This window comes from Perognathus longimembris, chromosome 2 (assembly GCF_023159225.1).
Source record: "Perognathus longimembris pacificus isolate PPM17 chromosome 2, ASM2315922v1, whole genome shotgun sequence".
Classification (NCBI taxonomy): Eukaryota; Metazoa; Chordata; class Mammalia; order Rodentia; family Heteromyidae; genus Perognathus; species Perognathus longimembris.
This window is the reverse complement of record NC_063162.1, coordinates 75,421,547-75,491,225: the sequence shown is the minus strand read 5'-3', so window position 1 is coordinate 75,491,225 and position 69,679 is coordinate 75,421,547. Positions and strand designations below refer to the sequence as shown.

General features: G+C 52.8%; 2 protein-coding genes across 7 annotated transcripts; one reads left to right on the top strand and one right to left on the bottom strand.

The window, feature by feature from the left end:
• Positions 1-14,646: 14,646 nt before the first annotated feature.
• Positions 14,647-65,875, top strand: Adcyap1r1 (ADCYAP receptor type I). 6 transcript variants are annotated; one of them, XM_048339516.1, is made up of 16 exons: positions 14,647-15,167; positions 22,597-22,713; positions 23,921-24,026; positions 37,750-37,857; positions 43,167-43,276; positions 43,972-44,069; positions 44,450-44,582; positions 45,473-45,626; positions 45,980-46,040; positions 46,418-46,487; positions 49,666-49,757; positions 52,371-52,454; positions 55,923-56,006; positions 57,798-57,927; positions 59,864-59,905; positions 61,370-65,875. In XM_048339516.1, exons 2-16 carry the CDS (start codon positions 22,663-22,665, stop codon positions 61,556-61,558), a joined length of 1,512 nt encoding a protein of 503 aa, XP_048195473.1. In that variant the 5' UTR covers positions 14,647-15,167; positions 22,597-22,662; the 3' UTR covers positions 61,559-65,875. The 6 variants fall into 6 exon arrangements, with proteins under 6 accessions (XP_048195473.1, XP_048195476.1, XP_048195474.1 ...); XM_048339519.1 differs by lacking the exon at positions 52,371-52,454 and having other exon boundaries at positions 55,926-56,006; XM_048339517.1 differs by lacking the exon at positions 52,371-52,454.
• On the bottom strand, positions 25,718-26,649 carry LOC125346728 (40S ribosomal protein SA-like). The gene is given in 2 exon segments (XM_048339523.1): positions 25,718-26,293; positions 26,295-26,649. Coding segments are annotated over 2 exon segments (888 nt in total). The 5' UTR covers positions 26,607-26,649.
• Positions 65,876-69,679: the final 3,804 nt, after the last annotated feature.

Sequence of the window (69,679 nt, the reverse complement as noted above, 5' to 3'; positions counted from 1 at the left end):
TGAACAGTGATCTCCCCAATCCTGCCACAGGGCAGTGTTCACAGTGTGAGGTGCCACTGGCAACTAGGGGGCAGAGGCTCCATCCTACAACACAAGGGACAGGCCTTTCCACAACAGAGAAGTGTCAGGTCCCAAAGGTCCACAGTGCTGCTTGAGAAACCCTGCTGTAAACACTGGTGATCACAAGGTGGGCCCTGCTCTTTTGACTTACCCAGGTTCTTGTGCCCTCCTTCTCAGTTCTTGCTATTCACATGTCAGGCTCAAGTTTTTTCTCAATCACTCACCCCAAATGTCAATGGAGCAGAAGTTAAGCCACTTGCTGTGGATGGAGTGTGAAGCGTTGAGACAGTACAGACCTGTGCTGGCCACTGAAGTCCTCACTGACTGTGAGTGGCTCTCTTACACTGGACACATAAGTCCACACAGCTAGATGCTGCCAGTCCAAAGCACACACCCAATTTCAGACTTGGCATGAGAGAAAGACTGCTGAGTAACTCACCTTTTTTATTCTGATGATCTTTCAGAATGATATCTTGAATACAGTGGGTTAAATAATGTACATAATTACAATGAATGTCAAAGGTTTCTTTTTTTTTTAAATGTAGTTGTGAGAAGCTTAGACATTGTGTGTCTTGTTACCATTTCCACAAATGTGGAAGTTCACAATATGTTTCTATTGTGCTTTATGTAATCACATAATTTTCACAAGGACCTCATAAGTGCTAGATTTTTATCTTTTCTTTATATAGGAGATGGTATGGCCCAGAGAAATTAACTTATGTAAGGCCACACAGTCAGTAAGTATGGAGCTGGCTTTAGATGCCTCAACTGAGAATTGGCAATAGTGGGACTGGTGAGAGGGAGGTAAGAGATGAATCAGAGTCTGTGGGGGCTCCACAGGACACGCCCCCAACATGCACACAAGAAAATATGCACACCAGGAAGCAGAAATAAGGAAAGGAAGGAAGAACGCACATGATAATCTTGGTGTGAGTAGAAGGTAGAAGAAATGGCGTTTGCTGATATGGGATTGTTGGGGGAGGGATTACAAGAGGGGCTTGGGGGTCCTGCATTTGGTTCTGCTATATGTGAGGTTGTTGGGCTTGTTAGCCCCTCCCGGCTCGGACTCTTACTTCTTTCTTTCCACCCTCCCTTTCTCGCCCTCTCCCCTAGTCATCCGACCAGCAGATAAGCTAGAGTGGAACGGGGGAGTTAGCTCCGACCTGGCGTGCACGTGGCCGGGCCGCAGATGTGTGCCCGCCTCCTTACCGCTAGAAGTCTGACGTACACATGCAACGGGGCTAGCTTCTTAGAGCGAACTAACTTTATTGAGACAAGGACAAGGGGAGATGATTCCGAGGGAGGGGTTTGGCCAGGATGTGGATAGGCTGAAAGGTATCACCTGACCCCCAAGGGCTAACGTCACTCGAGCGCGCCGAGCCAGGGCGGGGTTGGTAGGCGCCGGGCTGGCCAGTGTGGGTTGGGGGCTGTTTGCCCAACCGGTTTCTCTGGATTCCGATCCAGAGAGGGTAGCAGGGCCGCATTCCCCAGGGCTGGGGGAGGGGCACCAAGCCCCTTCCATCAAGGGGAAAGATGGATCCCAACATGAGGTGACTTTGGATACTACAGTGGAAATGTCACAAAGGCAGATGTGTTTCCAGAGAGATACCAATGTAGAGCTAGACTGGGGTCAGACTGGGGGTCAGCTATGTGTGGATGGGACTTAAATCCACTGAAGAGGAAGGGAAACAGAGTCACCTAGAGAGAGAAATGAGGAGAGGAGATTTCTGGGATGGACTGGGATGCACCAGCATGTGTAGCATGGGTCATGGGGTAAGGAACAGGGCAGGAGAGAAACCAGGGAGCAGAAGACAGCCTGGAAAACTAAGGAGTGTGCCACCCTAATGCTCACCCAGATGTCTGTGAGGCTCTGGCTGGAGGGAGCAAAACAGTACAAGAGCTTGGCCCAAGGTGGGGCATCTGGGAAGTAGGATTCCCCTGGCCTGAACTGGGCAGATTACCAGCTTCATGCTGTCTTCCAGAGCTAGGCATCTCTGGTTCCTGAAAAGACAGGAAGGACTCTGCCAGGTGACCCCAGATAAGGCAAGGAAATCTTTGAGTAGTGAAGAGGTGACCCAGGCAACTCATTCATCTGACAACCAGGAAGTCCTCCCTGCGTTGGATCATAACACTGCTTCTAAGTCCTTTCTTGCAGCTCATCTGAGTATACTTCCTCCTTGACACCCTTCCTATAGATAAAGGAAAAATTCTTTTCCACTCAACTCTCTTCTTTTCTTTTTTTTTTTTTTTTTTTTTTGGCCAGTCCTGGGCCTTGGACTCAGGGCCTGAGCACTGTCCCTGGCTTCTTCCCGCTCAAGGCTAGCACTCTGCCACTTGAGCCACAGCGCCGCTTCTGGCCGTTTTCTGTATATGTGGTGCTGGGGAATCGAACCTAAGGCCTCGTGTATCCGAGGCAGGCACTCTTGCCACTAGGCTATATCCCCAGCCCTCAACTCTTTTCTTAAACCTATTGATTCCCTTCCAGATGATCCTACTTTCTTAGCCCACAGGACACATTTCTCTTAAGATAGCCCTTTGAGTTTAGCTGTGAGTCAATGCTGATAGTATGGAGTTCAGATCTCTTATCTGAGCCTCTGGTGTTCTGCTTTGGGGTCTCAAAGATTTCAATTGGCCTTGTTCCTAATTCCTAATCCCCTCCCCCCCCCCACCGGCCTGAGCAAGGTCTTCCTCAAGGAATGTCCTCGGAATAGCTTGCTTCTGTTCTGTCAGTGTCCTCATGTCACCTGGGCTTCTGGCTTCTGCTCATGGTCTCCTTTTGTGGGTCTTTGGGGGTACTTTGCCCAGGCCAGGGTTAGCTTTGGACTCCCCCATCCCCAATCAGAACTCACCGGGCTTCTTAGTCCCCAGTCGCTAATCTCCCCACCAGTGGCTTTACTTCACCCACTCTGCCCCCAGAAACAAGTGCTCTGTCCATGGAAAAGTCCTTTGGGGGTAAACACAGGAGATTAAAGACTGTGCACTATAGGAAAATCCATCCTTTCTCATGGAGTTTTGCAATCGGATTGTTTCAGCTTTTGCTGAGTACCTGGGACTTTCTGGCCATTGCTCATACCCGCTGGCCGGTGGCAGGCTGTTCACAAAGAAGGCCTCTGAGTGAGATTCTGCAATCCATAGCGCATGCATTTGGTGCCAGAAGGCCAGCCACGGGGTCACCAAGATGTCCTTAGCAGAGAGAGCCTTTAGGTCACTGACCAAGGTTGATACGTTGAATAGATTTGCTTATGGCCAGCTGAGAAGCAATGTGCTGGTGGAGAAGCAGATAAGTCTACCCAAGGCCTGTGATTCTGAGTGTGATGTGCTAATGAGACAGCTTTCCCTGGGGAGGGGATGGATCTATCCCTCTTGCCTTCCAGTCCTGGGGTGGGGTGGGGGGGGGGGAAGGTTCGTATCTGATTCTGTCTACAGAATGGGAGGTGTTGGGTGATGATGTTTGAAGTGCAGTTCCAGCTCAGATACAAGTGCTTCCTCTTGTCTCAGGACCGACCATGGCTCAGAGACCATGTGCAACCCGAAGCCCAGCAAACCAGCTCCTGGCCCAGAGTTTTGAAGCCTTTTTAGCACCAAAGGGCTCAGGCTGCCATCTTCTTTGTGGAGAACCCAGAGACCTCATAGAAGGCAGCTTAATGTGACGTTAAGGATGCACTTAGGGAGGTGGACACTTGTCCACCTCCCTAAAGCAGCTAAATCTTGGGGAGATAAACCCATTGGAACCCCAACTTGGGAACCCAGCAGAGGCTAGTGGAAGGAACAAAGAGGAGTCCTTCAAGTGGTATAGGCCCTGTTCCAGTGTACCAGTGGGGGACCAGGAGCTAAGGGTACAGCCAGTCCTGGAAGAACCTGTTGACTTCAAGGTGGTAGGCATAGTCTAGTGAACACCCCAGAGCAAAGTAGGCCAGCTGGAGAATCAGTACATGTGGATAGGTGCTCAGTATCTGGATACCTGAACCTGCCAGGCCTTGAACTCCTGGGTACAGGGAGTCCAGATTTCCCTCACTGATCCTTAGAATCTACTAGCCTGTCCATCTATGCTGCTTAACAAAAAATTCCAGATTGGTTAACAAAAAAATCCAGAGACTGAGGAGTTTACAAGCAACAGAAATTCACTGCTCACGGCTCTGGAGGCTGATATTCTAAGGACGATGCACTGGGAGATTTGCTGCTTGTCAGGTCCTCTCTCTGCTACCAGGCTGATCCCTTGGGCTGTATCCTCCTGTGGGGGAAGACAGAAGACAAACATGACCAGATTACTCGCTTCAGTCTCTCTTACGACTGGAGTTCCAGGTATGAAAGCTCCACTCTCATCGCTAATCACCTCCTAAAGGCTTCTTTTTTCTCTATATTCTTGTTAGCATCAATTAGCTGTTCAAGGCAGTCTCATTCTGACATGTCCATATGTGCATACAATGTACCTTGATCAGAATTACCTTCTCCATCCCTTATTCCACTTTGTGCTCTCAACAAGCTTCATTGTTCCAGTTTCATACAGTAGTACATGAAGTATATTGATCATTCATCCTCTCAGTCCACCCCTTCCCCCAGTACTCATACTCTGGAAAGACCTGTTTACAATTCCTATCATTCATTATGTAAGTGTATCATAATCTTCATAGGGGCTTACTGTGGCATACATGCATATAAGTAGTACTTTAATCAGGCTGATTAATCTGATGAACCCTCATTTACTTGCACTTCACCTATCTTTGCTATTATTTGTTATACTACAACTTTCAGTGTGATTTGTTTTGCCATTTCTGTTTGCAGATGCAATGTATTTTAGTATTGTTCGCTCTTCAGTACTCTCTTCCTTTCCCCAGCACCTCAAACCACCCCATGATCATAGACATGTTTTATGCGAGTGCGCCCCCCCACCACATGTATACACACACACACACCCCTATGTTCTCTTATGTATATTTCCATACAAGGCCCCACCCCACATACTTTCACATTGTCACTGCTGGTCTCTAGGACTACATTTACAGCACAGGGCCAAGGAAAGTCTCCTAGTAGATCTTTCTTTGCTTTTCCATTACCATCAGCCTCTTCCTAGCATGCACCCACATCTCTTCCTAGCATGCACTTTTTCCATCCATGCAACATAGACACTGATGTCTAAGTCTTCTGATGCCATGTCAGGCAGCTCTTCCTGGCCTGATGTCTGTCTTTTCCTATTCGATCTGAGACCCTTGGACTTGTCATTTGTGTATATGGGCATCTAACTCTGCTTCACAGAGTCCTCTCCATATTCCCCTATAGCTATGCTGGAATCTAGAAACTTCCTAGACTCCCATCCTCATGAACTCTATCCTTTGAGCCTCCAGCATGATTTCTCTGTGCATCCTGGGTGATATTATTCTTTTTCTTTCTTTCTTTCTTTCTTTTTTTTGGCAGTCCTGGGCCTTGGACTCAGGGCCTGAGCACCCTCCCTGGCTTCTTCCCGCTCAAGGCTAGCACTCTGCCACCTGAGCCACAGCGCCCCTTCTGGCCGTTTTCCATATATGTGGTGCTGGGGAATCGAACCGAGAGCTTCACGTGTAGGAGGCAAGCACTCTTGCCACTAGGCCACATTCCCAGCCCCTATTCTTTTTCTTAATACAGATGACAACTGAACCTGTGTTCTGCTGCTTTCCTCCACTCTGGGGATGAGACTCAAGGCTTGGTGGGCCCCTCAGAGCCCTTTCTAAGTGTTCTGGTCCAAGTCCTGCCTCTCCCCCTCTGAGTAAAGCCTGGCCTCTCTCCCTGTCTGTCTGCTCCCCAGCCTATGGTCTGAGTCCAGTAAGGGTGCATGATGTCCTCCTGCTATCCACAGCTTTTGCTTTTACCTCTTTCTCTGACTCAGCTGCTCTCCTACCACCATGGTGACCATGCTACTCCCTTGTCCTCAGATCTAGCTGATTAGCTGATTTCTCTGTGACATGTACCCTGGCCCCTGGCTGGGACCAGGACGTCCTGCTACTCAGGCTTCTTCTACCTTATCCTGCATTCCAACATCCCAGTTTGTACTATTTCACACATATACATTCTGTGTCCTCCATCTGACAACAGGCTGTAAGAGGGCAGAACCTGTCGCTGCACTGGCCCATGGGAAGTCCTTAGTAAAGGTTGGTTGTCCCCATAAATCACAAGGACTAGCAAAGCAGGAGATGGATTTCCAGGATCGTAGATCACTGAGAAGATAGATGTGATAATGCCTAGAGATGGAGTCTGGGGAGGCCACAGAGGTGCAGGGGTCTGCATTCCAGATAGGAATTCTGGCCTAGAGGTGACAAGAAGGTGCTGGGGCCACGCAGGCAGATCCAAGGCATGTTTCTACTTCCACTCCCAGGAAATGAGTTTTGGTAGTGAAATTTTTATAAGGCTGTAGACAAGGAAGACAGCTCACACTCTGGTCAAGCAGGCCAGACAAAGCTGGCTACATTGTGTACGACAGCCACAGCACCCTACATTTGAGTTGCCATTTCTCACTTGTTCATCTGGGGAATTGGAGTTGTGAGAAGCTGAGTTCATCTGTCCTTTCAGGACAGGACCTCTTGCCTGGTGACAGTGAACACTTGTTTGTCAGCTGTGTCTCTGTGAGAGGCTCTATCCTGTGTGTGACCATACGAGTGGGAAGAAGGCAACTGCCCTTCCAACCTGGCGATATTAGCAAGAATGGCAAAGAACACCCACACTCAGGTCCACCTGTTGTTTGGGTTGTTAGAGCTCCTTCACCTTTTGCTCCAGGCTCTCAAGCAAAGTAAAGAGTGGGATGACTTGCTTGGGGCATGAGGCTGACACCATTTTGGGATAGTCGCCTGGATCTCCAGCTCGTTTATCAACATTGCCATGGTTGGTATGCCAGTTCCAGCACCCTTATGTCTCAGATGCACACACCGTACTCAGGGTCCCCATCTCCAAAATGAGTGGCTCTACCTCTGTTACCTAGGTCTGGAGTTTGGACCAAACTAACTCCTGCCCACTGGTCTCCTTCCTGACTCATTTTCTCATGCTTTACAGAGCCCACATGGGCCTAGGCACAGAGATTTCTAGACTAGGAGACCCCTGCACATGAGGGCAGGGATGAGTCTGCTTGAGAGATTGTAAGAAGGTCACTATAGGTTTCTAGAAGCTGGCACATTTCCTCATCAAGCTCTTCTGTCAGGGGAATCTCATTTTCAGAGCTTTGTAGACCTCCGTGGATCTCCACGACATCAGGGACGCTCACTGAAGTACCTGAGAAGGAATTGATCCTTGGGACCAGCCACCGTCCTCTATCTTCAGTGAGGACTGAAAGTCATCTGTGGCCTGAGCAGAGCTGGCTGTGGTTCAGGATTAGGCAGGCCAGTACATGACAGGGCTAAGGTCTGGCAGGGTCACAGCGCTGGTTGGTTGGGTGTTAGGGTGATAGACTCTATATTTCCTATGTAGTCTTGTCCTTCCTGGTCAATTTACTCTCTGAAGGGACCACTACCTCTCTGGTCCCTGATGCCACATCCAGTTTAGTCTTTAGTTCCCAGAGTTGAAGGCATAGTCATGTTCCACCGGAAGGGAAATATCTGAAGATGATGGGAACCTTCCAGAATCTAAAGCCCTGTGCAGCCTGAGCCTGTGATTGGGGGAGGAGGCCACAGCCCTGAGGCCTGGTGTCTCGCCAGGGCTGGCAGCTGGGCGAGCAGCTGTAATGGGATTAGGGCTGGCCATGCCCACCTCCATGCATGCCGCCCCAAAGCTTCTCTCCTGCTAGAGCCCTGATTAGGATGCAGCCCAGAGTCTACCTACTCCAGCCAGGCCCGGCTCATTGTCCTCCCTCCCTGGCTCTGCCAGAGCCTAGCAACCCTCACAGGGGAGCCCTTTCCCATCACTGTCCTGCCCCTGATCTTGCCCCTCTGCTCCAGGCAACACAGCAACACTTGCCTTTTTATTGCTGGGGGAAAAAAGCCAGCGAAGGGAGCCAGCTGCTCTCACCAGATTCTCCTGATGACCCTTCCCCATCTCTTCTGAAATTCTAGACCCCCTTTTAAGATTCCTAGGCCCCACAGTAGTGCTTGAATTGCATTATAAGACTGAAGTTTGATTCGGGGGTTCTCTGACTCCCAGCATCCATACCAGGAAGCCATGAGTTCTAGAACTGTAGTGCTTTATGGCCAAGGTTGCAGCACTCTGGCTAATTCTGACATTTGGTTATTATATGACAGAGGAGCCTGTAGTCCAGACATGGGGTCCATGGCAAAGGATCAGGGTGACAAGGGTTCAGAGATGCTGTGGACACAATGATTACGGTTTCTGAAGGTACAGAGAGGGGAGGTGGGATTCATTTACTGGCTCACAACCACTATCTGGCTGTCCTCAATGCTGGACATGGGACAAGTAGCAAGTTTCGAGTACTTGACTGCTCGATGTGTAGTATGGGGCAACATAATTGTCCATAGCACTATGTAGCAGAGTTTTGGTCTGGTCCTCCTTGATCAGGTCTTCTCTCTAGACTCTAGCTTTCCCATGGAGGTTGAATAGAGATAGGGGTTGGTGATTCACTGGATCAATCAATAGGTATTTCCTGGGTGCTGACAAGTGTTAGAGAGACAGCAAGATGGTCCAGGCTCTAACCACAGGGAGCTTCTACCAGGGGGTAGCCTTGGACCTAACAGCCCTCACATCCCAAAAGGTGCTCTAGAAGGTGAGGGCTTTGGTGCTGAGGTCTAAGGCCCACACAGTTGCTCCCATGGCACACAGCCTGCATAAGGCCCTCAGCTTGCTAGTGATCCAGGACTTCAAATAGGGGGGTGGGGTGGGGGTCTTGCCTCCATGAATTAGGCCAGTTATGTGGCAAGGAGGAAGGGACTTTGTGGAAGTTATTAATTGCTAATGCATTAACTTTAAGCTTATGCACAGGTTGTTTATCCAGGGACAGCCTAAGCTAAGCCTGAGGAGACTGCTTTCAAAGAGTGTCTAAATATCCAAGATGGGCAATCAAGTTCTGTTGGCTGCTGTGTGTGCGCATGCATACGTGTGTGTGCATGTGTCTCATGGCAGTGACTGGTGGACAAACCTAAAGGCTGAGGTCTTGTTCCAGGATTACAGGGAATTGAGTTCTATCAACGTCTCCAGAGAGTCCCCGGGCCTGGCTGATTCTTTGATGGCAGCCTTGTAGGACTGAGCAGGAGACCTCGATTCTGCCACATAACTGTCGCACGAACAAACCAGTGTTTGAGGTCAACATATCTGCATAGCTTGTTGTGCCACAGTTTAAATCTAACACTGTCCAAGCCCACTTCAAATGTTTTAGGGCATTGTGTGGGCCCTGTCCTGCCAGTTCAAGCTCCCTTGCTAGCCCTCTGGGTCTAGAGCCCAGGTACTTCAGTGAATTTCTTGTAGACATGTCTCCCATAAGCCATGGCAAAGGATTATTTCATCAACTGCCAATCTGCTCCTAAAGTTGGTCATCAAAGAATGTTTTATTTGCCCTACTTTGAATGTAATTATCAGCACCCAGTGCACGATACCAAGTCAAGGCTCAGCCTGTCACCAGCCTTATACTTTCCTGAGCTGCTTTTCTGGGAATGGCTGTATCTGTGCTTCATGCAAGCTGCCTCCTCCCACACAAATTATCTGTAATTTCCACACCTCCGTGCTTTGCTGAGGCCCCTGTGTGGAATCCAGGGCTGGTGTGGGGTAGGCATTCCTTGTCATTTTCAATGCAGTCTAACCAGGCTCTGAGAAGCTGCAGGAGCAGCAAGAGGCACCTGGCTTTGATGGTGGACGCTGAAGGAGAGGACAGATAGGAGTCCAGTCTATCCCAACAGGAACTGGAGTCAGACTCCACACCATACTTGCCCCCATTGGAGGGCAGGGTGTGCACAAAGTGACTCTGAATCATACACCACACTGTGAACTAGTTGACCGATCTTCCCTGCAGCAGAGAGGGACAGGGCAGAAACTGGAGGAGTGGCCTTCAGGAGAGAAAAGGAAGTCCTGGAAGGGGAGGGGAGGAAGAGAGTGCTCAGGTGGTGCTAGAAATGGAAGGAAGCATTTCATCTTCCTTCAAGCAGCAGTGCTCCCCTCCCCCTGCTGCACGTTTGGTTCCCAGGGGTAAACAGCCAAGTCCTCAGGGAAGGGACTACAGGATGAATTGGAAATGTCACTTGCAGACTGACAAGAATTGCCTGACAGTGATGAAACTGTGCCTGACAGACAGGTCCATTGCTGCCGAGGTTCTGTGGGAGAGAAAACATCTCTTTGCTGGTGGGGAAGATGTGCCTTCAGACTGCAGATCTGTGTGTATGTGCACATGTGTGTGGCCCTCTGGGAGAGCAGCGCTGGCGCAAAGGTTGCATGGAAGGCATGTGTGGATGTGCATTGTTCTCATGTGCAGCAATGAGTATATGCACTTGCACACGTGTGTGGCCCTCTGTGAGAGCAGTGCTGGCACACAGGTTGCATGGAATGCATGTGTGCAGTGTTATCACAAGCATTCATGAATGTGTGCATACGTACATGTGTGCACGTGTGTGGCCCCCTGTTGCATGTTGCATGGAGTGCATGCATGTGTGTGCAGCTACGAGCATCTAGATTTGGGCATTTGTCCTGCCCCTGGTCAGGAGGATGTCCATGAACATTTATGTACACAGGATGATGAGACGCAGGACCTTTGACTCAGCACAGGGTTCTTTTACTCTGGGCTTCAAGGCATGACTTCTTTTTTTTTTTTTTGGCCAGTCCTGGGCCTTGGACTCAGGGCCTGAGCACTGTCCCTGGCTCCTTCCCGCTCAAGGCTAGCATTCTGCCACTTGAGCCACAGCGCCGCTTCTGGCCGTTTTCTGTATATGTGGTGCTGGGGAATCGAACCTAGGGCCTCGTGTATCCGAGGCAGGCACTCTTGCCACTAGGCTATATCCCCAGCCCCAAGGGATGACTTCTATCACCTGCCTCACCCCAACACACCCACATTTTCTGGCTTCTCAGAAGTACATCTTCCTTCCTAAGAATTACAGTCCAGGAGAGAGCAGAGGATGAAAACCTGGAGGCTGACCTCCACTTGGGATGTGGTAAATCTCGTATCCCAACGTAGCATTTCTGGTTCCTGAGCCTCATTTTCTTCCTCTGTCAAGAGGGGTACTAAGTGGTCAGGTCAGTGGTCAGAATTCAGGGTCTCACATCCCTTGTTCCCTGCCTGTTACTGACCATTGTTCTTTCCTTATCTACTTGATGGAGGAGAGAGAGGCACAGGCCTGGCCCTGGAGGTGTGCTGAGCCTTGGAGGACAGCACTCCCTCTGCCCTCTGCTCTTGGTCTCTTTGGAGGCAGCTGCAGAGTTTTGGGCGGATCTGGACCCCATGTGGCAGAGGCCTAACCTTCATTGCTTGCTTTCCTGGTGCATGCTAAGGTCCTGTGGATCGGAGTCAATGGGGTCTCTGCTCTGGATGGAGTGCTTGCCACTTAGAGGTGCATGTGGGAAGCAGGGATCAGAGGGCCCATAGGGCTGGCAACAGTGGTTCAGGCTTCTCTGACTACACATTAAAACCTCTGGGGAGCTTTCAAAATACTTTTGCCCAAGCCTCTCCACAGAACAATTATCTAATTATCTCTGGCAGTGAGGCCTGGACAGGGACATTTAAAAAGCATCCCCCAGAGGAGGGGGCGGTGTCTGTTACCAGGAGGATTGGAAATCCCTGGCCGGAGGTATGATGAGCTGACAACATGATGCCATACATGTTAGCTTTCTACCATAAAACACCTGTGCGCTGGAAGGTGCTGCTGCTGCCTGAGTGGCGCCAGACCGGGGCAGGCTGGCATCGCTGGGGCCTGGAATCGTGCATGGAGTTGCTGCTAGGAAGAGATGAATGCAGAGTTAGGGAGGTCTGGCATTCATCTCCCTCAGCCATGTCTCAGAAAATTGAATTAAAACCCATATATTTCAGTTGCTGCCTGCCTGACTGGCTAGAAGAAGGCGAGGCAGTGAGCACCTTAGGGCAGGGAAAAGTGGGTGAGGAGACCCCAGTCCTCCTCCTCAGAGGGGGAAGGCAACTTAAGGGGGGTCTGGGAGAAGGCCACTCCCAGGTGTGGACCTGAGCTCCAGGCTGCCCAAAGCTTGGCAGGTGGGGTGGGTATGGTGAGCTGGTTAGCTTGGAACATCAAAGTTTACAATTTGACTTATTGGGTGATGGGGATAGAGAAGAGGGGGACCTTGGCCCTGTTTTTAGAGGTGGTCCCTTTGGGTAAATCAAGTATATACTTCTTACTCAAGCCAAGCTAAGATGGTGTGGGAGCCCAGAGGTGAATGTGTGAGGGGTGGGGGGCAGGGAGGAGACAGGGCATAGAAGCTGAGGCTGTGTGGTCAGAGGGGTGGATTAGTCCCAAGTGGGGAGACACAGCGAGTGTCATGAAAGCCATCTGTGTATCCTTGGATAGTCTTGCTGCCCTCCAAGCTCCCGTATTCACAGGAAAGGGCTGGGTGACACATCTTCCTGAATCCTGACACGACTGTCTTCCATGTGCTGATATATCTTCCATGCCTGGCTCAGGTGAAACGGACTCTTCGTGTATCCAGCAACCTGGAGAGAATATGTTTGAGGGGAGTCTCCTGACTCAGATAGATCATTAGAAAAATGTCTGTGGTTTGGGGGACTTAGGGCATACCTGGCTGCAGTGGATTTCTACCCCACTGTACTCTTGCTTGCCCCTCTGGGCAGGGCACTGATAGTTCCAGAGCCCTGCCTTTCATCTCACTATGGTCAGCTAGGGCTCACCTTCTGTTCATGGGCTCTGAAGTCAAGGGAGAGCCAGTGAAGGTTTGGACACTTGCTGAGGATGGCTGGGCTCCTCCCTCTTGTGGTGGATGCTGTCCAGGGAAAGAGGATGGTGTGCTTCAGGTGCACACATGCTGTGGCTCACCATGCACGTGGGCACACAGAACAGACAGCAAGGACCCTGGAATAGGGCCTGAGGAACCCAGATAACAGAGTAAGGAGTAAACCAGGAAGGAGAGGCAGAGCTGCAGCTCTGTGGAGGGCCCCTCATCCTGGAGCCTAACCATCCACACTTCAAGGGTAAGATGTAGGAGATCCTGATTCCATGTTTCCATGGCTTCCTGGACCATGTCCTGTGTGCCTGCTCTCCCAGACTTGCCTCCCAGGGCATCTGCATGATGTACAGAGCATGTTCACCCTTGATCTCTCCAGCATTATGGCTGAGGCTGATGAGGGAAGCCACTCCAGGCCTGGTTCCAGAGGGTAGTCTTGTCTGTCTGTCTGACTCCAGCTCAACCCCTGACTCTCCTCTCTCCATGAGTCTTGTGTATTCCTGAGGACTGGCTCACCTCTCCTCTGGGAACAGGAGCCCTCTGACTAACAGTCTAACAGGGAGGTGGGCAGCGTGCTCACTGAGTGGCAAGGAGGAAGCTGGGACTTCCTGTCTGCATCTAGGGAGCTGCATGCACCTTCCTGTGACCTCAGATCACCCCTGCACAATCTCTGCATTCCCTTGCTGAGATTGGAGTCCCCAAGAGAAGGCAAGTCTTCTCTTTGCTTCCTCTTCCTCACTGGGGATTCCTCAGCTACGTGACCACCTAGGACTTGGAATCTGCCTCGCCCCCGGCATAGGAATCTACCCAGTAACTCACCAGAATGGGCAAGGACAATGCCCAGTGCCAGAACTAGAGATTGGGATGTGGAGACATATTTGGGGCCAATGTTGCCTGGTAGAATGAGGGCAATCAGTGAAGAGGCTGGTCGGTACCCCTATGGTCTGGGGGTGGGCAAGGACCTCCATGGGATGGGGTGGGCGGCCTAAGGGTTGAGCTCCCTGGGAGAGGTAAAGGCTCTCAGCTAGGCTCCTCCATAACTGGCTGTCCCAACTGACCTGTTTGGTCCCCTCATTAAGTCTCAGTTCACCCATTTGTACTAGGAGAATTGAGCAGGACCACAATAATTAATCATGGTAATTTATTCAGCATCAATAGTAAGTGTAAGCCTATTATGGGATGCAGTACTATGCTTGTTTAAAGCCGTCAGCAAGACCAGGCGTAGATGCCAGTGGGGCAGCTCTAGCTGCTTATCCAAGCTCGCAGCACTGGCATACTGCAGTCTGGTTCATTTCGAGACACCATTGTCCTATACACAGATCACACCTTATCTGGCCATAAAAATGCTCCGTGGGGCGCCACATTTGTGGACGCCCAGGTAGCCTCCCCTCCCCTGGCTGGGGGCCGAGAGGAGGTGGAAGAGGGTCTGAGACCTCCTTTCCTGAGCATTGGTATTGGCTCTGGGACGCGGGGTGGAGATGCCGGGAGCGCTTCCTAGCACTGGACCTTGGAGGGGGGGGGGGCGGGGGGGGGAGGAGAAAGGCGGCGAGCCCCGGGGAGGCCGACACCAGCCGGAAGCCCGGCACGTAGCTGGGGTGGGCTGTGGCCTCCGCCTCCGCGCCTGGGGGCCGGGATGTCCCCGTGAAGCACCCGGGGGCGCAACGCAGGGTCCGCGCCGCGCCTGCCCGCAGCCGCAGCCTGGCCCCGCCCCCGGCGCTCATTGGCCCGGGCCCACCCCCAGCCTGCGGGGGCCCCAGGGTCCGCAGGGAGCCGGTGGTCGGTCGCCTCCCTCCGGCGCGGCCCAGCTCGGCTGCGGAGGCGGCGCCCGTCCCGCAGGACCCAGCGCGTAGGGTGACCGCGCGGCGAGGGGCGGACGCGGGGGTGTCTTGCTCGCCACTGGGCGAGGACTGGCGGCGGCGGCGGCTCCAGACGAACGAGCGCGGCCCCCCGCGTGCGCACACGCGACTGCTTCCGCACAGGGACTCTGGCCTTCGGCTAGCTTACGGCACTCCGACGCGGAGACCCCCGCGCGGCGCGCGCCCCTCGACTCCCGCTCCATCATTCCCCGCTCTCTCCGTCTCCGCGCCCCTCCACTTCCGATCCATCGGTCCCGCACCTCCCATCTCCCGCTCCATCTGTCCCCGCGCTGCTCCGCTCCCGCTCCATCCGTTCCCGCGCCCCTTGGCTCCTGCTCCGTCCGTCCCTGCGCGGCACGGAGCACAGAATCCCCAGCTGCGAGCCCTCCCCGAGGGGTGTTTGCCTGGTGCCAACCTGAAGCCCCGCGGCCCTCAGCCAAGCCCGGCAGCGAGCAGGTAAGAGCCGCCCCTGCCCGTTGTCGCCGGGCTCCGGGTCCTGGGCCCCGCAGGCACCGCGAACCCTTCTGGCTCCGGGAGACGCGGGATCGGGCCAGCGAGGGGCAGAGCCCTGACCTCCAAATGGGCGTCTCTCCTGCCCACCGCCTGCGGCGCCGCAGTGTCACCTCACCAAGTGAAGTGTCCGGGGCTCCTGCCTGGGAGCTGGCGGGGGCGACCATGCCTATAGCCCATTGGAACAGAGTCGGCCTAGCCCAGTGCCAGGAGGGGCATCCAGGGACCGGGATGGCACTGTGACTTCAGGGACCCTGGAGCCCTGCCTCTCCACCCCAGTCCTCTATGGGGACTCAGAGCAGAGTTGGAGGGGTCCCTGGGGCTGCGGTCCGAGGGGCTTTGTTGGGTGAAGTCCCGTGCAGGGGAGGCGGGAGGGGCTGCGCGCAGGATGCACCCCTGTGGTGATATATTTGCGATTGTTCAGAAAGAACTGGTCCCTGCCTTTCCTGAAGCGAGGCACGCCGAGGCTGGAGTCTGATGTCTGGTCTTAATCCCGAGAGGAAACGCCTTCCCAGGCCTTCCCAACTTGAACTGGAGACCCTGCCTGCCTCCCTAAATGCCCAGGCATCTGCAGCCCTGGTGGGACTGAAGCAGGCTGAGCCCAGCTTGGATGCCTTGCCGGGAGGGGGCGTCAGAAGGGATAGAGTAGCCAGGGATGGATCAGGATCCTGGGGAGGTGGTGGCACCTTACATGGAGGATGAGTGAAGCCTGGAGCTCTTAAGGTGCTCAGGCCACCTCTGGACCATCCTAGAGAGGGTGGTGGGCCCTGCTGGTTCTTTAGACCTTTCTATGTTTTAGTGAGGTGTGCCAGACTCCCATTCCCTATCTCCCCTAGCCTCCCAACCCTCGCAGCAAGTGACAAAAACACCAAGTGAGTGGTGGGCTGGAGGATTGGAAGGGACGCTCAGGACACAGAGGCAGCTTGTTCGGGGCTGCAGCTGGCCAGGGGCAGCCAAGTACCCTGAAGGGCAGGTTAGAGGATGTGGACTTGGGAGGAGGATGGGGAATTGTTTCAGCCTGTGTGTGTGTGCACGTGTGCGTGCGCACACTTGGGCATTTACTTAGGAGACCCCACTCTGAGTTTGGTGCTGGAAGCAGGGGCAGGGGGCTAGTGGAACCCCCAGCCTCAAGCCTGCTCCTCTTCTCAGTGACCTTGGACAGGGCAGGCAGAAGCTCCAGTCCAAACACAAGCTGAAATTGAGCATAGGAATTAGAGACAGGATGATCTGCCACCCAGTGTACATCAACAAGTGTGTGTGGCGAGGTGGGCCTTCCCTCTTCCACCCTGAGCAGTAACTCACGCTTGAGAGAGTGTCTGAGGCATCACCCTAGGGCTCTGCCCTCTGTGCAGTGAGGTGGTGGGGGGCTTGAGGGAAGCTGGAAGGGCTGTACATTGTGCATTAGTAGAGGTTAAAGCATGCCTGAGGCCCTGCTGTGTTAAGGTTTGGGCTGGCAGGGGCTGATTGAAGAAGCACTTTGGGACCCATCCTTTCTCTCAGGCCCCCTCTCTGCCCTGCTACTTCTTGCACTGTGTGTTGAATACCTGGATACACACAGTGGACATGGATAGATCAGTGCCCCTGGTGAGATGCTAGGAAAGACAGGACACAAGGCCACATGGGGGCTTTCCTTCTTCCCCAGATTGCTGGTCTCCAAGGGACAAGCATTTCATTGAGTGGGACTGGCATTGATAAGTGGAGGATACCTTGTGCTGTCTGTCAGATGACAAAAGCTGTATGTGCCAAGTGCACTGTGTGTGCTCAGATCAGTACCAGGATGGTCTTGCCTGAGAGAGGCTCATTGGGGAGCTGCTGGGGGCCATCTGGTGAAAGAGTATGTGTATCTTAGGGAGGAAGCTGAGGAGGTGTACAACCAAATAGGGGCAGAGGGGCTTTCTTTCCTAGGAGGGAAGCGGCCTCAGGAAACCATAGCCCTTCCTGAACTAAAGAATCTGCAGCAGCTGGGGCTGATGCATTAGGTCTGGTGGTCCAGTCGCCTGGTACCGAGGCTGCAAAATCCTCAGCAGGGTTTGTGCCGAGCTCTGGATGCCGTCAGAGGCACACAGTGACAGCCTCCCCCACAGTGACACAGAGAGGGAGTGACACACAGCTGGGAAGCATGCACGCTTCCGGTGACACCTGTCGAGAAGCTAGGACACAATGGAGATGTACACCAGAAAGAAAAGCACCTCTTGCTCAAATCTGGGCACAACTAAGGACTCAAGGATCAGCCCAAAGTCAGCAAAAGCCTTCCTTAATCATGGTGCAGATGTGTGGGGTTGAATGGAAGTGAAAGCATGTGTGTGTGTGCATGTGTGGGTGCACACATGTGTGGGTGTATGAGCCTAGAACAAGGATCAGCAGCCTTTTTCTTCAAATCCAGTCTTTTTTTTTTTTTTTTTTTTTTGCCTTTTTTGCCTTTTTGGCCATCGGACTGCATGACAGTGATGTCTGTCTGCAGCTGTCACTCAGAAGCCACCATAGACACCCATAGAGAGGTTCAGGCAGACTTCACTCGTGGGCACTAGATACTTGAATTCAAGGTGATTGGCACGTGCCATGAAATAAAAAGGTTAAAATGGTTCTTCTGTACCATTTAGAAATGGACAAGCCATTCCTGGCTCCTGTACAAAAATAGAGAGTTAACTGGAAGAGCTTGACGACAACTGGTCTGTAAAGGTTAGGAAAAAGGCCAGGAAGTGGGGGGCTTGGTGCTGGGGGCTGCAGGTGCCCGAGGGCAGCCTGAATGCTTCACTCCTGGCTGGAGCTTGGGGTTCCTGTATGTTTGGGGTGTCTGTCCTAGTGGGGCCTAGCACTCTGTCCAGGCCAGCTTCCATTGTGTATATGGGCCACAGGCTCCTGCTTAGCCCTTCCTTCTTCTGCTTCTGTCCCTGAGGAAGAGGTTCTGGAACTTTCCCACCCTTCCCTGAGGCAATGCTTATCTTTTATCCTTCCCTCATTGTTGGAGTAGAGGTGGGAGGAAGTGAGGTAGGTTCTGCCCTGGTTCGATTAGTAAAGCCACAGGTGGGAACAGTGGAGATGATGACCTTTTCCTGCCCGTTCTCTGTGCCCCAGCTTGGCCCTACTTGGAGAGGGGAGGTGGGAAACAGCCAGTAGTCCCAGCAGAGGGGACAGGCCCTCAGGGCCAGGAAAAAGGGGCAGTGCTGTCCTTTTCCCTAGTGGAGCTTTCCCCAGGTCAGAGGGACCTGTACAGGCCAGGTTTAGCTCAGGGAACAGTTCAAGGAGACTCCGAGCTCCCATGGAGGCACTGGTTGGGTCCTGACTATGAGGGGATGGTTGGGGAGGCCAGTGGCCATGGGGGGCTGGCTCACTGGGAATGGCTGGAGGGTCTGCAGGTTCTCCCCTCCTCCAACATGGAGCTGGTGAGTCACCGCTGGCTCCATCGGCTGACTGCTGGCTGAGGACGCACCCGACACTGCTCAGCGGGTGCGGGGGCACCACTGCCTGACAGGCTCACAGGACCATGCTCCTGCCCTACCCTGTGCTGAGCTTCCCTGTTGGAGAGGAGGGCATGCCATTGCTCTGCCTGCCAAACTCCCCTCCATTTCAGGCATCTGTTTTACACCCTATTCCTGCTAGGGCCTGTGCTGTGACCTGCTCCACTCTGGTCTCAGTTGATTTTAGGATGTAGATGTCTGCATATACACAGACAAAGGATGGAGTAAGAGAGCAACCGCAGGACTGGGGGATAGGGGTGCAATGAGGCATCTGTGGACTTGGAGCTGGCCTTCCTTTTACCCACACCAGAGAGCAACTATGTAAGCATCACAACCAGATGACTTGGGCTCACTGTCCAGCCCTGCTAGGTGCTTGCTGTGGGGCCTTGGGGCAGTCTCTTGGCTTGTCTGTGCCTCAATCTCTCTCATTTTAGAACAAGGACAGTTCTTGTAGGTTTCAGGAGCTAATGTGCATGTATTGCCCAGAAGATAGCCTGCATGTACTGAGTAAGAGTACTTAGTGAACACTCCCACTGGCAAGTGCCCGCCTGTACTGAGTATGAGTACTTAGTAAACACCTCTGGCAAGTGCCTGCCTGTATTGAGTATGAGTACTTAGTAAACACACCCACTGGCAAGTCAAGATGCAGCAGCCCTGCCATTTTCCCCATGTGAGCAAGAAGTGCTGAGGTGAGAGCCATATCCTTGAACTCACATATCTAAGAGACAGGAATTGCTTCCTTCCCAGTCAGTCCACAGGTGAGCTTAGAAAGGTTGAACAGCCTGCTGCCTGGGGACTGAAGCCGAACAATCTAGCCAAATGGGGAGTGGTTCCCGAGTCTACCATTCTAAATGCTCAGTGGTAGAGTTCAGTTGTCCTCAAAGTCAACTACCCAGTGGAACCTGTACCCAAGGGGCAGCACAGGGATGTGGGGCAGTCAGGTCGTCCATCCGAGCCCAGTGCCTATGCTCATGGTGTGCAGTCTAACCCTGGCTGTGGTCACCTGGCTCATCTCCTGATGGGGCCCTGGGCTGTGGTCACCTGGATTATTTCCTGGTGGGGCCCTGGGCTGTGGTTACCCGGCCTCTCCTGGTGAGGCCCTGAGCTGTGGTTACTGGGCCCATCTCCTGGCAGGGCTTTGGGCAGGGGTCATCTGGCTAATCTCCTGACAGGGTCTTGGCAGTGGTTACCTGACTCATCTCCTGGTGGGGCCCTCGCTGTGGTCGCCTGGCTCATCTCCTGGTGGGAACCTGGCACCTTGGGAGAAAACGGAGGAGACAGCCAGGATAGAGCCGAGCAGCTGACAAGTGGGCACAGACCCAGCGCATGCATCTCTGAAAGCTGACCTTGGCCAGAGGAGCCAGGCCTGTGCCTGGAAGAGCCTGGGCGAGTGTGTTTAGGCAGGTGGTTTGGGTCAGAGTTGTCCACCAGGGACTGTGCAGAGTCGGGGGTGGGGGAGGGAACAGAGCCCCCAGACATACTCGGGTGCACAGGAAGCCAGGGTGGGGCGCCTTAGGGCTGACTCCCTCTCCTTTTTGGTGGGCAGTCTGCCACTGGGTGGAGGTGGACTGCAGTGCAGGGAGCAGGCCAGTGTGTAGGGGCTCCCAGCTCCTTGGCCCTGCATGCTGGGCTGGCATACCCCTTCTGTGAACATATAGGTAGTGTGGTGGGCTGGTGGAACTCTGGTAGAAATGTGGTGGTAGATGGGGGTGAGCATTCTGCCTGTGTGCCCATGGCTGCACGTGTGTGGTTACCCCTGCCCATACTGCTGTCTGCATCTGCAGCATGTCTCAGGGCTATGATGCTTAGGAGTGCCTCTGTTTCTCACCCAAGGGTGTGTGCATCATGATGTGCATTCACAGGCTGACCAGCATGTCAGGAAGCCACCCTGTGCTGGCATCTGCACATGTCTGTGACCCTGGTGGTCTTGTGTTCCCATTATGGATGTTTGCAGTGAACGTTCCTATGTGCATGAGGGATACGTTCATCTATATGCTTATCTCTATGGACTTGCATGCGTGTGTGTGTGTGTGTGTGTGTGTGTGTGTGTGTGTGTGAGAGAGAGAGAGAGAGAGAGAGAGAGAGAGAAAACTTCAGAATGCAGCGAGCCCTCATCCACTTGCTCCTGCTCCCTGTCCAGCCCTCCCTGCCTTCATTCTGTATTGCCTCCATGGTCCTAACAAAGGTTAACATAGAATCTTTATGACCCAACCCTCCTGATGCTGCCTGGAGATAGAGAACTGGGGCAGCAGGCAGAGGGCTCTGCTTCCCTGAGCACAGGGGCCCAGTGGACACCCAGGCCACATGTAGCCAGGAGATCCAGCTGGGGATGGGCAGTGCTGGTGTCACTGGGCACCAGTAGCTTGACTTTCCTGTGTTTGACCTGAGGTTGTTCAAAGGGCTCAGGCCTGATCTCACAGGATGTCCACCTTTCCTAGCAACTCTTGTCCCTGGAGGCCCTTCAGCCACTGCTGAGGTACTGGGACCAGGCAATGCTCCACCTCAGCCAGGCAGAGCCCAGGATGGTAGAGGTGGCTAAACCCTCTGGTGCTCACCAGTGCCAAGCTGGAGGCACCCTGTCACCATCCAGGGTGTGCAGAGTTCTGGGAGGAGCACAGAGATTGAGCTCTGTGCCTGACATAGCTGCTGCTTCTGTGTCCAGGGGAACGGAGCCTGTACCCCTGCCTTCCTAGCCCTCCAGCTGCAGGAGGTAGCTAGGTGCATGGCCATGGTGCCCAGAACCCCCTGAGCACCATTATCAGTATCTGCATAGCCCTGGGCTGGGACTGCACAGGCCCCCTTCTTTCCAGTCCTCTGTCTTGGGCTTTGTTTCTCCTTTGGGTGCTTGCTCGTTGGCAGCCTGGGGAGGCTGGGAACCAGGCAGGCACGTGTTCAAGGCCTCTTGGTTGTTGTACCTGAGCAGACTTTTTCCAGTTCTACATGGCCTCCTAAACCACACTCTGTGGTTATCAGCACCCCCAATGTCAACCCTTCCTCGAGCAATTTAATAGTAATTTAATAACAACAACTTGGGCTGTTACGTTCTTCCTGGTCATACTGGCACTACCCAGCTCTGCATGTGAGATGGCTTCTGTGCTGTTCCCTTTGTTCTAGTTTCGGTTTCATTTTGTGCTGGTCTGGGCCTGGGTACTGTCCCTGAGCTTTTTACTCAAAGCTGGAGCTCTACCACTTGTATCACAGCTCTGTATTACCTCTTGTTAGTGATTAATTGGAAATAATCTCACAGACTTCCTGCCTTGTCTGGCTTTGAACCATGACAATCAGATCACAGCCTCCTGAGAAGCTAGGATTACAGGTGTGAGCCACCAGAACTTGGTTGCTATTTTAAATGATTGCAGGAGTAGCCTTGCATCCCCTGTTCCAGTACTGGGATTTTAACTCAGAGTCTCATGCTTGCTAGGCAGCTATTCTGTTACTGAGCCACACCTCCAGTCCCTTTTCACTTTATTTTAAGGTAAGGTCTCATGTCCACCTCAGACCTCACTGCTCTTATTACCTCATTGCTGGGATGGCAAGCAGCTGCCACCATGCCCCGTTTATAAGCTGAGCTGGAGTCTTGTTAATTTTTTGTTGGGGCTGGACTGGAACTGTGAACCTACTGATCCCCATGTCTCCAGTAGCTGAGATGACAGGCATGGATCACCAGGCCCAGCCCCATGCACATGCTCCTTTTCTGTGTCAGTGTGAATATTTCTAGATGGCCAGTTGCTAGGGTATGTGGGGTATGTATTGACAATATTGGAATGAGCTGGATCTTCTGCACTCAGTGCTGGCACCTGCCTGCTTGTGGGTTCGGGGAGTAAAGAACTGGGTCCCAAGAGGAGATCCCTGGGGCTTGGGAGTATGTTGCAGGTGGCTGATGCCACCTAAGAACTCACGCCTTTCCTTCCCTGCAGCCTGTGTACGTGGGGGAGAGTGGAGGCTGCTGGGAGCCAAGGCCAGTGTCCTGGCTAAGCAGCACCATGGCGGGTGTCCTGCAGGTAGCCCTGGCTACTCTCCTTCTGCTGCCTGTGGTAAGAGCCTACAACCTCCCTCCATCACTCTTTTGCATACCAGAGACCTTGTCTTTTGTCTGCCTGTACCCATACTAGTCCCAGCATCTTCCAGGTACCACTCAGCATCTTTGAGTTACAGATGGACCGCTCCTCTAGAGATAGGCCCACACTTTCAAATCTATGGATGCACCCTTTCCATGTTGTCATCCTGGTACACAGAGGCCATGGTTGGGGTGCAGAAGCTCTGTTAGCTTCCTGTCCCCAACAATAGGCCCTGCCAGCCCTGGACTCTGAAGGGGCACTCTGCTGGTGTCCCTTCAGCAAGGAGCGAGTGGGAAGTGAAGACTCCCTACTATGGGCCCCACCACCCAGCCTAGGAGCCTGGGTCTCTGTCTTCTTGCTGCCCTGTATGACTGGCAAACACCAGACCTTCAGGGAGTCCGTCAGCTGCCAGGACTGGAGCAGCCTGAGAGCATGGCCCTCGGCAGCTCAGATGCCACAACCCCCTCTACATGCACGGGCATTCTTGAGGGAGCCATCCTGGCCCCAGGGCCTGATTCAAGTGACAGCATTGAGTGCAGTGTGCTGTGAAGTCCCTTGTTCTGAGCTGGAGTCTGTTGGGCACCATGGGGCTGTGTAACCTGGCTTATGGTGTCTTGACTTTTTTGAGCTTATTTCTCCTCCTCTATAGATGAAAGGAGACCCTGAATGCCTCCTCCTTCTGCACTCCCCAGGGGACAGGAGAGGCATGCTCTCAGCCCAGCCTCTGCTTGCTTGCCTTATCCTGGGAGCCCCAGGCTGCCTGGGATCAGCCCCTGGTTCCAGTCCCCTAAGCAATGAGACCCAGCAAGTTCCTGTCTCTACTTGTTTCAATGTCTGTAAAATAAACAGTGATATAAAGTATCACGAACACATGCTCACACAGACTTATGACCTTCAGAATAGTTGTCTGCACTTCCAGAGTACTTCATGGGAGTTTGCTAATGTTATCAGTGTGGAGGGGTGGGGTCTGTCCTGGCCACACCGTGTTGGTGACCGAGAGGAACCCCTTAGTAATTATGACAGAGTGGATGCCCTGGCTCCTGATGGACCAAGTTCTCTGCCCCCTCCTCTTCCTACTTCTTCCCAGCTATCCCCAGGTTTCTGCCCTGGGTTTAGGAGGCTTGTGAGTGGTTGCCCTGCCCCCCCTGCCCCCCGCCTTACCGTCCATCTGTGTGTCCTGTAGGCCACTGCCATGCACTCTGACTGCATCTTCAAGAAGGAACAAGCTGTGTGCCTGGAGAAGATCCAGAGGGCCAATCGCCTACTGGGCTTCAATGATTCCTCCCCAGGTGAGTGAGGTGGCAGAGCATCCCGCTGTCCCCACTGTCCCTGCATGGGGGTGGCCTTCCCCAGCCTCTGCTGTACCCCGCAGCATGACAGAAGGCACTGCTCTGGGGCTGTGGCATCCTGCCTCTGGATGTGGCGTCCTCTCTCCCCTGGGGGCTGAGACGCAGCTGGAGCCTGGCCTGGCCAACAGCTGTCAGGGAGCTTGTTGGGATGCCGCCTGGGCCAGTGGCAGCTGAAATGCAGCTGCTGTGGTGGCTGGGCTGCGAGAGCATTGGTCAGAGTCAAGAAGAAGTCTCCTCTTGGCAGAAGTCAGGGCAGAGGGAAGCAAGTGGTCACCAGAACTGTGTGCCACAGGGCTCTAGGGGTTGGAGGGCTGAGCGCCTGCGCTGGACATGGCCATAGTCTCAGGATGTTGTCATTCTCTCCCTTTCCCATTGGGCCCATGGCACCCCAGTCTCAGGGATGACTGAAGGATGCCCTTTAAGGCTTCCCAGGCCAAGGGACAGGTGCAGCCCCTGTGCGGCCCAGGGGCCCTAGGTAGCCTCTGCTTCCATCTCCCTACTACAGGTGGGCCCTTGAGGCCCATCAAGGCAGTGCATCTTCTGCTCGCATCTGAGGGTACATAGGGGCCTGGGGCCCTGCCCCCTCTCTCCTGCGCGGTTACTGGAGGGTGGACTCTCAGCCCTGGTGAGGGGCTATGTGGTTTCCTTGGGGCCCTCACAGATCTGAGCACCCAGTGCCTGAAGGCTTCACTGATCTGCAGCCCAGTTAGATGCAGTGGTTCAAGCTCCCTGGTCAGTGCCTCAGTGAAGACAGCTGAGAGGGAGGTGCCCTAGGCAGAGCTGCCTTGCCAGCCCACCCAGCACAGGCTCAGCCCTGTGGACTCTATACAGGTCAATACACCTACTAGGGAAACTGAGGCAGGGGCCAGAATGGGTGCAGATCTGGAAGAATTCAAAGACTACCCAAAAATTATCTGGTTCAAAGTGTCTTGTTTAGGGGATATAAAGTGAGGTGCTGGAGGGGAATGCCTGCTCAGATCACATGGCTGGATCTAGACCTCAGGTATCTGCCTCCAAGCTCTGTTATTTCTGAATGGCAGGTCTCTGAGCAGAGCCACTGCTATCCTTATGTCTAGGAGGAGAAAGGTGAGGTGGGGTGTGTGGGGCGCGCCTTGCTGGCCTCACCTGTGTGTCCCCGCCCCGGAGTCACGTGTGGCTGTTATGCTGGAACCCGGAAAGGCGATCCCGGCTAGCCCTGCCTGCCTTCTGGCCCCGGGGTCACGTGGGGCGATTACGTGGAACCGGAAAGGCGGTTCTAGCTGGTCCGCCTCCCAGCCTGGGGACCACGTGTGGCCAAGATGGCACCTGGAGGTGAACCCGGAGGCAGTCCTGTGGGCTGTGACGTAGAATTAGGCCGCCTCTTAGGATTTAGCCAACAACAATCAGAATTTAACTGAATTTCCAAACTTAGCAAGCACCAACAAAAGAACAGAAAACCTTTTTTTTTTTTGTCTCTTTCAAAGCAGATGTTAATAAGCCCTTTTCCTCCTGGGCAGCCAGGGGGGCTGTCTCCCCTCCATCCAAGACATTCCTCAGCAAATGCTTCCCAGGCTTTTTTTTTTTTTTTTAGAAAGCTCCGTTTATTATTTCCCACCAACTTTCTTTCCACTTTCCTGAAGCGCGTGCAGAGTTCAGGACCACTCAGGAGTGGTCCCCACCCATTCGGTGGCCTGGGCGGTGGGCGCGGCTAACCAGTCTTCCATGGCAGGCTGGGCGCTCCAGTCTTCGGTGGGGAACTGCTGGATGGGCACGGAGGGCACCTGCACGCCCTCCGACCAGTCCGCCACCTCGGGCTGCGTGGCCGTGAACTTGGGGGCCGGCGCCGTCCACTCACCCTGGAACTCCTCCTTGGTCACCGCCTTCTCAGCCGCGGCCTGCTCTTCCTTCTCAATCTCCTCGGGGTCGCGGTAGAAGTAGAGATCCGGCATGACCTCCCAGGGGTGCTCGAGGGAGATGGTGCCGCGCATGCGCAGGACTTCGCGGGCCAGCATCCACCACATCAGACCCACCGAGTGCGCCCCCTTGTTGTTGCACGGGATGGCGATGTCCACGTAGAGCAGCGGGGAGTTGGTGTTGCAGAGCGCGATGGTGGGCAGGTTCACGTAGGATGCCTCGGTGAGTGGCTGGTGGTCTGCCCGGGGGTCCGTCACCACCAGGAGGCAGGGCTCCCGGAAGGCCACCTGGATCTGGTTGGTGAAGGTTTCGGGGGGTGAAGCAGCCGGCGATTGGGGTGGCCCCGGTGGCAGCAGCGAACTTGAGCACGGCGCGCTGGCCGGTGTTGCAGGAGGAGATGACGCTGATGTCCGAGGGGTTCTCGATGGCCACGATGGTGCGGGCAGCCAGCAGCAGCTTCTTCCACGTCCTCTTCAGGTTGATGATGTAGATGCCATCGGTCTTCCTCTTGTAGATGTACTGCTCCATCTGGAAGTCCAGGTTGGTGGCGCCCAGGTGGGTGCCCGTGGCCAGGAACTTGAGCACGTCCTCCTCCTTCATCTGCAGGACATCCAGAGCTCCAGACATTGTGTTAATTTCCCTTTAAAGTTACAACAGGAATCAAGAACAACGCCTTATGGAGCCCAGCCTGGATAGCGCGCAAAGCGCTTCCCAGGCTTTCTTAAAAGGGCTTTTACTGTCCCCAGGGTGATCCTCTCCCAGGTCTGCGCAAGGTGGTGGGAAGCCTTTGGTGGAGGAGGGGTGACAAGGCGGCGGAGGCCCCCCCACCCCCCACCCCCGCCCACCTCACTAGTTCGCGAAACGTCCTGGGGACGAGGCACTTGGCCTGGGATCTGGGGGATCAGGCCAAGGCTCGTCTATGGGCTCATCAGAGGGAGGCGTTGAGCCCCTCTCCTCCTGGGCAGAGGGAAGGCTGTTTCCCTCACATTCAAGACGTTCGCCCGCAGATCCTTCCTGGGCCCAGATGCTCCCCCTTTGGGGGCCTGGGGAAAAGCAAGTCTTAAGGGCCCGGAGGATTGGGAAGACTACTATGAGAGGGAGCTCCTCTCCTAAGTCGACTTCCCTCCTTTCCACTTCCTGCTCTACGTGTTCCCAGGTAGCCCGGCTAAAGAGATAGGCATCTGCCAGCCAAGGGGCGGCACATGTCAAGGCCTCCCAGATCCTTGTGGCCTGGGAGTCTGAAATGTCTAGTCCTATGGTCTGGAGCGTGAATCTCAGGACCCGGAGATCACCTTGCTGACTTTGAGATTGCCCCATTCTTTCCGGGGATACCCTTACCTCTCCGAACTCGCTTGACTTGGCTCGCCAGAAACCTACACTTCCTTGTGCCCCACATTGGGCGCCAGCTGTCAGGGTCCTTCGCCCCCAGCGCTCTCCTGGCCAGCGGGAGGGAGAGGTGGGGAAGCGCGCCCCGACCGAAGCGGGCGAAGAAATGGTGAAGAGTTGACGGACCGCCCCCGGCCTCCCTTTCACCGGAGGACAATCAGACAGTCCCGGAGAAATTCTCGCATAATTTCGCTTTATTGGGAGGAGCTTCGGCCTTAAAATGGCAGGAGGGGGAAGGGTGTGTGCGCACCTAGCTAGGGGCTATGAGGGGTGGCCTGAGCTGTCTATCAAGGGTGGAGGGCCGAGGGACCAATCCTAAGAGGCGGCCTAATTCTATGTCACAGCCCCCAGGACTGCCTCCAGGTTCACCTCCAGGCGCCATCTTGGCCACATATGGTCCCAAGGCTGGGAGGCGGGACCAGCTAGAACCGCCTTTCTGGTTCCACTTAATCTCCTCACGTGACCCCAGGGCCGGAATGCAGGTGGGGCTAGCCGGGATCCCCTTTCCGGGTTCTGGTGTAACAGCCACACATGACCACCGGGGCGGAGACACACAGGTGGGGCCAGCTGGGCGTGCCCCACAGGGTGGGGGAGAATGGCAAAGGCTATGTGTCCTAGCACCCCATCTGTTGAGCCCAGGGCTGAGGCAGGACAACATAGGCCCCTTGAGTGTCCTGGCTAAAGTGGAGAATGGAAAGGCAGTGCTGGCAGGAGCCCCCCAGTGTGCTGGGGGCAGGGGTGAGTGTGCCATCAGAAGGCTGGATACATGACCTGCTGGAGAATCAGACGATGTAGGAACTAATGGAGAATCAGTCAATGCAAGAACTGATGGAGAGTCGGTCTATGCAGGAGCTGCTGGAAAGTCAGATGGTGCAGGAACTGATGTTCTGGAACCTGGCTCTTGTGAGGTTACCAGGAAACCAGCCACCATCCAAGCTGATTAAATTGGAACCATGAGTGGCCATAGCCACTGGTGTATAACACCTCCAGGTGGTTCTTGTGGTTGGCTGTAGTGAAAGAACCCTGTGGTAGGCCCAAGGGATAGTTAGGGATTGAGCAGCAGAAAAGAATGGAAGATGACCCAGAGGGACGTTACTCCAGATCAGGTGCCACATCTACAAAAGGCCTGGACAACTGAGAGCTCTGACAGTTTATGTTAGAGCCCTGGGCCAGTGCCGAGGCTGCATGTACATTCCCTTTCCACTTCTAGTGGAGCTCTGGACTCCCCATGGGGCTGCCTTCCCTGCAGCTTCCCCCAGGCTGGCCACATGTGAAGGCTGGATTTGGCTAGGGGTCAAAAGCCTGTGGACCACTCCCATCCATTCATTCTTCTATGTGGCCTGCATGCCCCTCTGCCCTCCTTTACTTGCTGGATGCACAATGCCAGGATGCAGTGAGGGCCAAGAAGGGGCCAGGGTGCAGAGAGATGCACCTCTACTGCCCAGAGCTGCTGTGGGCAGTGGGAAGGGAATAGAGAGAAGGCACTTTCCTCTGGCTGGTATGGTGACAGAGAACCGTGCAGTCTGGAGGAGGGCACAGGATGAGCGTTCCCCAGAAATGGGGCTGGCAATATAGCCTTCCTCTAGTCTTGAGCATCCAGGGGAGAGAGGGGGCTTCACCTCTCCAGTGACCTGCTTGAAGCGAGGATCTCATCACTCTGCTCTTCCCTCCCAATGACCTTGAGTTAGGAAGTGGAGCAGGCCAGGGCCAGGGCCAGGGTCCGGACCTAATCCAGCAGAAGCTTTCCACAGCCTGCAGGTGGGAAGAGAGGAGACTGACAACCAGGCTGGACCACCAACTCTATGGTTCTTTCCTGCTCTGGGACTTTTGTACAGGGAAGGGCTGAGATAGATCATGTGGATGGCCAGTGCTGATGTAGACCTGCTGTGTGCTAGGCACAGTGCTGGTGCCTTATCTGACCACCACAGTAACCTACAGGGCTGGGTCTGTTACTCCTGTTTACTAGATGAGGAAACAGAGGCATAAGGAGGTTCTGTACCTTAGCATAGGCTATGAACAGACATTGGAACTTGAATTCAAAGTGTCTGGGCCTCGGCCACTGGGCACAAGCCTCAGGAGATGACACTGTGTCCCAGACCCTCCCTAGGGCTTTAGCTATGGGGCCATTGAAGGGTAAAGGCTTGGGTTATCGTGTTGAATGAGAAATGCCTGGAAAAGAGCACAGGGCAGTGGGCAATGTTTGCTATGTACCTGACAGAGATGCTGTGCTTATTATAAGCATGGCTGCCTTAGTGTGGAGGGCAATAAGGCTCTCTGTCTTCCTCTAGGTTTGTGCTAGAACACACAGAATCTCCAGGTATCAGGCCAGTGCTGTTTGGAACAATTGGGAAAGAATCCTCAGAGGAGGAGGAGAGTTCAGAGGGCCAAACTTGTGCTTAGAAGGGTGGATGGAGAGGCAGGGAAGGGGGAGAGAGACATAGAGGTAAAGGTTTGTACAAGGAAGGGAGTGAGGAGGGCAAGGTTGTCCTAGCTGGGTCTTGTGAGCTTGTTTCCTGGGCTGGCCTTGAACCCATGACTTTCTGATATGAACCTGCTAGGATTCCAGACATGAGGCACGACATCCAGCTTCATGTGCTATTCTCTCATAGTACTGGCAGAAAAGTAGGATTGGTTTCTACAAGCATCCACAAACCCTGGATAGTGCATTGCATAATTATCACTGAGCAGCAGGAATTTTCTGTTGCTGCTGTAGGGTTATGAGTGACCGTGGTACTCTTGGTCTGACTTTAGTGTCATTTTGTGGCAGATGACTGCATAGCATGTTTATGTATCTCCATGCATATCTTTTGTGTGTCCCCCATAATCTTCTAAATCTAGTAAGGTGGGTTGGTTGGAACAAGAACTGTGGTGTGTTGAGGAGGTATGGTGCTATGGGTGGGTTGGGACCGGGGGGCTTGGAGGGCTTTTGTTCCCTCAGCCCACTGCTAGTCCTCATTGGTCTTGGGCCCTGAGATAGCAGTATGGGAGAGACAGTGGGAGGAGGAGCAGTGAGGCGAGGAGACGGCTGGCAGTGGGAGGTGTGTTCTTACTGAGTTGTTCGGTTTGTAGCATCTTTGGCTTGTGTCACGGGTGTTTCTTGCAAAGACAGTTTGGAGGTGGACTTGCAGTTTTGTTTCTCACTCTAAGCCCTTGAATGCTGAATGGGACTTGAGCCAACCCCAGCCCTGTTCTGTCATGAGACCCAGGGAGCAGCTGAGGCCAGAGGTGGCACATGGAGGGTGAGAGCCTGTTGGGCTCTCTCTACTTCCCCTCTGCTTGGGGGGGGGGGAAAGGGGCTTGTCCACCCCTTCCTGGGTGGACCTTTATTGCTCTCATGTGGGAGCGATGGCCACAGGTAGCCCTCGGTAGTGTGTGGTCGCAGGGTGCCCCAAACCCACCAAGGAAGACACAGATGCGTGGGTCCCTGGAGAAGCCTCATGGGCATTCTGATTTATTCAAATGAAGGGGCCAAGAGATATACCCCAAAGGCGGGCACAGGAGAGGGGCCCCTGATTGGTCCCAAGGGCTGTCCCTCAAGTGATGTCAGGGGACTTCCTTTGTGGGTGGAGACCCAGCCCCCTAAGGGTTGGGTTCTGGGGTCCCCGGCCATCAGACACATGCTGGACCCCAGGGGCAGGGGCTGCCTTGCTTCTCTTCTGGTTGAAGCCGGAAGGTGGGAGGGACTACCTTCCGCAGCCCCAGGGCTGGGGGAAGGGCAGCGTCTCTAAGGGAGCCCTAGTTGCCCTTCCCCCCTTAAGGCCAAGCTAAATCCCCAACAAGAGCCAGCCCAGCCGTTGCCCAGGTCTTCTGCCCAGAGGGAAAGTTCCCTTTATGCCGCAGTGCCCTTGGGGCCAGAGCAGGAGGAAGACTGCTGTGCATGGGAATGGCTGCGCTGCTGGCAGTTGTGGGCCAAGTAGTCCCCGGGCACAGTCTGCTGGGCCAGGCACCCTGTTCCTGCTGCCCAGCTTAAAGTCCTGCGCCAGGTCAGCCAGTGCCTCCTCTTTGCAGGGTCATGGGCATCCATTGGCCTGGAAGCCTTCCATCTTAGGGAGGGCTGGCCAGCCTGGATGTCACCCTCTAGAGGACATAGATGAGGCTAGCCATGGCTGTACCAGGAGAGAAAAGATCTATGTGTTGCTATTCTCTCTTGGCTTCTGAGGCCTGCCCTGGGTGCTGAGTGCCTTGGGCCAACCCCTCCACACTGGAGGTAGGACTGGCACTCTGGGTTTGGTTTCTATCCAGCTGTATGTTTTCTGTTGTTTGGTTGTCATAGATGGGAGCCCACATCACGCTCCTAGATGGCTTGTAAAAATACAGATTGCTGGGCTCCACCTACAAGCTTCCTCATTCTTAGCCCTGGGAGGCCCTGGCTCCTGCATTCTGGCAGGTCCCCAAGTGTGTTGTTGGCCTGGGGTCCAGGCTTTAGGATCAGTTCATTCCCAAAGGGAAGGGCTTGCATTCTCCCCTACTCCTTTAACATGTACCTCATGAGTTGGGGGGGGGGGGGAACTTCATTTTATGAACAGAAGAAACCTTGGCTATAAAGTGAGTTTCCGTAAATTGAATCATTTTTCACCTTTGAATTGTATGCTCAGATGGAGGCCTTGTTCTAACAATACCGGAGCATTTCCACAGAAAGACAGTGGCTTTGTCTGTCATTCTGGTTTTCCTGGTCTCAGGAGTTTTGAACATTGTGTGGAACTGGACAGAATTATCACCATGACAACCTGAGATTAGCTTCTCATCCGGTTCCAGGCGAGAGCTAATAGCCCTGCATTCCCTCTCAGTTCGGCCTGCCGAAGTGGAGTTGGTTCCTCCCACTGTCACGATTCACTGCCACCCCCTGGCTACTTTGTGTGCAAGGTCCTAGGTGGGCACAGCTAAGAGAGTGTGCAGTGCTGCTGATGGTGTGTGCCCACTTTCCTCTGCCCACAGTGAGGCCTTTGCAGACCACGCCAGGAAGGTTCGGGAGGGCTGGTATGGAATTGGGGGCAGGGAGAGGTGCAGTGGGAGGTTTGAGTGAGGAGCCAAAAGTGGAGAGGGCTCTCAAGGGATCAAGACCTCTTCTGAGTTTTGGCTTTCTCTGGATGAGGAAAGGGAAGTGGGAACTTGGTCTTGGCCTCACTTGACCGTCACTCTCCTGAAACTCATTTCTGGCTGCGGTATTGCTGGCCTGTCCTGGTTTTCCTTTTTGTCTCCTTTGTTAGTCCCACTTCTAAATGTTGGCATTCTTTCTTCTGGAGCTAGGCCCATTTTTCTCCTTATTTTGATTTTTTGTGAGCTCTACCTCTGGTTGGATGCCCAGGGCCTAAACAGAATCCCTGCAGATCATGCCTATTCCTTTTCTGCAGCTCTAACTTGAGCTCTGGGTCCTGTTTTATTGTCCAATTACTGTTTGGGACAGTTGTCTCCTCTTGGTTCTTATCACTATCTCAAGCCAAACAACAGAACTCGATTTCCAACTTGCCAAGCCATCCCAGCATTGCTTTTCACTCAGCCATCCCCACTGTGGTAAATAGAATGTCTGTCCTTCCATCCATCCATCCATCCACCCACCCACCCACCACTCATTTATTCATCTGCCCACCCATCCACCCACCTACCCACCCATTTATCCACCACCCATCCACCCACCCCGCCCATTCATCCACCATCCATCCACTCACCTATCCATTCATACATCCACCCATCTACCCACCCATCCACCCATCCATCCAACCACCCATCCACCCACAACTCACCACCCCCACATACACCTATCCATCTGCTCCCCTAACTTCTTTTCATCCATCTATCTATCCATCCATCCATCCTAGAAATCAGTGTGATATCTGTAGGGTACTTAAGTGTTTCTGCTGTATAAGCCAGTACATCCTAGACCATGCTCCAGGAACAAGTCAACTTTAAAATCTAAAGACTTAGGAGTGTGACATTTCTTGTTTGTACATATCATAGGCCAGTGTAGTCAGCAGAGGAAGGAGTGGAACTTGGCTTCTCACAGTCAGAGATCCAGATGTTTCCATTTTGGAACATAGCTATGTTTATATGTGGCCTGTGCATGTGACTCCAAGGGCACTGTGAAGGAAGAGAGAGGAAGACAGTGGATGTTTTAGGGACTAATTTCTTCATCTTCTTGCAGTGGCTACAAACTTGGAATATAAATCACATGATATGGCTGAGCACTAAGCATCTCTGTCACACCTGCCATATCTGGCAAGTCCCATCACTGGCAACTAGACTGCCCCGCAAGCTCTTTCCATCTCATGCCATTGCTTCACATTCAGCTCTTTCATCCTCTTCTGTACCACAGTAGGTCTTTTCATGTCTGCTTTTCTGTTCTCAAAATCATGTGGTCTTAAATTCCTTCTGTGGTAGGCAGAATAAGTCTCCCTCTCACACACCTTGAGACTGCTTACAGACAGATCCATACCCAGTTCTCCACACCTATGAACATGTGACTGTACATAGCAAAAGGGACTTTGAATATGCCATAAGGTGAGGACCTTGAGATGGGGAGATTATCCTGGGTTAATCAGGTGGACTATACCCCTCATATATGTCCTTATACGTGAAAGAAACATGAAAGCCAGACAGGGAGAGAAGTTTGCTGATGCTGAGCTACTGGTTTGATGATGGAGAATGAAGTGGCCAGCAGGCCTTGGCAAAGGTACAGAGAAGGTTTTTTTTTGTTTTTTTCCTGGAGTTTCCAGAAGAATGGCAGCCCTTCTAGCACCTTGATTCTAGCCCAGGTCCCTGGCCTCCAGAGCCGCATGACAATAACTTGCAGCATGTGAAGACACTCACTTTGTGTATAAATCTTCAGCAGAAGCAATGGCCTCTCAACATTTAGCATCACATCCTTCTATACTTCTCCAGATCCTAGGCTTAGTGAGGCCCTGACTGGGGGCTTTTCTTCACTTCTGTGTGACTTTGCAGTCTGACGTGAATTTCTTAGTGCTTTTTGAGTGAATAAGGGGGAGGAAAAGGAGAAGAAGGAAAAGGGTGAGAAGAGGAGGGGAGAAGGAGAAAAGATGTCTTGAGATTTCCCAGCCACAACAAAACAGAGCTATGTTGAGTCTGGCATGCAGAACTGTCGGGGATGTAGATGCTGCGTGTATTCTGTATAGAAGGCAGGAAAACAAGTTTCTTCTCCAGTTAGAGAAACCAAAGGTTGTATTTGGAGCCCATGGCTTATCCTCCAGAGCCAGGAGTCTGTGAACTCCTCCTGGGCCAAGGACATGTCTTAGGAGCTAGGCCCTGGGTCATGGGTCTTGTTCTGGGTGTTTCTGCTGTCCTGGCTGCAGGGGCATGGGTCACAGGCATGGGACAGGAGGAAGCACCAGAGTTGTAGAGGCTGGATCATTAGTGTTTCCAGGCCATGGGGTGGAGAACTTGATGGATAGTCCTAGAGGGCTCTTTTGTTTCTTAAAATTTAACTTTATTGTCAAGGTGATGTACAGAGGGATTACAGTTACTATATACATAAGATAGTGAGTACATTTCTTGTCAAACTTGTTACCCTCTCCTTCATTTTTAGGGGGCTCTTCTCTACACCCTGGTCTTGCAAACTGGGGAGAACACACAGACATCTGACCCCCCCACAAATGGGAATTGTGGCAGAGGAAACAAAGAGCATGTTCTGGGGGCTGGTGCAGATGCTGAGGGCTGGCCACACCTTTACCTTCATTGTACTCACATGAAAACTCCAGGCCTTTGTATGTACCCTGTAGCCTCGTTGTGCAGATGGCCCCTGGTGCATAGCAGGCACTTGGAAAGTTGTCATTAAAAGCATGCAACCCCTGCCCTGCCTTCGCCTCTGCTTCCAGCCCTGGAGCCTTTCCTTCATGTATCCTGCCTGGTGTTAGATTTCTCCTTGCCCCTTAGCCCTGATCACTGGATCTTAAGCAGCCCCTGGCCTCAGCCACATCAGCTGGCCATGGTAGATGGCTGTGCCAGGGCCTAATGTTCTGCATTACAGGAACATCTGCTGGTCAGGGCTCCCAGGGCATGGGCTTAAGGCCATGCTCCACAGCCGTCTCAGAGGCACAGGCCACAGTGGCAAAGACATGGTGTTGTGTGTATTTCAAGGACACGGGATCACAGGTGCCACCTGTGAGCTGGTGAGACAGTGGTGGGCAGGAATCATCCTCAGTGTCCTGAGCTGGCCTTGTCTGGCTCTTCCTGTCCCTGCCTTCTCCAGGCCTGGTATTTAGAGTTCCTGCAGCATTCCTGGCTCTACCATCTTTCAAGAGCTGGATACCCAGGCCTGAGAGATGGAGCTGTCTGTACCCAAGCTGTGGGGGTCTTCTGGTCCCAGCAGCACATGACAGTCATGACCTTGGCAGAGGGACTGCAACCTCATGTGGCCCCTCTCTATCTTGGTGTTGGCCATGTATCCTCCAGGCCTGTCAGCAGCTGACTGCCAAGGTATCACCTCCCCGTGTAGGTCTATTTCCTCCTCCTGCCTGGATCAGTCTCCCCAGGGTAGTGACTCCCAGGGGTGCTAATGAAAGTGATGGAGTGAACATGTGCCAGGTGAGCCCTAGAACTTTCCATGTATGAACTCACTTCTCTGTCCAGCAGTCCTGAGATGGAACCACAGGGGTCCTGTGCTTCCCTCCTGGCCCACAGCCCACTGCAGATTGTCTCCCTTTCCTGATATCTCACTTCCCACTTTGCCTTCTCTGCTATGCCTTCCCTCATTGGCACTGCTCACCCCGAAGCACTGGGGACCCCAGAGTTTCCTCCTAGCTACTCTTCTCACTCGATCATCTTCCCCTGGGTGACCTCTCTCATCACTACCCTTACCGCAGAGAAGGAGAGCATGGTGGGACTGGGTAAAGGACAGGAGCTGAGGGTACCATGTTGAGAAAATGTGGTGTTCAGAGCATGAGAAATGTTTCACTTCTAACCAGGCTGGAATAGGTGATAAGGGTTGGTGGGATGTTGCATCTTTGGTGTGAAGAGGGGCATGTTTGGCAGGTAGCTGATTGTGCACTGGTGTATGAGGGGCTGGGCATGGCTGAGTGCTTCTCTCATGTCCCTGAACAGGGTGAGCTCCTCTAGTGTTGGCAATGGTCCAGGGCTGGGCTGCCACCAGCATGTGCTGTCGGTTGTGGCAGTACATTATCCAGCCAGGGCTTATTTGTTCCTAGGAGTTAGCATCAAAGAGGTCACTGCTACCATGCTGAGAATCAGTGCAAGATAAGGAAGATGATCAGATGGAAAACAACAGTCGTGAAAGGGAGAGGGCACAGCAAACAGAGGGGATCAGAGAGTCCCGTACCCCAGATCTGGAAATCCAGCCCTGAAGATCCCGGTACCTTCAGATCTGAAAATTCAGTCCTCAATCAAGATCAAGCTCTTCCTCTTCCTCACAGCCCATATCCAGCTAGCTGCCGAGCCTTACACCTCCCTAACACCTCTCAGTGTGTCCTTCCCTTCCTCTCCCTCAGCCTGACCCTGTGACATTGTGCAGGCTTCCTCATCCCTTCCCACTCCATGCCCTCCCACAGTTCCAGCCTTGGCACATAAGGCACTGCCTGGATGGTTTTCTCCTCCTGTCAGCTCCTCTTCCAAGAGCCAGTCCTCTGCCAGCTCTTGGCTCCTGGCCTTGTGGGAGGCAGGTGGGGTGTGGAGCAGACAGCCTCAGGCCGGTTCTGGGCCTCCCTGTAGGTGGGGAGGACCATTGAGAAAGAGCTGAGGCCCAAGTGTCAGGAGAAGGCAGGATAGGAGGCTAAAGAGGAGCTGGGGCAGGAAGATGAGGTCACAGGTATGGCCTCTCACCCTCAGGGATCTAGTTCTGGCTTGGAACTTCCCTGTCTCCTGGAGTGTAGGACTAGCCTGACACTTCCTGGTCCCAGAACTGTGTGGCTGGAGCCTGTGGAGGTGGAGAATCAGGTGTTTTCCTAGGGTGCTGGGGTGGTGGAGGTAGAGAATCAAGTGAGCTCCTGGGGCCTGTATCTCCCCTCCTCTCTGAGGAGTCTTCCAGGTCCATCTCTGAGCCTCCTTCAGATAGGAAATCTGGCTTTCCCTCAAGCTATTAACTGCCAGGGCCTTGCAGAGTCTGGCTTATGAGTGGTGCACATACCTAGTGTGTATGTGTGCATATGCATGTGTGAGTGCACATATGTGGTATGTGTAGAGTACATATGTATAAGCATACGTGTGTGGGGTGTGTAGGATGCATGTATGAAGCACATGTAAGTATGTAGGGTATATGGTAAGCATACATGTGCACATGTGTGGTATATGCATGAATCTAATGTGGTATGTATGGACTCATACCATGGGAACGTGTGTTACATGCCAATGTCTGGGCGTGGCATGTGTGCATGCATATAGACATGTGATACATGTGTGTATCATGGTTGTCTCCCTCCAGGCTGCCCTGGCATGTGGGACAACATCACGTGTTGGAAGCCTGCCCATGTAGGAGAGATTGTCCTGGTTACCTGCCCTGATCTCTTTCGAATCTTCAACCCAGACCAAGGTAGGTAGCCTAGTGTCTCTCTGGCTACTCTGAGCCAGCCTGGACTCAGACTTGGCCCAGGTCCTGGGAGGAGCTACTCACTGAGGACAGCAGATCCTGGGGATGGAGCCATCCTTGGGCAGATCACCGGGAGCTCCTGTCCCAGAGCACATGTGCTGGATATGGGATGTGGCTTAGGCTCATGTGAGCACTGCCATGATCCTTCGAGCTACACCTCAGGCATGGGTTGGGTGCTAGATCTCTGGTTCACCCCTGTGCCCCAACTCTCTGGTCTAGTCTACCAGATGGGAATGTGGCATGATAGACCCTTTCAGAGGAAGGGTCTCTGGATTGAATGATGTCCACATCTGGACTCACTTAGCTTAGAACTAGACTTGCGTTACATAGTAGTGTTAGCTGACATTAGATGACTCACAGACGACAGGCACACATGCTCAGACATCCTTGGATGAATCAGAATGTGGACACAATCCGAGTCTAAATCCCAGATCATTTGAGGAGCCAGGCCCTTTCAGCTGGCCACACACTTGCTGGCGAGAAAAGCATTTTCTCTATCATTGACGTCTGTGAGGTGGCTGTAAGGGCTCGGGAGAGGAGGCACTGGTGGTTTTGTTCTCCAGGGACTCCTAGCTGCCCAGGAGAGGATTCTGATACACGGATTCTGTGACTTTGGATGCTGGCTTGGTGACAGATTTACAATGACATCTTCCTGTGAGGACCCACGTGGGGGGTAGTCCCTGAGGAGCTGACTTTGAGCATGCCTGCATTTGGGGTCTCCAGATGCCACTAAAATGATGGGGGGAGGAGGTCCAGAGAATGATTTAGGAGCCTGTGGGGTAGGCAGAGTGGCTGAGGTCCATGGTGGATGCAAGATGCTCTGCCCAAAGGCAGGAAACACTGATGGCTCCAGACCCACTGGGGGGCCATCCTGTCCAAGTCTAAGAAGCACTGAAGGCAAATTCACATTGACACCTCAGTCTCCAGCATGTAGGGAAAGGGGCCTGGAGGATGCATGGGGAAGGACAGTGGCAGGTGTTGGGTCTCAGGCTTTGGTCTCTGTTCTCCTATCTAAAGACCAGAGAAAGTGGTTTTGTCTCCTATGTATTCCACTGCTGCCACCTCCCAGACCTCCTGCCAGCCCAGAAGGTGGGTAACTTTCTAGCTTTCCCAGCACCAGAGGATGGGGACTGAGTAATTTTGAAAGAGATTGGCAGGGAAGTGGTAGAGAGAGAGGCCTCATGAATGGAGGTACTATGGCCCAGTGGCCTGTCATTCAGCACCTTCCTAAAGTAGTCTTTTACACACTAACTTAATCACTTCTGTGCGAGTTGCTTTCATTCAGCCATTTATTTAAGATTTGTTGAGCATCTACTCTTAGTCAGATTCCCTGCCAGGTTGCTTCTTTTCAACCATAGCCACCACAAAAGACAAAATGAATTCACAGTAAAGTAAGATCTCCTTTACGGGCCCTTCCTCTGCCCCTCCTAGCCAGTGCCAGAAATGTTATTTACACCTGGGTCCTAATGGCTTATTAAGGCAGAGTCTTTAGCACCTCTGTTCACAGGCTTGACTGGAAGGACTTGCCATCCTCCTGGAAGGGAGGGAGGGGAGGGAGTGTAATTTCCCATTTGCTTTCTCACTACCCAGGAAGTCAGGCAGCAGTGTTGGCTGTATGGGGTCTTGGGGATGCTGCGGAAGTGAGAGCTTTCTTCCCTTTGTCTGCTGTCTCCTTCTCCTCCTCCTCCTTCTCTTCCCCGTTCTCCCCCCCATTCTGTTCTCCCCCTCCTGCCCCCTCCTTTGACTTCCTCTCCTTCTTCCCCCTCCTCCTTCTCCACTTTCCCTCCTCTTCCCTCTCCTCCTGGAAGACAGCTCTGTGTTCTGAAAGTGGAAGTAGAGGTCTCCTCTGTCCTGTGGGCCCAGCAGGGCTCGCCCCAGAGTTCAGGGGTGGGGAGGGGGAGAAAGTGGTCACTAAGAACAGACACCAACTCCAACTTCTGCTCATCTCTACATTCTCTGTCTCTTTTCCTCTGCTGCAGTCTGGGAGACGGAAGCCTTCGGTAAGAGGAACCTTGGTGAGGACAGACCACTGTCCATTTGTCCATCCAGCAGGAGCTCAGCCTCAGGAGGCCCCAGGGTCGGGTGGGGTAGCTGGCCAGGCTCCTCATGGGTCCAGTCCATCCTTCCTCCTCCCTTTCTCCATACCAACTTTGTCCTTCTGGCAATGTGGCTCAGGAAGAGGGGACACAACCCTTGACTTGTTCAGAGGTAGAAAGTCACTGGTACAGGGTTACAAAATGAGCTTGCCTGTCTACAGAGCGCATGTGTGTGCACACATGTAGGTCTCCACTGGGCAGGAGCTCACACAGACACCACCATCACTGGCTGAGATGCTGGACTATGTGTTCAGCAAGCAAGAGAACAGAGGGATCCGGTGGCATGGTGTGCAGCTGAACCATGAAGAGTTCAGGGCATGCTGTCTGGAGGTGGTGGAAACAAGATTTTGAGTTGAGAAGAAATGTGGGTTCGTTGCCAGAGTATCATGGACTTGGTGTTAATAGGAATGGAGGTTGGACTTGGTTAAGAAGGGGGTATCCAGAGTAGCATGGACATGGAATAAATGGGAATGGAGGTTGGGGGTGGGGGGAATTGGAGATAGCTTTTGGAATCCTGAGTTCCCTTTGATGGAGAATGGGCTTAGAGCTGAGGTAGAGTGCTGAGTATCAAAGAAATCCCAGGCCTCAGGCCACATTGTTCTTTGCTATTTTCTGTTCTCCCTTTCCTCCCTACCTGTGATCTTTGCCATCCTCCTGGTAGTGGCCATGTTAGCTCTCACCAGGGTAGGGTGGAGTTGCAGGCCATCCTGAGCATCATCACACACCCTCAGCCCCCGTGAGACTGGTGCTGGGAGGCCTGGATGCCAGAAGGGGAGTGGCTCCTTGTGGGGGGCTTCCTTTGACCCAAGTCCAGCCCCTCCATACCAGAAGAAGGCTTAGCCCTGGCAGGTAAACAGAGGGCAAGGCGGCAAGCCCATTAACCAAGCATTATGAGGTATGTCCACTCAGTGTCTTTGCAGGCATTGAGTTTTACTGGCTCTGACCCCATAGTTCTCTCAGATGTGGAAGATGGTCTGGGCAGCAAGAGGCTTCCAGGCCTCCCTTGTAGGCTGGGCTCTGCCCTCTGCTTTGTGCTCATTGATAGAGCTATAGGCCGTGTCCATGGAAAAATGCACCTGAGTACATAGGCAGAACAACAAAAGAAAAGCCAGGGTCTTAGGAAATCCCTTGTAGACTTCTAGTAAGCGGTCCCTGGACTCTGTGATCCCTGATGATTCTACTCCTATAGGTAGAACACACCTATTTCCTGTGCCACAGCGCCCCATGGGCCTGCTAGCATGTAGATGCTAGGCCTCACCACAGGCTCTGATTCAGTGGGCCTGGTTAGGGTCTGAGTGTGCCCAGCTAGCCAGTCTCCCAGGAAAGGTGGGGAATCTACTCTGAGGACGATGCCCACTTTGGGGACCACTATCCTGAAATTCTGTGCTCCTTGGAGTTGCCACGACAAAACAGCTTCCTGAATCTGGCACTTCACTTCAGGGTTTTGACAGCCTGGAGATTTCTATCAGAGCAACATTCATAGAGCAGGTCTGGGAACAAAACATTTATACTTTCCTGAGCCTACACTGGGTTATAAAAAGAAAAAAAGAAAGGAGAAAATAAAAGAAAGGAAATGGCGTTTCTCTGTAGGACACTTAAAAAAATGTTTTCAAAGCAGCATTTCTTTTCTCTTCCAGCTGGCTGGGTGGGCAGGGCAGAGGAAATGAGGGGTGGGAGGGTTTGGGGTGGGGGTGGGGTTGCTCCGCTGAGGTGCCTGCTCCCAGGACTTCCGGAGAACTGGAATTGAGGTTGCCAGTAGCAGCCCCGGGGCAGAGTTCCTGGAAGGAGCGCCAACCTGGCATGAAGCTGTGGGAGGGCAGCGAGCAAGTGCCTTCGTTATTTCCGGGCCTGCCTCATTTCCTCCCCAGTCTGTGCCCTGGAGAAGCAATGGGAACCAGGCTCCTCACTCTCGCAGAAACCTCCTGCCTGGCAGGGCCTCTCTGCTGCTTGCCCCAGGAAATCTGTCTCTGACTCTCTTGGATGAAGACATCTGGCCTTCAATCTTCTATCTCAACGAAGAGAGGAAGCAGATTGGAAAGGCCGAGGGTCTTCTTCCTCTCCCTTCCTGTCCTGTGTTCCCGGGACCCCCTGCTTGCCTCCTGTTCTTGTCTCTTCCCCAAGCTCCCCAGAGGCCGCCCTGGTCACAGAAGGGACAGTTCTGTTCAGTAGCATGTGTCCAAGCCCTGCCCCCCCTTTTGGCATGCATCTCTTGTTCAACTCAATTTCCTGTGAGAAGATAAGTCCTCCCCTGTGTGGAGAGAAGGGGAGCTCCTGGAAGCCAGGTGTCTATCAGGGGGTATCTGCCCTCTCCCTTGAATGTGAGGGACCCTCCTTTAGAGGCCCTTCGAAGGGAGAATGACACAGCAGTCCTGCTAAAACTGCCCCTCGAACAGCAAGAGCCATCCTGAACTCTGAGGCAGCAGTGCCTGTGTTGTGTGGCCCACAGTTACCCTCCTCCCAGGTGTCCACAACATGGGCTGAACGGCAGAAGAAAATTAAGCCATATTAGTGACAGGAAAAAGACCACCAAATCTCAAAAGGCAAAGCTTAAAACACCTGACTGTGCAGTTTAATAAGGTTTCACTGAGTGGGCCAGTGGGAGTCTGTGCCTGTCAATCAAACAGGCCAGCCATGCCCTCACAGGTTCCCAGCCACTGGGGGACTGGGGCTCTGATGAGAAGTCCTGTCTAGCGGCAGGCTTGAGGGGTGCCTGGGATCCAGCCTTGCTGTAACCAACCTGGTGGCTCACCCTGGAGCCAGGGCCCTGTCTTGGGGTAGAGGTTTTCAGTCCACATTCATGGTTAGCACAGAAGTTGGTTTGCACACTGCATGATATGCTGACCCAGGATTTGGGATGTGCCCTATCTCTTTCTTGGTGAACATTTGGGAATTTTCCAGAAGGGACACAGACATGTTGGAAAGCACGGGCTCAGAACTTTGCCCTGGTTAAGGGCTCAGCCTGCCCCTTCTCACCTCTACCACTAGGAAGTACTGAAGGCCGAGCTCCAGGTTTGGAATCACTGACCCCTGGACCTTATGTCCCAGGGCTCCTAGAAGGGCACTAGGCTACTTGTGAAGGCATTTTACATATGAGTTTCAGGGTGCTCTTTAGTTTTTTGAACCCAGTGCCTTACTGGAGTTTTCCTATTGACACAGATGCAGGGGTGGTGAGCCGGAACTGCACAGAGGATGGCTGGTCTGAGCCCTTCCCACATTACTTCGATGCTTGTGGGTTTGATGACTATGAGCCTGAGACTGGGGACCAGGTAAATGTCAACACCTGTCCTCCAGAGGTGGTGGGGTAGGGGAGGAAGCTCAGGGCTCTAGGCAGTAGTCTAGAGTTCCTGCTATATACAGGCAGTGGTCTGGAGTCCCTGCTGTATACAGGCAGCAATCTGGAGTTCCTGCTATATACCATGCCAGAAGCACAGAGAGTAGGATTTTTATTTATCCCACTAAGGCAGAGAAACCCTGATGTGCCACTACCTATGGGTTCCCCCACACCCTGGCTGCTGTCCGTGGGCATTGGCCTTCTGGGTCATAACCCAGAAATTCAAGGATTAATTCTGGGGCTAGCAGGGGCTTCCTGAACCCTTCCCTAGGCTCAACTGCTCTCCATTCTCACTGGTCAGCACACTTACATGTATTGAGCCTGTGCTGAATGCCAGAACACCGGCCCTATGCAGAGGAGACTAAGCAGCTCCACTAGCTGCTAGTAGGATGGGCTGTGGGAGGCAGGACTGAGAGAGGGGGAGCTGGGCCTGGTGCTTGGAGGCTGGGTGCAGGTCCTGAGGGCCCACGGTAGACCCTGTGTGGAGTTTTTGTGTATTGGGGGCCCACAGCAAGCCCTGCATGGAGCTTGTGTCCTGGGAGTCCATGGCAGGCCTGGCTCAGAGGCTGGGTGCAGGTTCTGGGGGCTCACAGCAGGCCCTGTGTGGAGCCTGTGTCTTGTGTCCTCTAGGACTATTACTACTTATCAGTGAAGGCCCTCTACACCGTCGGCTACAGCACCTCCCTCGTCACCCTCACCACTGCCATGGTCATCCTGTGCCGCTTCCGGTGAGACCCCCTAAACGCTGCAGCAAGTGTGCTCAGAACTCACTCCCATGTCAGTCCTTGGAAGTCCCCCTGACCTTTAGCATGGTAGGTGGAAACCTCACCCTTGCAAGGGCAACTGACCTATCTAGGTTAACACAGCCAGGTGGATGCAAGGCAGGATGCCTGTCTTGCTTGCTTTGATCTTCCTGGTCTAGATAGACAGAAGCTGCCAGAGGGAGCTGTATGCCAGTGGGGATGGAAAGACAAGAAGGGGGTTGATTGGTCAAGGTGGGCACCTTTCTGAGATGAGCCATGAGTAGACCTCGAGCATCCCCAGAGTGGGGGGTATAGAGGCTATGGGCTTGAGACTCATATCTCCTTCCTCCCTGGCCATCACCTAGGAAGCTGCATTGCACCCGAAACTTCATCCACATGAACCTGTTTGTGTCCTTCATGCTGAGGGCCATCTCTGTCTTCATCAAGGACTGGATTCTGTATGCTGAGCAGGACAGTAATCACTGCTTCATCTCCACCGTGAGTGAGCCTGGGACCTTGGGGACACTGTCAGACAGGCCCTCCACCCCCAAGACCCCTGAAGGCAGGTCCTACAATCCTGGGACCCCTGCAGACAGGCCCTTCAACCGCCCCTTGTGCCAGCAGCCCCAGTCTCCCTGAAGGTGCTGTTCCCAATAATTGAGGAAGCCTGAGAGAAGTTGCCAAGTAGTCATAAGTAATCCATATGTGATGTTACCCTAGACACATTCCTTCCCTCTTTTGGGCCTTGCATTGGGAGCACATTCCAGGAAGGTGAGGCAAAGATTCAAGGTTCACTTCAAGGAGGAAACTGAGGCTCAGAGGGGTCTTGCCCAGCCCGTAGTTGTTAGTCAGCTGTGTAGCCCCTATGATTCACCTGATCATTGTCTGTGATCTTTCCATCCCCTTCCCCTCCCCCGTCATTCACTGGTCACTGGCTGTGGTCTTTTACTCAGAGCAATATGAAATCCTGGGCCTGGCTAGTAAGGTATGCTTGGAGGCTCTCTGAGAAGAGATTTCTGGAGACCAGAGTATGTCTCCTTTACCTGTGAGTGATCCAGCTCTTCATTTTGCAAGGAGCCTTCTGTAGGGATCTTGTGCTGCTTCTGTCCCTCCACCCCTGCCCTGGTGGGGTGGAAGGGCCTGGTATCTTATGTCTCCCTTCTAGTGCTTGTCTGTTTTGCCTCCCTGAGAAACTTCAATTCACAGGATGCTCTAGAATCAGATCTGCCATCCAGGAGCATTGAATCCCCAGATCCCTGTGGTGTTTGAGCCTGAGCAGGCCAGAAGTGAAGAGCCCTAGGACTTGCCTCTGTCCTGTGGGGCTAGATTGCCCTGGGTTTGCATGGAGATAGGCAAGAGCTCACCCCTCCTGCTCTGCTGTCCTGCAGGTGGCTTGCAAGGCTGTCATGGTTTTCTTTCACTACTGTGTGGTGTCCAACTACTTCTGGCTGTTCATCGAGGGGCTATACCTATTCACGCTGCTGGTGGAGACCTTCTTCCCGGAGAGGAGATACTTCTACTGGTACACAATCATTGGCTGGGGTAAGTCACTGCTGCCCGGCATGGGCTGTGGTCTGAGGCTCAGATGTGGCTTTGGTCCTGGCTTCAGGGGTTACCAGCTGAGGAGGGAGCCCTGCCTGAGTCAAAGGCCACCTGTCTTTGCTGAACCCTTTTTGTTTCATTGCCCTGAGACAGGGGACCCTGTCCAAGGGAGAAGTTGTACCCTAGGAACATTGCTGAGCAATGAGGCAGCCCAAGTCCTGTCCTCGACTGTGAAGGAGCAGCACACACCTCTCAGAAAGTCTGGATATGAGGGGCAGTGTGGGACCCAGGAACTCCCAGTGCTAGGGGACAGAGGCCTCTGTTACCATGATACCCTTTGCTTGTTTTCCCAGGAACCCCTACTGTTTGTGTGACAGTGTGGGCCACTCTGAGGTTCTACTTCGATGATACAGGGTGAGTATAAACCCAGGTCAGGGCCAGAGTGGAGCAGGTCCTCCCCCAGGTCCTCCATGGTGTCTGGCTTCACAGGAACTGTCTGGCTACCCATCTAGCCCCAGGTCCACATGGTCCCCAGGTCCTCTGGTCTGCAGGGGATACATGGGGTCCTCTGAGAACTCCATTGCTTTACAGGGCATGGGAGGGAAAGGGCCAGGGCCAGATGAAAGGCTGTACAGCCAGGGCCTGACCTCTGTAACACAGAGCTCTCCTAGGAAAGCCAGCCCCTCCTCGGGAAATGGACAGAGCACAGGAAACCAGCTAGCTGGGCAGTGTTCTGAAGGTGCTTGGCCTGACACCTGAATACAACTCTTTCCTCTCTGCACATCTTTCAGCTGCTGGGATATGAATGATAGCACGGCTCTGTGGTGGGTGATCAAAGGCCCCGTGGTTGGCTCTATCATGGTGAGTGTCCTTGGGGCAAAGAGGAGGGTTAGGAGGAGGGCCTGTGCAGAAGGGCAGGGAAGGAGGGAGCTGAAATGGTCAGCATAGATGAGCTTTCTTTTCCTCGTGCAACATAGTATTCTGCAACACGGATAGACAGGTCACTCAGCCCCTCCCTACTGGGGCCTAGGTACTACCTGTATGATTTCAGATAGAACCTCAGTCTTTAAATCCAGAACCAGCCTTGGATTGTGATACTCTACCAACTGCCTAGCTGGGGGTTATAGGCACAAGCTATCCCACCCAGCTTGCTTTCTGAAATAGAGCCTGGCTAACTTTAGCCCGGGCTAGCTTTGAGCTGTAATCCTCCCATCCCACCTCCTGTGATGCTGGAACTAATAGAGGTGCACACTTCTTCACTGAATACCTTTGGGATATTTTTAAGCTTTCTTCCTTGTTCTTGTTAGGTTCATATCTAGGAAGTCCCCCAGTTTGGGGTTGTGTAAAGTCTAAGAACATTCTTTCATTGTGTTTTCTGATGGGTTACTGCGAAAGTTTAGGTAAATTATTGGCTTTTGTTTTTTGTTCTTTCCTTAAATGTGTTTTCAAACTTTCTTATTAGTTCTTACCCCTTTTAATGTGCTTCACATGGGATTTCTATGTAGAAAATTATATAATCTGCAAATAAAAACAGTTTTTCCCTTCCTTTCCAACATTTGTCCCTTTTGTTCCTGTTTTTGACTTTGGTATTTGGCAGTTACTCTGCATCGAATTGTGAAAGTCTCTCTTCCCAGCTGGTTTTAGTATCCTCCCCACCCTCCCCCGAATTGTAGGCTTGAGCTCAGAGCATGGGTGCTGTCCTTAAGCTTTTAGATTAAAGGCTAGTACTTTGCCCCTTGAGCCACAGATCCACTTCTGGCTTTTTGCTGGTTAGTTTGAGATAAGTCCCATGGGCTATCCCTGCTTAGGCTGCTTTCAAACCTGGGTCCTTAGATCTCAGGCTTCTGAATAGCTATGATTACAGGCGTGAGCTACGGTGCCTGACTATATTTTTTGTTTTGTTTTTTAAAAGTCAAGTAGAGTTCTGACTTTTATCAGTTGGGTTGTGGATACACTCATTGATGGGGGTCATACCCCTAGTGATCAACATTTACAGTATTTCAGTTATTTCACTGTGAACACTGCCAGATGGAATGCATTTGTGCCTAGCCTTGAATACATGCAAATATGTCTTTGAAACCTTTGCAAATAGTATATTGGAGACAAAAGATGCATTTGTTTAACATTTTTGCAGATGGAAAATCACCCTCTGTGGGCAAGGTACAAGATGCTAACCTCTAATACTTCTGTCTTTGCTGATATTTCTGTACTGAGCTATTTGCTGCCTTGTAGGGGACAATGGAAACTTGTTGTTTCAACTGATATTTTGACAAATATTTGTAGGTTTCATCCAAGGAATCTTGGATGAAATCTTTGTCACTATGATTTGTTTTCTCTTTTAGTACCTTGCTAAATTGCTTATTAATGTTTTAATTAAACTCTGTGGGGTGTGTGTGTGTGTGTGTGTGTGTGTGTGTGTGCATGTGTGTGTAGGTGTTATTCTTTTCTGGTTTTATTTATTTTATTCTTATTTTTAATTTATTTTTATTTTTTGGGACAGAATTCTAGGGCCTGGAATTCAATATCCTCCTCTTGCTTGGATTGTAGATGTGCAGTGCCATACTTGGTTTTTCTTTCTTTTCTTTCTTTCTTTCTTTTTTTTTTTTTGTAGCTGGGTTTTGTTACCCTTGTAGGTAAATAGAAATTGTCTTTTGATTTGCTCTGAAACAATTAAGCGCATGTAAATTACATCTTTTTTTTTTTTGATGTTCATAAAACTATCCTGGCCTGATGCCTTTTCATGCATATATCTTTGAGTACTTTCAAAAATTTCTGAGGTTGTTGCTCCAGCTGAGATTTTTGATCAGATCCATATTCTCCTAGGATGTAAAACATATCTCTTGTCCTCTTTCTCATGCCTGATTGTCGAATTGTAACTTTTGGATTGAGAAGCACTTGCTGAGCTAATTGTAGACATGTAGCAGAGAACAAGAGGGACAGAGGAGGAAGTATGTGTCACCTTTCTGGTTGGGCTATAGAAGCAAAGGAATGAAACAAACATTAAATATTTTCATGGATCGAGGCTCTTATTTTGTCCAGTTTCTTTCTTAGGAAGAAAGGCTTTTATTTTGTCCAGTTCCTTCCTCCTTTCCTTCCTTCCTTCCTTCCTTCCTTCCTTCCTTCCTTCCTTCCTTCCTTCCTTCCTTCCTTCCTTCCTTCCTTCCTTCCTTCCTTCCTTCCTTCCTTCCTTTCTTGCTTTCTTTCTTGCTTTCTTTCCCTGTGTTCATTTCCTTCTTGTGTAGGTTGAATTTGTGGTGATCTTTCTCTGGCTTTGTTATTTTTTAGCAGCTATTATTTTTTAGTTAGATCGGCTTTAGGTTCTCAGTCTTTTTCTCTAAGGATGGCTTTGGCTGCACCCCAAAGCTGTCCCTGCACCGTCTTGTGTTGTTCCTTGTTTTGTTTCTATTTATTTGCTCCCAGCCTCCGCCTCTCCTGCTCCACACACAGCTTCCCACTTTGTTGAGAAAGCCTTTGTGTCAGATCTCTGGAGCAGGCAAGTGCTGCAGTGTGCAATTAGCAAAGCCTCTGCCTGTCCCCGCTGCCTCCCCACATGTCGTGACTCTGATCTTGGAGTTTCCTTCTGTTTTTATTAGACAAGGTCTGGTTATGGAGCTCAGGCTTGCCTCAAACTCATGCTCCCCCTTCACTCAGCCTCTCAAGCCTCCAAGTGCTGGGATTATAGGTGTGAATGACTATGCTCAGAAGAACTTGGAGGAGGTTTTCCAGAAGGAGGCTGTTACCTCGGAGGTTGCCTCTTCCTCTCTTTCAAGTTCTGGTTTTTCTGTCACTCCAATCCTACTTTCTTTCTCTTTCCAGACATTGCTTACTTGCCTGGCTCATGCATGGCAGTCTTTTTACTCCTGTGGACCTCTGTTCCTTCACTTCCATGGCTCTAGGGGAGCCTGGGGTTGGCATATGAGGGTTCTCCTGCCACCATCTTGAATTAGAAATCTGGGTGGGATCTTGAGTGTCCTGGGGGATAGTTGATAGTGTGAGCCTTGCCCATAGTCATTTCCACCTGCTGCTCTTTGCTCCACAGGTTAACTTCGTGCTTTTCATCGGCATCATCGTCATCCTTGTGCAGAAACTTCAGTCTCCAGACATGGGCGGCAATGAATCCAGCATCTACTTGTAAGTACCACCATGTGAAAGCCATTTCTGACTGCCACATGGGCCCTACACTAGGCTTGCAGGCAGGATGAGGTGTGGTCCTTGCTGACTGGGTGAGCTAGCTTCCTGATTAAACTGCCTCTGAAATAGAGTTGCCCTTCCTAGAACCTCCCACCTTCCAGCCAATCTAGAACCTTCCCATCCATTGACATGACAGGGGAATGACAGAGAGAAAGAGATGACAGAGCCGGTGTGATTCTAGAAGATCTAAAGTAGAAAACATCAAAGTCCCTAGAGTGGCTAAGGACTTGGTTATTTGGAGATGAGTTTCCTTTGGGGATACTGGTTCTGTGGGAAGCTTGTGAGTACCATTGGGTACACGGATGCCTGACAGTCACCCTCCCCCAATGTGTAGATGCTGGTCAGGGCCACTGACCCATCATTTGGGTAGGTGTCCCATTGAGGTAGACTGCAAAGAGATTCGTTCTCTCCTTCCCCTAGGCTAGCTCCTCCACCTCTGTGTCTTTTTGGTCCTGTTTCCTCAGTATCCTCCTCCTCTGGCTGAGGGATATCTGCTTCATTTGTGGATTTTGGGTTTGAGGACATCTCTTACCACATGAGGCCTTCTCCACTTCCACAGCCATTTGATTCGCAAATCGCATGTTTGGAGTTGGCTCTAGGCTATGCCCCTCCCTTCCCATCCTGAAATCATTTCCCCTCACCTTGCTGGCCTCTGGAAGTAGAGCATGCCCAGCTGGGATGTGGGACTATTTCAGACAAGGAGGAAGGCTGGTGGCTCCATGTGGCTGGCTGGAGGCCTGGCACAGGCAGTTCTTGCAGCTTGACAGGAGCTGTGGGATTGTCACAGAATAATTAGTACCTGGTTCTGTCTTCATCAGACACCCAACTTGGTGTTGTACACCTTGATGTCTGTCCAGGAAGAATGAGTTGGGTGGCAGTGAGGCCCTGGCAGAGCCCTCCCTAGTACCCCAGCCCTTCTCTGGGGATAGGTGAGAGGAGGGTGGGATGGCTCAGAGACGAAGACCTAGGTCCTTCCCTGGGCTCCTTGGGGAACCCTGGGGGAAGTGGAGCTTGCTCTCAGTCTGCTTGGCCAGTCTGGATCCTTCTCTGATCCCCAGGGGGCTGGGGCTGGATAGTGGTAGGGGCAGTTAGCCTAGCATCTGGGCAGTTTACCCCATTTTCTCTGCCTTTTCAGTCATTGCAATATATTGGAAATGAGGGAATTTTTTTTTGGTTTCAATTTGCTGTCCATTTTCCCATGCTTTTGGAAATTTTTTTTTTACCATCCTTCACTTCTATGTGTCTGTTCCATAGTAGAAAATTGTTACATTAATGTAAATCAGCATGTGTTGTTTGGGCTAGCCCTCTGCTGCTATCTGCCCTGCCCTATAGAGATTGTCTCTTTCCACTTCTCAGGGAATCACAAGAGAGGGCCCTGCTCTTCCCTCAGTTCACTGTCCAGTGTCTGAACCCATGTCTTTGTGTCCAGCCTCAGTTTCTCCTGTTGATTTTGGCCTGGCTTCTTCACTGAGTCACCTCTGGTATTTGGTCCTGGGGGCAGCTCAGACAGACTGGAACTCTGGAACTTTCTGGAACTCTGCCACCTTCAGTCTCCTCCCCTTCTTGGGAGGGGTTGTTTCTTCTTCTGAAGACCCCAGGACTTCATCTTTGGCTTGGATCTTCTACCTCCTTCCCCACCCTCCAGCATGTGCAGGGACACACACATAGGGACTCAGTCTTGGTCCAAACAAAGCTGGCCACATTTAGTCAAAACAAAGCTAGTCACAATTAGTTGGAGTAGTGTAGAAATATCTTACAAGCTGAGCAAGCCCTGTATGTAGAGAAAGACAAATATCTGCTGGTCTCAAGCTCCAGATATGAAAATTACAGATGCATAGGTAGGTAAGCAAGGTGGAGGCTGAGGCTGGATAGGGGACCAGCTTGACTTGTTGAATTCAGCCCTGTGCCTGAATGTTTCCAGGATGGGGAGACCCTGTTGGCAAGTGTGAGATTAGTTCAGTAATGCTAGGCACCTAGAACACTTGATAGGAACCTAGAACACTTGGTAGGGGCTGAGAATATTTGATAGGAACTCAGAATACTTGATAGAGACCCAGAACACTTGATAGGGGCCAGGAACAGTTACACTTGTTAGGGACAGAGAATACTTTATAGGAATCAAGAATACTTGATAGGGACCCAGAACACATGATAGGGACTGAGAATACTTTATAGGGGAGCTGAGTAAGGTGTGTGAGATGGAACCCCATTTTTTAGTTTGAGAGTTTCTTGTAGGGATCCATGAGCCCTGCAGGAGGGATGGGGCCACAGCTGTGGTGCGGGCAGCCATGTGCCCAGACTTGACCACAGCTGTCTCCCTGGCCTCAAATTCTCCATGCTGGAAGCTGGGTCTGACCTAGCACATGACAAAGGCCTCCTGGAAGAAGAGACCTGGCCTGAGGAGGGAGGGGCTGCATCTGCATGGGGACGAGGGAAGAGCCTGGTGGTGGGAGGCTGGAGATGGCAGGTGTGGAGGGAAAGGGAGACCCCAGGGCCATGCCTGGCTCCTAGGTTGTTCCACAACAGCTCTCTGGTTTTTTCCTCTGTTTCCAGAACAAACTTAAGCCTGGGAGTCCCCAAGAAAGCCCGAGAGGACCCCCTGCCGGTGTCCTCAGACCAGCATTCACCCCCTTTCCTGTAGGTTGGTTCCAGCTGCTCAGATGATAAGGGCTTGTCTTCCTTCCGTAGACCATCATACCTCAGAAGGACCCACTGGGGTGTTGGGCCCTGCAGGGCCAGCAGTACCCAGCTCACCCCCATCTTGCCTGCCTGACACTCCTGGTAGAATGACTGGCCAGCCATGGGGTCAAGGGCTATATCAAGGCTCAGGGAGACTTGGGCATGGGCATAAGTTAGCAGGAAGCCTTCATCCTGAGGCAGCAGGGCTGGCTCCTGGGACAGGCAGGGTAGGGCAGGGCAGGTGGGCCAGCCACTGCCTGAGGACCAAGGTTTCCCTGTGCACTGCTATGAGGGCCTCTGGTTCTGAAATGGGAGGATGGAGGTTTCTAGGTGATGGAATTGTGCAAGAGGAGCCACCGCCTCACTTTGCAGATCTAGTGGTCCCAGGCTGGCTCTCATTGGGAGATAGGCACTGGCAGCTGCCTCTTGAGCCTGGAAAACTAAGCTGCAGGGGAATGGAACAAGGGCTTGTGCGCAAAGCCCAGCCGTCCATCTTCCATCTTCGACTGCATCTACCACAAGGCTGTCCCTGTAGGTCAGGGGAGGTAGTAGGCGGTTATCACCCTTCACTCTCATTTTGCAGATGGAGAAACTGAGGCCCAACACAGGGCAATGACATCACCTAAGATCACATAGCAAGTCAGTGGCCTGGCTCCCACTGTCTGAGAGTACAGAGCTACTGGTCCGTCCAGAGCTCCTGGGGGAAGCATTGGGGGTGGGCAGGGAAGCTCACAGGATCTTCGGAGCCCTATGCTGCCAGTGGAGTGTTAAAGTTCCAGGGAGCACTTCCTGGAGTTGGGGCTGGATTCTGGGATGCACAGCATCCTAGCTCCTGGGGGTCCCGGTGGGGTAGAGGTTCAGCCGTTTGCAGATCTTAGGATCAGAGCTGAAGGTGGTGTTGCGTGCTGGGGGCCTCCACGGGCCTCTGTTCTGCTGAGTGCTTCCGAGGGTGTGCCTGGCCACAGAAGTATTCGTGGCATTTGGTCACTATAGAAACCTTGTGCTGGATCCCTGGGGACAGATGGAAGTGGCAAGGCTCAGCATGGCTTCGACCTTCCTGTGACACACAGCACAGTTATCCCAGAGCTGGGTCTGGAAGCCATGGCTCCCTGATTGGCAGAGAGAGGCTTCAAGGGGAGCAGGGGGCTCCTGCCTTCTGATTCAGACTGCTTTTCAGGCAGCTTCACCCAACCCCCTTGTCTGAGGTTCTTGTCCTCCCTCGGAGCCAGCTCAGAGCTGACCTCCACAGCTCCAGGCCTCTCTCTTCCTGTGGATGGACCTCCTTTCCCTTTCCCTAATTGTCCTGAGACTCTCGCATCTCAGTCTTTCTCACGCTCCTGGGCTCCTGGCTCTGCTGCTCTGCCACCGGCTGGTTGATTGCTTTGCAGCTTGTCCCTTGCAGTCATAGGAGGCCTGAGGAGTGGTGGTGGTGTTGTGGGGGCTGCTTCTTTTCTTTCTCTAGATTCAGTTTCCTTGAGAACTCTCCCTTGTCACCTGTTCCCCCTGCCCTCCCATCCCAGCAAACTTGCCACTTACAGCTCTTACGAACACTTTTAAGAAATCTTTTATAAACCAGAGGCACCTGTGTTTACTGTGGAACTATCTCAGGTCTAGGAAGGGCAGGCATACTTGGGAGCTAAAGAAAGAGGATACTCAGAAAATACAGTGTTCAGGCTGGGTATTGGCATCCTGTACAGGCCACAAACACAGTAATGTGCCCTTGTGTCCACCATCCATCCAGCTGAGGCTGAAGAGTCACTGGCCATCCCTTCAAGTATGGGAATGGAGCCTTTCCTATAAACTCAACCATGTTCTTTTAACCAGTGAGCAAAGCATCCTTAATTGCCTCTGCCTCTGTGTACATACAAGAAAGACCGTTGGGCTTGGTGCCTAAACTCAGGCCTGTAATCCTAGTTACTCAAAGAGGCTAAGATTTGGAGGATCACAGTTCAAAGTAAGCCTGGGCAGAAATTCTCAGAGACTCCATCCCCAAGATAACCAGCAAAAAGCCAGCTGGATGCTTGGCTCAAGTGGTAGAGTACTAGCCTAGCCAGCAAGCTGAGCAAGTATGAGGTTTGAGTTCAAGCTCCAGTGTTTACTGGGGACACATGAAAACTTCTCAGGTGCATACACATTTCATAATGGTTTCCTGAGCCTGACTCCTGTGTGTAGCCCCTGGAGGGGAGGTTGTTAAAGTGCAGATTCTGAGCCAGCAGGTTGGCAGTTGGGTTTTCATTTCTTCAAAGCTCTCAGCTAGGTCCGTGCTGCTGGTCTGGGGACCACTCACAGCATGGAACCACACCTCACATTTCTCCTGTGCACGATGGGCCCATTAACCCCACCTCAAGGTTATATGTATGGAGAGGACAGAAGCCTGGAGAGGCACCAATGTGTCCTATTTGCCAACGGGTCTACAGGGATTTATCGGTTCCCCTGCTTGTACAGGAGTCTCTGCACCTGTTGGGTGGTGCCACGTGGTCTGTGGGCAAGTAACTTGTTGTCTAAGTTGCCACAGCCATCTCTGAAAGGAAGAGAAGCGTCTGTGGCTCATTCCAGCTCAAGCTTGGGCAGGACCAGAAAGGGCTAGCGAGAGGGAGGTGCAGCTCAAGGCCATGGAGCATTTCACTGCCCAGGAGAACCTGGAGCTAGGCTGGCCACTTCCTCAGGGAGGTTTCTGCAGACCCCAGGGTCCTAGGGTGATGCCTGTAGCCCTTGCCCAGTGACCTTTGAGAATCTGTCTGGTGTCACTCTCCATGACAGCAGTATCCTGCATCTGTATGGTCAACCCATGGTCACAGGTGGCTGTGGAGCCCTGAAGTTGTGGCTCGAACAAGTAAGGAAGTGCTTTCTTTGTAGATACAGTTTTAACTGATGTGAAGCCAAATAGGTGAACAGTGTAGGGAAGTGTTCATCACAATCCCCTCAAGCTGACCTTCCTCTGCTCCTCCTGTCTGTGCTCACATCCTGGGAGGGAGGTTTGGGTTGGAGGAGAGAGAGGATAGGGGACACCAGAGGACACCAGGGGAACTTGACCACCAAGGCCAGGGCTGGCCAGTGGTTCTGGTGCTGGGTGGTACGTGAGGTCCAAGGCATGTTTCCAGCTGCTTTGGCAGGGTGGGCTCTGAGCTTGGGGCTGGTTGATTGCCTGGGCACAGCCTGGCCCTGTCTAGAACCCATACCCATGAGTGGTGGCAACGCAAGTGCTCACATGTGCAGATGTAGCTGTGCACACACGTGTACGTGTAAGGGTATTGATTTCTTTGGATCTTGTCTTGGCCCTTAGCTTCCTCACTCTCCTCCACAACTGTCCTGGTCCTCTCCATCCCTTCAGCTTCTCTGCCCACTCTGAGTCTCCCCAAATCCCTCCTCAGTTTTGTTTCTGCCCAATGGCCCAGCTGACAGAAGTGCTAATCTTGTCGCACCCAGCAGCTGCGTGCAGAAATGCTACTGCAAGCCACAGCGGGCTCAGCAGCACTCTTGCAAGATGTCAGAACTGTCCACCATTACTCTGTAAGTGTGTGTGGCCATGGCTGTGGCCGGGAGTCATGGCTGGGAGGGGGACGCATGCTGCCGCGGCCGCTGTCTTGAGCTTGCGTCCTGCCAGGCTGGAGGAGCGTGGAGGCTGCTAGGCCTCTGCGCCTGCCCCGCTGTTGCATGTGGATGTTGTGTGTCTTGTGAGTCCTCTGCAGTCTCGTGGGAGGGTGGGCAGGGCATGGGGATGGACCTTGGCATTACAGATGCACCGGGGGCCTGGCCGGGCCAACAGGGAAGAGAGGCAGGATATCTACTGCCTCTTGTGTGGCCTTCCCAGATTCTTTGCTTCCCTGGACCTCAGTCTTTGTAGCTGCAAACTATTTCTCAGAGCTTAAATCTATAGAGGCTACTCACATTCTGTTGGGACCTTTAGAATCTGTTGCTTGTGAGCAGAGAAGGGGCAGGGTGGCCAGCACGCAGGACCTCCTTCTGGGTCAAACCTCCTCTTGAAGACCTCCTTCCCTTTTCTGTCTCCTCCTCCTCCCTTCTGCCTTCTCTTTTCAGAAGCCAAGACACTGAGTTCCATGCCACCTGGGGCACACCATAGTGTGTCACAGACTCTGAGGATTTGATTTTTCTAGAAATCGAGAGCCCCACATTTATAGAATGTTCTCCCACAGGGAGGCTTGGTGGGAGAGGCACAGGGTGTAATTTCCCTTCATCAAATGGCCACCAGTGACCCATCGTCCACTGCCAAGGGCTAAGCTGTGCCAGCCATGGGTGAGACTGGTGGTTCAAAGGAGGCAGACCAGGCACAGCTGAGGGGCGATCTCAGCAGTGCAGGGCAGGGCACAGCCAGGGGGCAATGTCTACAGGGCCAGGCACAGTCGAGGGATGATGTCTGCAGTACAGGGCAGGGCACAGCCAAGAAGGGATGTCTGCAAAGCAGGACAGGGCAAGGCAGGACCATAGCTGAGAGGCAGTGTCTAGAGTGCAAGGCTGGACCATTCCAGAAGGCCCACAGGGAGTCAGTGGGCTAGGGCGGATGATGGCATCCTGCTCTGGAAGCGCAGGGAGCATTCGATCCCTGCAGAGCAGGCCTGGAAAGCACATTCTTCAAATGTTCTCACTGTGGTTTCTATGCTCTGAACCCTTAGAATAGGGTTGTACCCCAATCTTTTGGGGAATGTGAGAGACTGGCCTCTGTTGGCTTGGTGGGCTCCCTGGCCTGCCCCATTGCAGACCAAATGCCTTCTCTTCCTCTGACCAGGTTACTGGGCAGCAGCTATGTCCAGAGACAGTCCTGCCCAGAGCCCTTCCAAAGTCTGTCTCTGAGGCCCACCCTTATTCCCCTCCCCATCATCAGCACAGCCTATCATTGGCAGCCAGTGTCTCCAGCCAGCACTGGACTCAGAAAACCTCTGATTCTGGTTCTCAGGGGCAGAGCTCCTTTCCAGGATGAGAAGTTTGCCTGGCCTGGGAGACTCCAGCCCCATCCTGTGCTTTCTCTGCCTTCATTTCCCAGTGTGTTTTGCACACTGTCCATGGGGGCTTATAGATCCTGCATATGTTCGTAAGTGGCTCTGCAGGACACTGGTGGGGCTCTGCAGACTGGCCTTAGCACCAGAGTGCGTGAAGCCTTGCTCTGGTCAGTGACTTCTATGGTTCTTTGAAGCCTCTTGAACTGTACTGGGAGGGGTCACTGAGCAGATTTGGGAATGGGAACTAGGGGAGAGCCAGGGACTGGCACTGGGCTCTCTGCCCTCCATGTCTCTGGCCCTTAGCTCGAGCAGCCCCCCGAGCAGATGCCTTGCTTTCTCCTGACAGACGGCTGGCCCGGTCTACCCTGCTGCTCATCCCCTTGTTTGGAATACATTACACGGTCTTCGCCTTCTCTCCAGAGAATGTCAGCAAGAGAGAAAGACTTGTGTTTGAACTGGGCTTGGGTTCCTTTCAGGTAGGCACGATGCCCTGGAGGGCAGAGCTGACTGGGGCTGGGGCCTGGGGCCTGGGCTTGGGCCTGTAGCTGGTAGGGGAACCACATACACTGTGCCTGTGGGCTTCAGCACTTCTGTTCTGAAATGACTCCTAGGGCACAGATGCAATGGGGCAGCCCTGTCTGCTGCTCTAGGGAGACACTAATGTCAGGCCATCTCTGAGTTGGGATCCTGAGGTCTGTCTAAGGAGACATTATTTTCAGTTCATCGATGTTGGGGATTCAGTTTTGGCCTTGATGAGGGAAGGGGGATGAGAGCTCCCGAAACGCTGCCCTTCCACCAGCCCTGGGACAGTGTAAAAGCTAGCCACTCCCATCTTCCGGGTTCTGCCGGAAGAGAAGCAAAGCAGCCCTGCCTCTCGGCTCGGCCACATGGGCAATGGCGGAGGCCCGGTCCTTGGGGGGGCTGTGGTCTTCGCCCATAGAGGAAGTTCCATGACATCACCTGAGGGACAGTCCATCAGGCCAATCGTTAAGATCCAGTACCCCCTTTCCTTTGGGGGTATAAATTGTTGGCTCCTCCTTTGAATAAACCAGAACACCCCAGAGGCTTTCTCCATGACTCCCACGTGCCTGTGTCTTCCTTGGGCTGGCGGGCATGGGGTCTCACAACCACACTTGAACTGAGGCTACCTTGGGTCCCTGCTTCCGTGACTAATCCCTACTGGCCAGGGGGACGTGAGAGAGTGAGAAAGGATCCCATACGGAAGAGGCAGACAAGCCCAGGACCCCCTCCCACGTAGATGGGGGGGTAGAGCAAAGCCCAGCACATCATCATGTTTAGGGCCTGAGGCAGGCTCCTTGGGGTGACTGAGGTAGCAACTCTGCAGCGGCCTGGGATGATGGGTGGGGTTGTTTTGAGAGCCCTGGTGTCCACATCTTGGCTTTGGCCTGTTGGACTGTACCCCATGGGGGATGGAATTTGATTTTACCCCATTTGGGCTTCCTGGCTCAGAGGTCCAGCTTAGGGCCTGGTCACAGAGAGCTGAGGGAGCTAGACTGATGCATAGGCTAGCAGGTGAATGGTGATGGGATGAGGAGAGGGAGTTGAGTGAATGAATAATGGACAGAGATGGAGAGGAGGGGGTGGACAGAAGGGACTGAGCTGACAGAAGGGACAGCTCCTGAGCTGTCTTCCTGAGCCTCCTGTGTGAATGACCCATGCATCTGCCCCTATTTTTATTCAAGGCCATTTTACCTGGCACTTAGCTCAGTGAGCCCAGAGTTGTACAGGTGAAGTTCTGAGCCCTGAATCAGAACCCAAGTCTCTCACCTTTGTGCTTTTAGCCTGCCGGTTCCCCTGGGACTGAGGAAAGCCAGCTTAGGGCCAAGGGACTGTGGGGAGCAGGGCAGGGGCATTAGGAAAGTCTTAGTGCTGTGTCTGCTGTAGATGGAGAGTAGCTGAGTTTTTGCTGGGTGTCCATGCCCAATCCTTGCTTTGATACATACAGACATGTCTCATCAGGGAATGCTGAGGGGGGAGGGCTGAGAGGGAAGGGAAGAGGCTGAGGGCAATGCGGATGGACAAATACAATGCAGGTGTCTTGGTCCTGCGTGGTTCCCCTCTTCCCCCCAGAAGGAGCCTGGGCACTAGTTGAGAGTCTGTTCTGGGTGTGTAAGGTGGGCTTTCCACCAACAACAGGGAAGAGCTGGACTCTAAGAATAGGAAGGGTTGACTAAGGAGTTTGTGATGCAAGGCCTTGGGGCATCAGTGGGGGGCAGATCTACCTGGCTCCCTGGGTACACTCACTTGGGTGGGCAGATGTCCCCTATCCAGCCCAGGACCCCAGATCCTTGATATCCCCCTGTGGAGTTTTCTGCATCCAGGTGTCCCCCCATCCTCCCAGCATTGTGTGTGAACATGGCCTCTCAGATATGTGCTTTCCTCTCTCCCCAGGGCTTCGTGGTGGCTGTGCTCTACTGCTTCCTGAATGGGGAGGTAAGGAACTGGCACTCAGCAGGGAGGTGGGGTTCACGAGGGAGCAGCTGGGATGAGTGCTCTGTCTGCAGTCCTCTGCAAGGCTCCCTGCATGGGGGAGGGGAGGCTGGTTGCAGGGCTGCGAACACTGCCTGCCATGGGGCCCCTGGTCTTCGTCCTGGTGCGGATCTCTCCCTCTTTGCAACTGAGGCCCAACCTTCAGTCTTTCTGCTCACCAAAGGCATCTGCGTTGCTGGCACAGAGCTGCCCAGAACCCCTTTGCCATCGATCAGATGCTCAGTAAGGAGAGGAGTTGTCAGTAAGCAATGGCCAGGCCGGTGGTGGCTGGGGCTGGCCCAGGAGCCTGTGCTGACTAGGGTGGTTGTGCTGGGAGCTGCCCTCAGCAGACCAGCCTGTCTGGTCCAGACTTGCTGCTCTGAGGAAGAAGAGGTGGTGAAGACTTGAAACAGACCCCAGGGAGAGACTTGGAACCTTTCTAGAGTGCTCCATCGCCAGGGCAAGGGTGTGGGGTTTCTTCTCTGGCTTGTTGGAGCCCAGAGCAGAGGTGTGGGGAGTGGGGCAGGCGGGTTGGGCAGATGCTTGAGGAGTAGGCAGGGCTCTGCCCAGGGCTCCTATCTAACTGCATGGTCCTGACCCAGCAGACTTTCCCCCCGTTTTGTAATGGAGACTAGAATATTGGGCTCAGTGATCGCCAGCCTACAGCAAGGGTCAGATTAGGACAGAAAAGGAGAGATGGAGATGGCCTTGTGGAAGGTGGCTAGGAGAGTCTGGGTAGCTAGCTTGTCAGGGCCTGCAGAGGAGGTGGGAGGCACAAATGGAGAGGCTAGTGCTGCTACATCTGGCTGTGCAGTTTGCATACCGTGCACAGATAAATGGCAAGAGGAGTGTATGGATGTTGAGATTCCCCAGGCATGGCCTCACTTGTTGTGCCAGCAGCTGTGTGAGCCTGTGTTTGCCCAGGGGCAGATGACACCACTTAGTGGCTGTCAGCCCTGACTGCTGTTGGTGTCAGTTGGGAAGTTGCAGAGGCTGTGTCTGCCAGGAGGAGCTGATGTCACTGTTCATAGAGGCTGGACATCCGGGGTATGTAAACTTCCCCAGGTGGCTGTGAGAGGGCTGGGACCATCCTAGTGCTGGTGGTCAGCAAAGGCTGGGACCATCCCCATGCTGGTCAGCGGAGGCCAGGATCCTTGCCTTGACCCCTGTGCTCAAGGAAAATGCTTAGCAGGGCCCTGCCAACCCCAGGACTGCTCTCTGGAAGGCATGGGCAGGCAGCTCTCTAGAGACCTCCCCAGATTGTGTGAGGCAGGGCCACAGGCTGCCCTGGGGGAGCAAGAAGGGCTGCAGGTTGTGGGGGCAGTGGGAAGATCCCAGGCCAGGCAGGGGTTGAGGGTAGACCCAGGCCAGGGCAGGCCAGCAGTGGAGGAGGACATCTAGGAAATCACAGGAAGTTGCCCCTTGCAGGTGCAGGCGGAGATCAAGCGGAAATGGCGGAGCTGGAAGGTGAACCGCTACTTCACCATGGACTTCAAGCAGCGTCACCCATCTCTGGCCAGCAGCGGTGTGAATGGGGGCACCCAGCTCTCCATCCTGAGCAAGAGCAGCTCCCAGCTCCGCATGTCTGGTCTCCCTGCTGACAACCCAGCCACCTGAGTTTCCCCTCCTGAACCTCCCCTCTCCCTCTTCCTGCACAGGCTGGGGCTGTGGGAAGATGCCTGCACAGGCATGTGCCTCTTCCCCCTGCCCCCCCACCTTGGGCAGGTCCTGGATAGGAAGCTGGGCTCCTCCCCAAGGGGAAGAGGGTGGCCCTTTGTTTGGGTATAGGCCCCCATCGTGGTCCCCTGGGTCTTGATTTGACATGTAAATATTCCTCAAATTTGGGTAATTGCCCTAACCACCCCCTACCCCACATTCTTCTCACCTCTTCCCAGATCCAGCTCTGCTACTTCCTGCATCCTGGCCCACCTCAGTGGTGGCCTGACCCCAGGCATGGCCTTGTAAGCTGAGGCCTAGGCTGAAGAGAGCCCCTACTTTGGGGAGGTGGGCTGGTGCCCACCCCTGTCCCTCAGTGTGTGACGGGGGCCTTTCTCAGCCTGGGTTCAGCTCTTACCAGAGGTCCTGCTTGGACCCATTGGGCCCATTGTCCTTCAGTGCAGGCCGGCCCCAGGCCTCCTCATGTTCACCTGGGGTCTTGGCATCTAGATGCCCAGCTACGAGGTACCAGAATGTTGGGATAGCTCCAATTAGAAATTTCGGTTGGGGAGATAGGGCTGAGGGTCAGAAAAGTTCTGGTGCTTTTTTTGATCCAAGAAGAACTGAGAGCCAGAAATGCAATTGGGGTGGAGATGGAGAGGTTTGGGGACCCATGGCAGACCTTTCCCATCTCCATCATGTTCCAGACTCAAGTAGGGCTGGGATCCTTTGGTGGCTTCCTTGCTGTCCCTCTTGTCCCTGGTGGTGGCCCAGAGTAGCTGTTCCCACTTCCCCAGAGTCTCCAATTCCTCCTCATCCCCTCTTAAGTCAAAGCCATGACTAGGATGACCCAGCTGCCTTCCTGAGAGTCTGTGAATTTGAAGCACTGGTCATCTCCACATGCCCAAGGCCTGGGCCCAGGGCTTCCCCACCCTGCTGCCATGGACGGTGAAGAGTCCCAGACACATGGGCTCAAATACTGAACTCTGACATACATGCAAAGACTGCACTGTGTGCCATGGACGCTGGACCACTGCAGACAGCTGCCAGGGTGGTTGGGGGGGGGGCGGGGATGCCATGCCCAGCCACTGTTAGCAGAGGCTGTGGATGGATGGAATGCCCCCCACTGTCCATCCTGACCGCCCCCAACAATGGTAAATTGTATAGCCACAGCCTAAGAATTGAAAGTCAGGCCAGGCCAGGGTGGGGGAAGGTAGAGGAAGTTGTTGGAGAGCCAGAGGCTCATGTGTCCCCATTCATTTTGTGTGCACTCTTGGTCTTGTTCCTGTCTGTGGGTCATGTTCTATAATGCTTGAGGACTTTGGGCACAGGGACTGTTGCTTCACTGGGTTTCATAAAGGGACAGGGGGCAGTGCTTCTGTGGGATGTCTGAGTGGCTGGTGGGAGAAGGCACTCGCTCTCATTGTGTGATGAGTCCAGTGTTCTTGGCTGTCTAGGTAAGTTCCTGGGTTTTTGGCAAAGCTAAGAAAACTCTAGCCTTTCCCAGGCATGCTCAGTGATTTCTTCTGGCTGTGGGTGTTGGGTGTGCAGTGGCCTTTGCCCTGCCTCTGACCCCAAGATCACCTCACTTGCTCTGGAGATCAGAAGTATCAGTCAAGGAAGTGTCTGCTGTCACCTTGATATCAGACACTGCTAGGGGACCTGAGATGTTTGGAAGGGGCCATGGCCTGGATTCAGAAACCCGAGATCTGCCCTAGATGGGCTCAGACTGCTGGGACTATGCACACAAGGCTCCTTGTTCTGGGCCTCAGTTTCCCCATTTGTGAAATAATGTGGCCTCTAATGCTTCTCCAGGCTCTGTACTTTAGTAACTTTCCAGTTAAAAACTTAGGCAGGTAAAATGACAAGTGCACTCCTGTGTGTATCATGTAAGATTGTGTGCGTGTGTGTGTGTATGTCTGTGTGTGTGTCTCTGTGTGTCTGTTTATCTGTGTAACCGCGGGAGGATGCTGTTTATTTTCCCTTTCTTAGAAACCAAACTCCTTTCATGCATTTGGCCAACCACAGTGGAAGTTGTTTGAGCAGAGGAAAAGCCAAGGCCGCGGGACCTTAGGCATAGCACACAGACCCAGCCCTCTACCTTTGGTGGGGTCAGGTGCTCTGACTGCATGGCACCCCAGATCCAAGAAGTATTCTCTAGGGTGTGGACCCTGTTATTTGTAGTCACCCGGCCAGAAGAAGAAACAGTGACTTTCAGACCCATCATCATGAATGAGTAAAATCAAAATCCACCTGAACCCCACATTTGGCACTGTTCCCTGTGTTTGGGCCTGTGGCCTCCCAGAGGTTCCAGGATCCTGTGGTTTTCTGTCTAAATGAATTTGTGCCAACCTGATATATTTGGACTGGTCCAAGAGGTTCTGGCTTTAGGTCACAGGCAGTGGGTGCACAGCACAAAGCCTGGTGAAGCCCTTTCCTCTGGCCTCTTTTCAGTTCTGTAGAAGGGGCTAGGACTGAGTGCTTTGCATAGTCTGGGGCACCCCTGGGTTCTGTCTAACACCAGTCATTGGCCCCAGGGCGATTGAAGGAAGCACAGGGACAAGAAGGTGAGGAAGTCCTGCTTTGGGAAGAGGGCTTGGGGGAGGTGAGATCTAGGTGTGGGACCCTTGGCTTGGAGGACTAGTCCTGGGATGGAGCTCTTGTTCTGTGCCATCTAAGAGGCTGAATTCCATCCAAACCAGGTCTTCTTGAGAGGAGGACATCTCTTGTCCCCTGTCATGAATGTGCATCCATGGGACAGGCTGAGCAGGCCCAGGAGAAGGTATCTAGACCTGCAGAATATGGAGTAACAATTAGGAAAGCCAGGGGGCCAGAGGGTTGTGGGGTGCTGCAGCTTTCCATGGCCACCTGCACTGTGAGTTCAGGACTCTCATATGCTTCATGCAAGACCCCATTTTCTGTTTCAGTGGGAAGCCGATGAGGGGCCCTCTGATTCCCCTTGAACCCGGTCATTTCTGTCCTGGGTTCTGTGGGGATCAAGGTCGGAGCTCCCACACACCCAAAACTAGAAACACCTGCATCCATCACCACTCACTTGGTCTCAATGGCTTGATCTACCCTTCTCCTGAAAAAGAGCCGGAGAGATCCTCTTCTTAGTTTTTTGAGGACCATGTTCCCTTCAGGGCCCTCCAGAAAGGAGAGAGGGAGGACTTTGCCACCATCCTCTTCCTCTTGGGACCAGGAATCAGAGGGAGCAGATAATGGGGCATCTCAGCAGTGCCACTGACCTGCTGGACCTTGATTTGGTCCCTGGCTATCACAAGGTACTAGTGCTTGGAGGAGCTTGGAGGTCTGCAGGTCAAACCTCCAGTGGGTGGTAAGGCCACAGTGAAAGCCATGCACACACCTGGATGAAGAAATGGCCCCAGCTATGTGTGCAATCCTGTGAGTGGGCCAGAATGTGACTCTCACGCAGCCTTTTGGTGACAAGCTACCTTGTGCAGGACAGAGGACCTGGCTATAGAAAACTGCCCAGCCTTTGGGCTCCAGGAGCAGCAGGAGTCAGCTAAGCATGGGGATGGCTGCTCTAACCTGGTTTCTTCCATGCTTCTGGGCCCTGGGCTTTCCCTCTGCCTCTGAGACATGAGGAGGCCATGAGAGCCCTAAGCCAGGGCTGGGGTGGGAAGGGGAGATGCCTGTGTGCATGAAGGATCTTTGGAGATGACACAGATCAGGAGCCATTCCCAAGAAGGACCCCCAAAGAACTGGCTGGCTGTTTCCTGCTTTGAGCCTTCCTGGGTGGACTTCCACTCCATTTGAATAACCACCAGCACTGAGAATGTGGAGGAGGCCCGAGGGCTCTGGTGGGCACAGAGGGCCAGGTTTGCCCTCATCATCTGACTCAGTTTGCTCTTGAGCATGGGGAGGGGAGAATTCTATGTGCTTGCTGTGAGCATGTCTGTGATGCCATCTGTAATCCTTCAAGGACTTGATGTACTCATCTTCCCCCTGCCCCCACTTGTTCCTGAACTGCAGGTCCTGGGGTGTGCCTGCACTCAGTCATGTGTCTTGTCTTATGTCTATCTTCTGTAGCTTTGTGCTGCCAGGGCTGGAGTGGTGCAGCCCCTGGCATCCCAGATGTGGCTCCAGGCTCTCATCAGAGCTGGGCCACCCTGGGTTCCACCTCCCACCAGAGAGAGAAACCCCACACACTGTAGAACTACGCTGCCTCCATTAATGCTGTGCTTACAACCTTGTCTGGGATTTTAAGGATGTCAACCTGCTGTAGACAGCTCAATAAATGTCTCCTCATTTTTACTGGTGGTTGTAAATGGGTGGAGGTAGAGGGCAGGGAACAGAAGACACCGAAACCCTATCATCACAGAACAACCCCATCTACAAGGCCCTGTGGTCTTGCGATTCCAAAGCAGAGGTATTCAAATGGGTTTGAATGAACTGAGCAGACTTGGAAGAGTGAAGGCAAAGTCTGGCTCTCAAAGATCTCCCTTTCACTTATGTGGAGCTAGGTTTATTGGGAGATTTGGGGTTCTGGAAATGTAAGCAGCTTGTTGAGTAATCTGTGGTTCTTGATGCGCCACAGTCTTGCCTGCTGGGAGCCTTTCGTCCCAGGAAGACACAACACACCTTGGCTGTCAGAGCTCCAGCCCCTCACCCAGTGGATAGTCAGGGCCATCAGATCAGCCTGGACACCACAATTGCCACCACCTCTGAAGCCCTGGCTTTTGGGACTTACTTAGGATAGGCCCCAAGCAGAAATTAACCTGCTGGATTCTCCCACAGACAACTTACCTAGTGTTTGTGCAAATATTATTTTCATTGATGTGACCAAAATGAATTTAAATTTCATTCCTAGAGGTCACACACATAATATTTGAGAGAGGGGGAATCAGTGGGAACTGGACAGAGAAGGTGAATTTGTTCCAAGTCCACTGTGAAGGTACAGAAATACAATGAAAGATCTTCAGGTTACAGATGGATGCTAACTCAAAACTGAAAAAAGAATGCTCTCCTGCAAGAAACAAGGCCGAAGAGCCAAAAGTAAGTTGAAAGTCTTGAATTCACACCAAACTGGACTTCTTTAGCAATAGCCAAGATTGATTTACTTAGTGCATTTGGGTTAGATCCTATGTCAGCATCCATTCTCCTCTTTTATCTATCTTTTATCCCAACCTCCTCCTCAAGCCCCCTGCTTTCATCAGATTTTTGTTTCTGACAAAATACTGGAGGGAAACAAAAGGAGGAAAGGTTATTGTGGCTCACAGAGGCTTCAGTCCTTGGCTGCTTGACCTCTTTGGGGTGGGCTTGTATTGAGCTGAGTTGTAACTTCAAGCCTGTGGGAGAAAAGCTGCTTATTTCAAGGGGCTAGGAAGTAGAGAACAGGGAAATGATGCCTTAGGGTTAGGAAGCAAAGGGTTCACAAGGAAGTCAGCTGACAGCTGTTTAGTCTCCACTAATAACTAGGTCTGAACTTCTTAGGCTATCAGAGTTGATCCAGGAACCCAGGCCTAAGAACCCCAATCCTCTTGAATCTCTGAATCCTTGAATTATCTCAGAATCAGGATCAGTTTTAGTAGGTGTAGCAGAAAAACTCCAATAAAAAGTGCTTTAAGAAGATGTGGAGGTATAATCTATATTCAGAAGAGGATGGTGAGTTTGAGAACAGCTTGGGCTAGATATAAAGACATTCATTCAAAACAATCTACCATGGCCAGCAACAACAACCGCCCTCACCAGAGCTCACTATCTCATTAAATTCAGAGGCAGACAACTGTGTCTTCGAGGTCTCTCCAGGGACTCTAGTCTCTTTCTACCCCTCTGTCCTTAGCAGGCAGGTACCAGTCCTTGCTAAGATCCATCTCATGGTCAACAATGGCTCTTGGAGTACTGGAAGGCTCCAGATTCAGAGCGAAGTGTGAGAAAGCATCCAGCATCTCTTCATGCTTCCTTTTGCTCCATTTCACTGGCTGATGTCCACCCTCCCTGCAAAAGGCCCTATCACACAGCTCAATGACACTGGGGAGAGATCTGCTGACCAACAATGGTCTGTGTCATTCTCTTGATTTCCCAATTCTTTTGGTAGTCTCATGGTCACAGGGCTTGTCCCACACTCATGACAAAGCTGTGTGCACATCCTGCTTTGTTAAGAGCAAACTTGGGTGCAGTTTTCAAGCTGTACCCCACACTGACACTGAAAGTTTCCTTGATTACATTTGGGAGGTCCGGTTACCCCATGCACTGAGGCTTGGCCTGGCTTCAGTGGGCGGGGATGGTTTGCCTCATGTCTGGCTTCCTCCATCCTTTGGGCTCCCTCTCATAGCTGCATCTCTCTCTCTCTCTCTCTCTCTCTCTCTCTCTCTCTCTCTCCTCTCCTCTCCTCTCCTCTCTTCTTTCTCTCTCAGTGTATGTTAATTGTACATCGACACGCGTAGACAGCTCTTTAGTTAGATTGACCCCCTCTATCGCTCTCACTCTTCCTCATTTTCTGTCTCTGCTATCTTTAAACAGTTTTTAGAATTCAGTGCCCTGGGAACTTGGACACTAATATATTTTTAGTTAGGGGGTCCTCAGAGACAGTTCTTTGGTGGAGGGAGCGAACAAGGGCTATGGTTATGCATTCATGATGGCAGTTTCCTCAGGTGAACTCTGCAGAATGCTGAGCCTCTGCCTTGGCGTGGCTGCCCCCTGGTGGGCAGAGCAGGGCAGTGGCTCTGCTGTGAATAGAGACAGCTCCTAGATTCCCTTTGGACTCAAGATTATTAATTCCTCTGGCAAACCATCACCAAATGCTCTTCGAACTCTTTCTAGATCAGGGAGCAATCCTTGGCAGAGAGCAGCCTGGCCCAGAGTCCAGGAGTGATCTTCAGGTTGCTCAGGCTTGTCCTGTAATCACTCCGAAGAGGTGTCCATGAGAAGAACTGTAGCCATGTTAGTCTTTTAAGAAGGAGGACAGTGGGTCCCATTCAGCCGCTTTTCATTGAGCATTCACTCCTCATTGAACAACCCTTGCATGCGAATCATTTGCTAAAAACTGTGCTCAGGCTGGTGCTAGGGAACCCCCCCCCCCCCACCTCACTGTCATGGGTTCCATTCTGCTGGGGAGAGTCAGCTGATAATGTGATTCTAGGGAGATGGTTTAGACTGGGCAGCTGGAGAGACCCTGGAACAGAGGAATGTCAGCATCTGAGCTTCCCATATGGATGACATCTCTGCAAATACTGTGGCAAGATAATGTCAGGTGGAGGAGCCACCAGAGGCAAAGGCACTGGAGTGCGAAGTGAGCATGGATGGATGGTATAGGCATTTCCTCAGGCGATCCTAGCCAGTTGCTACAAGCCACATAGTTTAAGACAACTCACTTTCATTCTTCTGTGGTTATGCAGGCCAGAAGTCTGTGGTCAGGGTGCTATGAGCTCCTGCCCTCTCTCAGTGCTCCAGAGGGAGAATGGTGAATTCTTTCCTGTCTTCACTCTCCAATCAACCCCAACCTGCCAAGGAGTCAAGGGCCTATTTCAAAGCATGAATGAGTTAGCTAATAGTCCTATGATCAATCGGCCATAGCACTCTTTGAAGCCAGAGGACCTGAAACTATCATCATGTGGTTCCCACATAGTTGTCTCACAAGTGGGGATTGGGGAAGGTCTGGCTTTAGTGGGCTCACCTTCCATGACAAGGAGTCTTTGTTCTGGCCCCAGGGCTTTCTCTTGGATGACCCTCTTAGCCCCCCTCCTCTCTTTTCCATGTTCAGATTGCTCCCCACCCCACCCCCATGGTCTTCTAAGTACTTCCTGGACTTTGCCCAAGGTCCCTCCTCATCTCTGCTGCTCACTTGGACTCGGGTGCAGCTTCGTGGTGAGGATTTTCTTGAGCTGGCGCCTGTAGTTACCTGGGAGTCACTGTGGCATTTTCTTAGACCTGGTACTCTCTCCATGGGCAAAAGCATCCATTACATCTCATGGCCTCTGTGGATCCACCTGACCCTTCATGTCCAGGCCTGGCATGAAATTGGCACTGGCAAGGCTCCTGCTGTAAGCACCATGGAGAGAGGCATGTGCTGGGGTCCAGCACCACAGACAGTTCCAAGATGGGCCCAATGAAATCCAC

Excerpts from the sequence above, each read along its gene's own strand:
- Adcyap1r1 (XM_048339516.1), top strand. The coding sequence starts at position 22,663 with ATGGCGGGTGTCCTGCAGGTAGCCCTGGCTACTCTCCTTCTGCTGCCT. Across the intron at positions 46,041-46,417 it reads TTCTACTTCGATGATACAGG|CTGCTGGGATATGAATGATA; the intron begins GTGAGTATAAAC and ends CACATCTTTCAG. Across the intron at positions 52,455-55,922 it reads CAGCATTCACCCCCTTTCCT|CAGCTGCGTGCAGAAATGCT; the intron begins GTAGGTTGGTTC and ends TGTCGCACCCAG.